The sequence below is a fragment of the Mesoplodon mirus genome (genome assembly GCF_964341445.2).
Source record: "Mesoplodon mirus genome assembly, chromosome: 3".
NCBI lineage: Eukaryota > Metazoa > Chordata > Mammalia > Artiodactyla > Ziphiidae > Mesoplodon > Mesoplodon mirus.
In genome coordinates this window covers 6,073,790-6,145,878 of record NC_138978.1, presented here as the reverse complement: position 1 = coordinate 6,145,878, position 72,089 = coordinate 6,073,790, and the positions used below count along the sequence as shown (strand labels likewise).

General features: G+C 45.3%; 1 long non-coding RNA gene across 4 annotated transcripts; it reads right to left on the bottom strand.

The window, feature by feature from the left end:
* Positions 1–37,143: 37,143 nt before the first annotated feature.
* Positions 37,144–49,430, bottom strand: LOC309800405. Of its 4 annotated transcripts, XR_014293453.1 has the most exons (5): positions 49,296–49,430; positions 47,894–48,436; positions 44,255–44,480; positions 40,155–40,339; positions 37,144–39,400 (listed from the first exon to the last, which is right to left on the bottom strand). It is a non-coding gene; the product is annotated as an uncharacterized lncRNA (long non-coding RNA). The 4 variants fall into 4 exon arrangements; XR_014293454.1 differs by lacking the exon at positions 49,296–49,430 and having other exon boundaries at positions 47,894–48,799; XR_014293455.1 differs by lacking the exons at positions 44,255–44,480; positions 49,296–49,430 and having other exon boundaries at positions 47,894–48,794.
* Between the last annotated feature and the right edge of the window lie 22,659 nt (positions 49,431–72,089).

Below are 72,089 nucleotides of genomic sequence, written 5' to 3'. Positions count from 1 at the left end.
CTTTGTTCCCAGACCAGGGATCAAACCCGGGCCCCCTGCAGTGGAAGTGCAGAGTCTTAACCACTGAACTGCAGGGAAGTCCCCAGATGTGCTTTAAAGTGTATTTATAGGGGCTTCCCTGGTGGCGCAGTGGTTAAGAATCCGCCTGCCAATGCAGGGGACACGGGTTAGCTCCCTGGTCTGGGAAGATCCCACATGTCACAGGGCAACTAAGCCAGGATGCCACAACTACTGAGTCCTCGCACCTAGAGCCGTTGCTCCCAACAAGAGAAGCCACCACAATGAGAAGCCCATGCACCGCAACAAAGAGTAGCCCCTGCTCGCTGCAACTAGAGAAAGCCCACGTGCAGCAACGAAGACCCAACACAGCCATAAATAAATAAATAAATAAATAATTTTAAAGTGTATTTATAGCACCCTAAAGAATGAAATAAAGCCATTTGCAGCAACATGGATGGACCTAGAGATTATCATACTAAGTAAAGTAAGTCAGACAAAGACAAATATCATATGATACCACTTACATGTGGAATCTAAAAAAATGATACAAATGAACTTATACACAAAACAGAAATAAACTCATAGACATAGAAAACAAACTTATGGTTACCGAAGGGGAAAGGAAGTGGGGAGGTATAAATCAGGAGTTTGGGATTAGCAGATACAAACTATTATATATAAAATCGATAAACAACAAGGACCCACTGTATAGCACAGAGAACTATACTCAATATTTTGTAATAACCCATAATGGAAGAGAATGTAAAAATAAAAAGAATATATATGTTTATATACATAGGTATGACTGAACTACTTTGCTGTACACCTGAAACTAATACAACATTGTAAATCAAATACATTTCAATAACAAAAATTTTTAAAATATTATAGCAAAATAGATAAAATAAATTATATTTATAGCACCCTTTTTAAACTTGAGATATTTTAGATGTCAAATTAAAAATATATGAGGAGGGCCTCCCTGGTGGCGCAGTGGTTGAGAGTCCGCCTGCCGATGCAGGGGATACGGGTTCGTGCCCCGGTCTGGGAAGATCCCATATGCCGCGGAGCGGCTGGGCCCGTGAGCCATGGCCGCTGAGCCTGCGCATCCGGAGCCTGTGCTCCGCAACGGGAGAGGCCACAACAGTGAGAGGCCCGCGTACGAAAAAAATAAAAAAATAAAAAAAAAAAAAAAAAAAAAAAATATATGAGGAGAGCAGAGTTTAATGAAATCCCATTAAGGGATTATATGAGCAGACATGGAAGCCCACAGCTGTATTCTATTCTACATAAGGCTATTTTATGACTTTTTTACCTTTTTACCTGTTGAAGGACTTGTGGGTTATTTCCAGCTTTCCGCTGTCACGAAAAATGATACCAGGAATATCTGTGTGTGCACATCTCACGCACAAAAGTTTAGGTTTCACTCGCACGTACGTGGAATTGACTGGTGAACAGAATAGGCAGTTTTGTTTTTTGTTTAAAAATTTTTTGTTTGTAGTAGAGTGATTTGCAATGTTGTGTTAGTTTCAGGTGTACAGCACAGTGATTCAGTTTTACATATATATGCATATATATCTATTCTTTTTCAGATTCTTTTCCCTTATAGGTTATTGCAAGATACTGAGTAGAGTCCCCCGTGCTATACAGTGGGTCCTTGTTGTTTATCTATTTTATATATAGTAGTTTGTATCTGCCAATCCCAAACTCCTAATTTAGCCCTCTCCACCTCCTTTCCCCTTTGGTAAACTTAAGTTTGTTTTCTATGTCTGTGGGTCTATTTCTGTTTTGTGTATAAGTTCATTTGTATCATTTTTTAGATTCGACATGTAAGTGCTGTCATATAACATTTGTATTTCTCTGTCTGACTTACTTCACTTAGTATGATCATCTCTAAGTCCATCCGTGTTGCTGCAAATGGCATTATTTCATTCTTTTTTTATGGCTGAGTAATATCTCATTGTATATATATAGACCACATCTTCTTTATCCATTCCTCTGTCGATGGGCACTTAGGTTGCTTCCATGTCTTGGCTATTGTAAATAGTGCTGTTATGAACATTGGGGTGCATGTATCCTTTCAAGTTAGAGTTTTTGTCTTTTCTGGTTATATGCCCAGGAGTGGGATTGCATGGATCATATGGCAGCTCTATTTTTAGTTTTTTTAAGGAAACTCCATACTGTTTTCCATAGTGGCTGCACCAATTTACATTCCCAACAACAGTGTAGGAGGGTTCCTTTCTCTCCACATCCTCTCCAGCATTTATTGTTTGTAGACTTTTTGATGATGGCTGGAATGGGCTTTTTAACTTTACTAGATGTTTCTGATCTATTTCCCGAAGTGGTTGCCCCATTTACAAACCCGCTGCAGTGTCTCAGCACTCCTGATTCTCCATGTCCTCACTTACACTTGGCCCCATCAGAATTCTTGATTTTTGCACATCTAGTAGGTATGGATTGACACTTTATCCCTGGTCTTCCTCTGATTACCAGGCACTGGACGAGGCAATTCAACGAGAGGGACACGGCCCATCTTAGAGCCATTGCTGAGCGAAGAGATGGAGTCCAGGATGATCAGTGGGTACCGATTTGTGTTGGGTTCACTGTATTCTCCCCTCTCCCTTCCCAAGAGTCCTCCCGGGGTGGGGGGGGGGCGGGACAGGTGAGTACACGTTATCTGGAAGCCACCCCCTCCTTGTGTTCTGGAAAAACCTAAACTCCTTGGGGAGACAGAGTTGGCTGCCTCTGGTTGGGGAGAGTCGCTGAGACTGGTAAGTGGATGGAGATCAACTCCATGAGGAGAGTGGCCCTGTGCCCTACTCCTGGGGGCAGCTTGGGCACCAGGGCACCTGTCTGGAAAACGATGCCCATGTCCAGGAATGGCCAGGAGCAGAGTGGGCTGGGCGAGGGTGTCCTGAGTTACCAAGTGTGGCCCTTGGATGGGAGAGACTGCTGCCAGTGTTTCATCTGGCTAGGGCACCAGGCTGGGACGGAGAGAGGGGCAGGAGCTCCAAGAATGACCAACATGGACTTTCCCACTTGCCTGGCAGGACAGAGGCTTGGAGTTGACTTTGATTGAAAAGGAATAGGGAAATGGACGTTTCTGTGCACCTGTGTGCGTGGGTAAACTTCACGTCGTAAATCAGCAATCTCCATGCATTATAAAACATGTGCTCCTACAGAAGAGTCACCTGGCACCACATCCACTCAACTCAGTCCCGATGTCAGGGAGGACTGGAGGAGGAAGTATCCCTGAAGGGCAAGGAGGGCCCTTCACTTAGACCAGAGTGTCAATTTAAGGGCTTCAGCTTTGGGGTAATAAATGGGGAGACATCAAAGGTCTGTTTTCTTTCTTTTAAGGGATGTGATATAAATAGATCTGCATTCTTGAAAGATGATCCTGGCTGTGGTGTGGACAGTGGATTGGAAGGCAGGAGACTTGGCAACTAGGCAGGTGACAGATGATGGCAGCCTGGGCGATGGAGAGGAGGATGGGTATGGCGATGGGAACGGGGACGGGGCGTGTGCGAGAAGATCAGGACCAGAGCCACTGCAGCTTGATGCTGCCCTGGTGGGGAGGTGGTGCCACTTCTGCTCAGGAGGAACTCGGGAAGAGCAGGTGTGCGTGGGAAGCTGAGAGTTCTGTGGGGGCATGTCTGATTCCGGAGCCTTGACTTGCAGGGAACTAACAGGAAGTGGGGGGACCCAGCCTGAAGCTCCTGAGCAGGACCAAGCTCTGACCACACAGCTGAGGGGTCATCAGGCTATGTGGATAGTAAGTAAAGCCCCAGGGCTGATGACATCACCCCAGGAAAGCCAGAAGAAAAGGGGACCTGGGGCAGACATGATTGTTTGTGTGGTTTTAAAATACATTGGGATTTCCCTGGTGGCCTAGTGGTTAGGATTCCAGGTTTTCACTGCTGTGGCCTGTGTTCAATCCCTGGTCAGGGAACTGAGATCCCAGAAACTGCGCAGCGTGGACAAAAAGAAAAAGTTCTGGGGCTTCCCTGGTGGCGCAGTGGTTGAGAATCTGCCTGCTAATGCAGGGGACACGGGTTCGAGCCCTGGTCTGGGAAGATCCCACATGCCGCGGAACAACTGGGCCCGTGAGCCACAGCTACTGAGCCTGCACATCTGGAGCCTGTGCTCCACAGAGAGGCCCCGATAGTGAGAGGCCCGCGCACCGCGATGAAGAGTGGCCCCCCGCTTGCCACAACTAGAGAAAGCCCTCGCACAGAAATGAAGACCCAACGCAGCAAAAATAAATAAATTAATTAATAAAGTCCTACCCCCAACATCTTCTTTAAAAAAAAAAAAAAAAGAAAGAAAAAGTTCTATGTTTGAACTGGCTGCCTCTACCTTTTTTTTTTTTTTTTTTTTTTTTTGCTGTACGCGGGCCTCTCGCTGTTGTGGCCTCTCCCGCTGCGGAGCACAAGCTCCGGACGCTCAGGCTCAGCGGCCATGGCTCACGGGCCCAGCCGCTCCGCGGCATGCGGGATCCTCCCGAACCGGGGCACAAACCCGTGTCCCCTGCATCGGCAGGCGGACTCTCAACCACTGCGCCACCAGGGAAGCCCTACCTTCTTTTTTTTTTTTAATTTTTTTAATGAAAGTATAGTTGATTTACAATGTTGTGTTAGTTTCAGGTGTACAGCAAAGTGATTCAGCTTTATATATATATATATATACACACATATACATGTATATATATATTCTTTTTCAGATTCTTTTCCCTTATAGACTATTACAAAATATTGAGTATAGTTCTCTGTGCTATGCAGTAGGTCCTTGTTGTCTATCTATTTTACTTTAATTTTTTATTGAAGTATAGTTGATTTACAATGTTGTGTTGCCTCTACCTTTTTATTGCCATCCCAAGCACTGTATTTGTAATCATTTTCCCCAGCCTTACCTTACAAAGCATTTCTTATAAAAATAGCTGCCACAAAAACTAGTCCCTCTTTCTATGATCACGAACATTATCCCAAGTCTGAGAAAAACTGAGTCACGAGCTGAAACAGCCATCTGCACCTCGATTATGAAATTCCAGCTACAGGTTGTTTCAGTCATGAGACTCTTAGCTCACAGTTAGCTTATAAAGTTCCTCATTAAATGGGAATGGGAAAATACATTTCTTATTTATTTATAAGCAAACAGCCTTTGATAATGAAGTGAGGCATCTTTACGACATGCACTGACACGATCTTTTCTAAATCTGGGCTCACAAGGTCTAGCTACGAAGAAATGAGATTGACTGTTTTTACAAACACACCAGAACTTATGTATTCCAAGGGTGTTTTCCTCTTCAAAGCAGTAGGATTAGTCAAATGATCACACCCTTTGAAAGGACATCATTGAAACTCCTTTTAGGGGTGAGAGGCTCTCCTGATTATCTACTGCAGGGGTTCCTACAACTCTTTAATTAATTAATTGATTAATTAATTAATTAATTTTGGCTGCATTGGGTCTTCGTTGCTGCACATGGGCTTTTCTCTAGTTGTGGTGAGTGAAGGCTACTCTTCGTTGCGGGCTTATTGCGGTGGCTTCTCTTATTGCGGAGCACGGACTCCAGGTGCTTGGGCTTCAGTAGTTGTGGCTCGTGGGCTCAGTAGTTGTGGCGCACGGGCTCTAGAGCTCAGGCTCAGTAGTTGTGGTGCACGGGCTTAGTTGCTCCGTGGCCTGTGGGATCTTCCCGGACCAGGGCTCGAACCCGTGTCTCCTGAATTGGCAGATGGATTCTTTTTTTTTTTTTTTTTTTTGTGGTACGCGGGCCTCTCACTGTTGTGGCCTCTCCCGCTGCAGAGCACAGACTCCTGACGCGCAGGCTCAGTGGCCATGGCTTATGGGCCTAGCTGCTCCGCGGCATGTAGGATCTTCCCGGACCGGGGCACGAACCCGCGTCCCCTGCATCGGCAGGCGGACTCTCAACCACTGCGCCACCAGGGAAGCCCCCCTTACAAATCTTTTGAGGAGGACGAGGGGGCTTGAATTTTGGAATTGGCCAAGTCATTTGAAGCCAAGTTTGACGAGTAAGAGGAAAGACTGAGGCAAGTCACCAGCTCAGCAAGCTTGCTGTGTCCCCACCTCACCCAAACCTTTTCCTCCCCAGTGCTCACCTTCTCATGAAGAGCATCACCACCCCCAGCCCAAAGCCTAACTTCGTTAAAGCATTTATCTAGAATGTAAACATATTTGTGTTTCCTCTCCTTTCAGCGCACCCACACCTGATGCACTCCCAGTCTACTTGGCTTTTTCTCTGACATTTACTCCAGAACCTCACCTTGCCATCCTCTCACTGCCCCCGTCCCCGGGCAGGGTCACCACCTCCTGATGCAGCCCCAGGCTTCCACTCCCTCCATCCCTTTTGACCAGGCAGGTTCTGCCATTCTGCAGCTGAGCATCATCCACCAGTTCCCATCACCATCACAAACGCTCAGACAAGTTCCCCGGTAGAACTTGTTCCTGGTGGGGCTGGACCTAGTAAGCTTTGTCTTGGTTCCTTGCATTTGCCAGGTTTTTGCCTCGTTAGAGCCATTACAAATGCTGTTTCCTCAGCCCTGGGACCCTCTGCCCGCATTCTCTGTGTGCCTGGCTCCTTTGCATTGGCATTTGTTTCCTAGGGCTGCTATAACAAATGCCTGAAAACTGAGTGACTTCAAACAGCAATTTCTTCTCTTGGAGTTCTGGAAGCAAGACGTCCAAAATCAAGATGTTGATAGAGTTGAATTCCTTTAGGAACCTGAAGAGAAGCTTCCTTCCTTGTCTGTTGCAGCTTCTGGTGTTGCCAGCATTCCTTGGCTGTTAGCTGCATCACTCCGGCCTCTGCCTCCATCTCCACATGGCATTTTTCTTTGCGTTTGTCTCTTTTTCTAAGGACACCGGTCATACCGTGTGAGGGCCCACCCTACTCCAGCATGACCTCATCTTAACTGTTTCTGCCACAACCCTATTTCCAAAGAAGGTCACATTCACGGGTACTAGGGGTTAGGCCTTTGACACATCTTGCGGGGCAGTTACGATTCTACCTCTAGTAGCAGCTTTCAGATCTCAGACTAGACAGCCCTTCCTCCAAAGGATCAAGCTGTCCAGGGTGAGCTTTTCATCTTCGGCTCAGCCTTTAGCCGACTTCTTTGGCAGTGCTTCTCTCATCTTAGATGAACGTGTGTATTCCGTTGTCTCGTCTTTGTGTCCACCTCTCACTTCAATGTAAGTTAAGCTCCTTGAGCGCTGGATCCATGTGCCTGCTCCTTTTCCAGAGCCTGGAACAGTGTAGGCCCAGCGTTGATGCTCCGTACATTTTTATTCATTGAACTTCAAAGTGAGTTGCAGGCTAGAGAAAGCTGCAGTGGCCTGAAAATTGGAGGATATATGGTCACAAGACTGTAACCTACATCCTGTTCATGCTTTATCATTTTCAGTGACTTCACAGCTTTTATCTCATGTCATCTGCCCAACGACCCAGCAAGATAGGCCAAGGAAGTCTACATCTCCCCATTTTACAGAGAAGGGCACTGAAGTCAAGCTCATAACAAAAGGAGATGCTGTGGTTGAGATAGGACCACAGATTGTTAGAGCTGGAAGGTCTGATCTCCTCATTTTACTAATGAGAAAACAGGGACTGGAGAATTGAAGTGATTCAATTATAATAGCTGCTTTACTATTAGAGCTGGAATTAGATTCTCAATTTCTTTCTTTCTTTCTTTTTTTTTTTTTTTTTTTGGCCTCACTGCACAGCACGCAGGATCTTCGTTCCCCAACCAGGGATTGAACCTGAGCCCCCTGCACTGGAAGCACAGAGTCTTAACCACTGGACGGCCAGGGAAGTCCCCTGAGTCTTTCAGTTTCTCATCAGATTCCAAGAGGTTAATTCCAAACATGTTTGGGGAATGACTGGATCGTTGTAGTTAATGTGTATCCTCCCCAAATGATGACGTGGTTGGGTGACACTTCTGGAATACATGGAGCCAGACTGCCTGGGTGGGAATCTCAACTCCACCCCTTCCGGGCTCGGTGAACTTGAGGGATCTCATAAATCAATTCACACCAAGGCATCCATGCTTAATATGATGTCTATCCCAGTCAAACCTACTTTTTAAAAGAGAATGACCAGAAATCATTAGCCCCAGGCACAAATCTCTGCTACCGGTGCCTCACATGATATCTGACACAGAGTCAGCGCCCAATAAATAGGAAATGGATGAACACGGGTGGAACTCAGGGACGGTTGAACCCGGATGTGGGAGAGGTTCCGGAGCAAGAGGGATCCTCCCGGAATCCCTCAGTTCATTCCACAGTTGTGATGCATTGCCTATGCCTTAGGGTTTGCGTAACCCTGAAAACTCATTTCAGGGAGGACAAGTACAAGTTAATGTATCAGGGAAACTTGGCATCATAACACAAATGATAATTATAGGATAATAAGCTCCATTATATCAGTTTTCAGGGAGTTACAGAGGACTATTCCGTTGAAGACATTGGCCAATAGATTGCTGTGGCCAAAAGCCCATAAAATACATTAGACAGGATTTTAGAGCAAAGCTGAAAATATGTCCATACTTTTGTGTACCACCTAGGATGCCATATGCATTTTAACTATTGTATGTCAAGAAAATATCTTGAAGAAGAACCACTAAAATAATCACAAGAAGGAGAGGATGATGTTGAGGGTAGAATAAAAAGGTTAGTTTTTTGGGGTTTTGTTTTGTTTTGTTTTGTTTTGCCTAATAAGAGGATGGTTTGGGGACGACTAATTTCTCCATGGATTTTCTATCCATTAGGCAAATATTTATCAAATGCCTACTTGGTCCAGGCACATCTAGGTGCTAGAATTCAAAATGCACAAGATAGATCAATCCCTGTCCTCATGCGGTCATTAAATATTAACAGAGTTTATTTACCAAATTTGGGGAAATTAGTTGGACGGATTAGCTCATGAAGCTTGGAAGGGATACATTTAGAACAAATAGAAGAATCCATGCAACGCGCCCAGGACCAGAGAAGTGCCCAGTGGATAGTTAGTAATTTTATATAACAAAGAAGTGTTGATATGCTTAATATCCTTTATGTAGGTAATATTAAAAACTCCAACAGAAAAAGGCAAAGGACCACAGGCAATTCAGAAAGGAGAGAGACAAGTGGCCAGTTGAATTAAATGCAAATTAATATATATGCAAAATTAAATGCAAATTAAAATATAACAATGCAGATTTGCTAGAAAACCTTCAGAGTTAGTAGCTCAGCAGGTAGAAGAGACTAATAGACTGGAAATAGATTCTGATAAATCCACACCAAGTGTCTAATGATTGATTAGTGAGAACCAGAGTATTGGAGGCTGTGAAAATCAACACTTGGAAAATAGCTTGTTGTCAGAGGTTCCCTGCAGATGAGTTTTTTTAGTCTAAGTCCGAAGGTTCACAAATCCATTCTTCGGGACCACCGAGAGGATGTGGAAAAATGCTGAGTTGACTTGTTGGCACCCGGCCCAGCTGGGCTTTCTTAAGTAACAATGGCCTGGGCTAGTTAGTATGAGAACTTGTGAAATGAAAGCTCAGAGTGGCCAAAAAAAATATGTGGCCAGATTCAAGCCAACTTGGCCAATGTTTCTCTAACATTCTCATCTTATAAACATAGAAAACAGTAATAAAATAGAAGGCTGTGCTTTTGCCACAGATCACGTCCGTGGCTGTTGCTTGCCCGTATCTCTGTTACATCATCTTCACTATCAAAAGCTTGAACATGGGCTTCCCTGGTGGCGCAGTGGTTGAGAGTCCACCTGCCGATGCAGGGGACACGGGTTCGTGTCCCGGTCCGGGAAGATCCCACATGCCGCGGAGCGGCTAGGCCCGTAAGCCATGGCCACTGAGCCTGTGCGTCCGGAGCCTGTGCTCCACAACGGGAGGGGCCACAACAGTGAGAGGCCCATGTACCGCAAAACAAACAAACAAACAAACAAAAAGCTTGAACATTTCATAAAGTCCATGGAAAGCATTGGAAACACTAACCAAAACAAGCAAGTCAGGGATGGGGAAATGCATGCTTTCTGTTCTCTGCTGGGTGTAACCACGGTTTTCTCTTTCATAACTGTTGTTGGATCTTTCTAGCAAACACCTAGAACCCTCTTCTCTCCAGAAGTCAGGTATTGGTGGACCAGGAGGTGTATTTGTTTAGCATCCTGTGCCTTTATTCCCAGAAGAAAGGGAATGGGAGAGAACACTCTGTCAAATAAACAATTGCCCAAGGTCTTGGGCAAAAGAAAGTGGGACAGGAAGCAGACAGACAACTCGTTGCCCCAGGTAACTTCCTGATAAGGTAAACATGCGTGTACAACGAGTTCCTGTCCTGTGATAAATATTTATGTGCTGAGCCCTGTGTTTGAAAGCACTAAACCATTTCTCAGTCTGAACATTGACCTTTGGCTGCAAAACACAGGACTAATTTTGCAGGTGATGTAATTAATTTTTGTGGCTCCCAGCTGTACTAGGAACAAGAAAAACTGTTGTTTTTGTGAGCGTTTAAAAAATGATTCAGCAGGTGTGTGCAGCTTTCAGGTAACAGTGTCAATTTACAACCTGAGACTTTTCTTAATCGCTCCTGGAATTCAACGATTTTCGGGAGATGTTGGTCTGGGAGTTTATCATAAGCAAACTCACGTTCTCCTGATGTAAGAAGAGCTAACTTAGGTTAATGCACGGATTTGTATTATTTCTCGGAGGTACTGAGGGCTTTATTTTTAGGATATCAGTTTAGCGTGGCCCCAAATTTCTGTGACCTACATGCGTTTCACTTTAACATTCATAAAATGTACAGGCAAACCACTCTCCTATGGTGAGCTAAATTAACCCCACCCCAAACAAAAGTAAAAAGCCAAAGGTAAATGAAGAAAGATATTTGCCACAAATGCCACCACCATCTTTCCAGGTGGTAAAGCTGGAGACCCCGGTCCATCCTTGTCACTTCTGCCTCCCTGACTCCCAGTGTTCAATGGATCTAAAGACCTTATTGTTTCCCCTGCTGGAAATATCTCCAATCCACATACCGCCCCTTCTCCACCTTCTCCACCTTGCTATTTGCACAGGAACCTTCAAGCACTAACTCACCAAGACCAAACGCAAGGTCCTCCCTGCCAGCGGGGACATTCTGGGGTTCCATTTCTCATTTAGTAGCATCCTCTCCAGATCTACCCTCCAGGACCTGGGACTACATCCTGGGCTCCCCCACCCACCCCCGACCCCATCCCCTGACCCACCCTTCACCAGGTCTTGTGGATCGACCTTCCTGAACACCTTGGAGCCATCCATCCACGTCACTCCGTGTTCACTGCCTCCGCTCTTTCTCAGGACACGCTCATCTACCCTCTGGACCACAGAAGTGGCCTTTCAGCACCTCTGGGGTCCACTCTGCTGCCCTGGCTCCATTGTCTCCAGCCAAGCCAGGGAACTTTCCCAACCATAAACCTGATGGAACCACTTCCTGGCTGAAAATCATCTGTGACTTCCCTTTGCCCTGGAAAATGAAGAAAAAGTTCCCATCTCCACCTTGGGGGCTCTGCAGCACCTCCCCTCTTTCCAGTCCTATGGTGCCTGTCCAGAGCTCCAGCCACACCAGCTGCACCACAGGGGCTGCCCAGTTGACTCTCCACTTTCTTCCCTCTTAATTCACCTCTAAGAATTTATCAGTATCTAAGATTGGCTTATTTATTAGTCTGCACATCACAGGTCCTCAGTGAATATTTGTGGAATAAATGAATGGATGAATGGATGAACCAATCAAGGAAACCACCAGGGTGATGGAAGGTGAATTCATCCAAGAAAATGGCAGAACTTAGGAGAAGAAAACCATAAGCTGAGAGCCTACGCCTCAGGTAGCTGTCATTCATAGCTATAAACCCAGGGTCTAGAAAGGGGAAATTGTTTCTGACCAATTGTCACGATGCCTTGCCTTAACCGGGATCTGTCTAGTCTTCAGGCCAGACTCCCATTTCCCTTTATGTCTCGTCCTTCACATTTCACCTCAAACCACCTTCTCTCATGTCCTTGTACACACCAGCTCCTTTGGCTTCAGGGCCTTTGCACATGCTAATATCTTTGCCAGGAACACTCTCCAACTCCACGCACCATCTTTAGCTATTTCCTACTCATCTTTTGAATTGCAGTTACAATGTCACTTCCTGAGAAAAGACTTCCCTGAACCCTAGATTAGATCAGATCCCCTTCGTAGCACTCTGGTCCTTATCCCAATTTGTAACTATGTATTTGGGTAATTCTTTCACTACTGTCTGTTTACCTTCCTGCCCACGGGTGCAGGGATTGTGGCCTTTTTTCCCACCTCACCACGTAGGCCAACATCCAACACAGGGCCTCATCTAAAGGGGTGCCCAATGAGTATTCGATGATTTTATGTAACAAAAGAAGTGTTGATATTTTTAATACCCTCTATATACATGATAGTAAAACTCTAATAGAAAAAGTGGGCAAAAGTGCAATTCAGTAAGGAGAGATACAAATGGCCAGTTTTATTTGCAATAAAAGAAATGCATATTAAAATATAACAAAATACCATTTCAATATGCCCATTTGGCAAACTTTTAAAAAAGTAATAGTAACATCTACAGATTCAATGCAAGCTCTATCAAAATCCTAACAATGTTTTTTGCAGTAATAGAAAATTCATCTTAAAATTCATATGGAACCTCAGTGGACTCAGAATAGCCAAAACAATCTCAAGAAAGAAGAACAAAGTTGGAGGCCTCACACTTTCCTCATTTCAAAACTTCCTACAAAGCTACAGGAATCAAAATAGCATGGTACTGTCATAAAGACAAGACATATAGACCAATGGAATAGAACAGATTGTTCAGAAATAAACCCTCACATATACAGTCCAGTGATTTTCAATGGGGTGCCAAGGCCAGACTGTGAACGAAAAGACAGTCTTTCCAACGAATGGTACTAGGAAAACTGGGTGTCCACACCGTGGTGATGGCTGCATGACAATGTGAATGTACTTAAGGCTACTAAACTGCACACTTAAAAATGGTTAAAGTGGTAACTTTTGTTATGTCTATTTTACCATAATTTTCTAAAATAAATAACATATTTGTAAAGGTAATAGTAGTTCACAGGACCTAATGCTTACTGGTCAGGTGTTGTATTTGCTTCAGTGACTAGTCCTCAGAACAGCCTATAAGATCAGTGATATTCTTCCCACTTTTTCTCTGAGGGAAACCAAAGCACCAGCTCAGGATTGATAACTACAGCTTGCAGGCCAAAGCCGGCCTGCAGACTGCATTTGTAGATACAGTTTTATTGAAGCATAGTTGCTCCCTGTCATTATTTACTGTCTACAGCTGCAGACCTGAGTAGTTGCATCAGAGAACATATGGTCCCAGAAGCCTCAGGTGGTGTGGGGTGCAGCCCAAGGCAGGCTGCACAGAGAGCTGGGCCAGGGCCAGAGACTCCATTTGTATTTCCTGGCCCCGCAAAAGTCCAGGGTAGGTCTACATGCTTTACTTCCTTTACTGTAGTTCATTGATTTACAGCATTTAAATATTTAGACACGAGTAGCAAGGGCCTCTGTTGGTCTGGGGCCCCACAGGTCCTCTGCAGCCTGACGGGCAGGGAGGGAGGCTTGGGGGCTTTGAATGGATTTGCCGAGGGCAATATTTTTCTAGCTGTCAGTTGTGTCCCAACAGTGGGCCATTATACCAATTTAGTGGACTGCTACCTGCATTTTAAAAACCAAGAGAATTCCCTGGTGGTCCAATGGTTAGGACTCCCTCGCTTTCACTACTGAGGGCGTGGGTTCAATCCCTGGTTGAGGAACTAAGATTCTGCATGTTATGGAGCAAGGCACGCACCCCCCCCAATAAATAAATAAATAAAAATAAAAAGCAAGATAGAACAGAATAGAAAATACTGGAATCTAGCACTTCTATAAGACTACTTTAGTAAAATACTGGTTTCTGTTCTGTTGTCCGGTCCTGATGTCAAATATACCTCCTCCTTTGGTTGCTGCTCAGAGAAGCCTGACAGAGCACGAGGAGGCCTGAATCCGGGCTATGCTCTCCATCCACACCGTGACCACCCTCACCTGGACCACTGTTGGCTCACCTGGATGCCTGCAGAAACCTCCTGATCTCCTGGTCTGCTCCCCTCCTCCCCCTTCCCTCTGCTCTCCATTCTGCTCCTCTGTCCGTCCCTCCCTTTCTTAGAACCCGCATGGCATCTTCTTTATTCCGTGGTCTTGCTCGCCCATGGCCCATCTGCCTTACTCTCCCCACAAGAGGTCAGCTCTAGGAGGGCAGCTGTTGTTAGAGCTGGGATCATGTTACAGGCCCCTGTCTGGCACATAGTAGGTGCTCAGTAAGTGCTTGTTGGAGGAATACACATGTATCAGAGTGATCTTCTAACTACGAGAGTGCACAATCTGAAATGCAGAAAGCCATCCATCAGCCTTGATGTATTAAACTCTCCAGGGTCCTGAAGCCGATGACTTGGCCAAGTCTGTCCTTTTGTTTCCTCCTCTATGAAATAAAAGTTAAACGAGAGAATTCCTGAGTGCCTTCCTAATTCTAAAGTTCTACAATTATATCAGAATATAACTACTTACCACCAACTTTCTGTTTCATTCCCCTCCCACTGGGGAAGGAATAAAAAAGGATGCACGTATAGTGTTTAGAGAAAGAGATGAAAGCTTCCAACCCTGCAAAGGTAAAAAAAGTTCTTTTCTCAGTTTAAGGTGTTTTGCCTTTGGCGTTTATGTTTCAATACTATAGCTTTTTAACGTTTTGAAACACCATTTACAGCCTAGACCTATTCTGAGAGTCCTAACAGAGCTTTCCTAAGCGGGGCTGTTTGGATGACAAAAGAAAATATATATATACTAGAGTAGCCTTAGGCTGTTATTGAAGCTAATTCAAACTCCTACTCCCGTGGAATTCGCAAGAGTGAACATACAAAGATTTCTTTTAGTGTTTTTAGTCTAGACTCTTTGGAAATGTCAGAAAGTATGTGCATAATCATTAACTTTTATTATGGATGTATCAGGCTTTATTGCAGAAATAATTTAGTTATTTGCTAGCTCTCCACCAGCTCTCACCCCTGGAGGCAGGAAGGTGTATGGGAAGTACTTCTATTTCAGACAGAGATTTTCCTCAGGCATTTTCCAGTTTTTACACCCAGGGAAAGGCCATAAAATTGATATCCGGCATCAAATCATTTTTACAGTTGGAAACAAACTCACTCACTTTGGTTATGAAACAACCAAAGCTACTGTATCCTCGTGCGAGGACTAGATGGAAACCATGAGAAATCTCAACACCCAAATTGCTCCCGGGGTTTTCATTTTATTTATTTTTGGGGTGGCGATGTCAGCCAGCAGAGTCAGTTTTATTTCCTCTACCTCCGGTGGTCAAGGGCTGCTGACGTGCCCTTGGACTCCACTCGTAGGACCCTCCAGTTCCTCGTTCCCCTAATCACATTTGCCCCAGGGACATTGGAATCCCACTTCTCCCCCCAATATCCAAATCTGTGCAACTGAAAAGCTTGTCTCAGCTGTAGCAGAAGTTTATCAGCAACACCCAAGTTTATTAATAGGCTGCCCCTAATTTTTCTAAAAAGCTAACTCAGCTTGGAAATTAGTGTCGGTATTACATTGGTTAGAGGTTCACTGCAGCTGCAAAGTGGATATTCAGAGGATGGATTTTTGGAAAATGGAACCTTTTATTTATTTATTTTGCGGTACGCGGGCCTCTCACTGCCGTGGCCTCTCCCGTTGCGGAGCACAGGCTCCGGACGCACAGGCTCAGCGGCCATGGCTCACGGGCCCAGCCGCTCCGCGGCATGTGGGATCTTCCCGGACCGGGGCACAAACCCGCGTCCCCTGCATCGGCAGGCGGACTCTCAACCACTGCGCCACCAGGGAAGCCCTATTTTTTTATTTTTACAGATTTATTGAGATGTAACTCACATACCATACACTTCACCTATTTAAAGTGTACAGTTCTATGACTTTTAGTGTATTCATAGAGCTGTGCACCCATCACCACAATCACTTTTAGAAGGTTTTCATCACCCTGAAGAGAAACCTGAATGTTTTAGCCATCACCTTCCGATCCTCCCCCTCCCCCCGCCCTTGGCAACCATTCATCTACTTTCTGTCTTTATGGATTTGCCTATTCTGCACATTTCATAGAAATTGAATCATACAGTATGTTGTCCTTTGTTTCTGGCCTCTTTCACTTAGCAAAATGTTTTCAAGGTTCATCCACGTTGTAACATGTGTCAGCACTTCATTCCTTTTATTGCCAAATAATATTCCATGGTGTGGGTAAACCACATTGGTTTATCTGTTCATCAGTTGATGAGTCATTGAATTTTAGAACTGGAAGGCACATGGAAGACCCTCTAAGGCACCCCTCAATTTTTTTTTTTTTGCGGTACGCGGGCCTCTCACTGTTGTGGCCCCTCCGGTTGTGGAGCACAGGCTCCGGACACGCAGGCTCAGCGGCCATGGCTCATGGGCCCAGCCGCTCCGTGGCATGTGGGATCCTCCCAGACCGGGGCACGAACCCGTGTCCCCTGCATCAGCAGGCGGACTCTCAACCACTGCGCCACCAGGGAAGCCCCACCCCTCAATTTTAAAAAGGAGAAAAGGGACCTAGAAAGACCTAGAAAGAGGAGGTGACTTGTTCAAGGTGGCATAGCTGTGTTCTAATAAATCTTTATTTACAAAAACAGGCAACAGACCAGATATTGTCCATGGTCTGATTTGCTGCAGACTTAGATTATTTCAAGCTTGGTAATACAAATGCAGCTGGATTGAATATTGTTGTGCTATCTTCCTTATGCACATGCAGGAGAGGCTCTCCAGAACATAGAACTGCTCTTTTAAAGGGAATGCACATCTTCCACTTGACTGTGTATTGCCAACTGTTTCTCCGAAGTAGTTGTTTATGGAGTTCACACTTACGAAGTCCAGATTGTTTGTGGCCTTTCCATATCAATTATTGTCAGACCTTTTCATTTCTCCCATCTGATGGGTATAAAATGATACCTCAGTATGGCTTTAATCTGCATTTCTCTATTATTTTGAAGTTGAGCACTTTTTTTAATTTATTGGTCATTTAGGTTTCCACTTTGTGAATGCCCTATTCATAGCCTTTACCCATGTCTCTTCTGGGTTCTATTTTACCTTGTTACTTGTAGGAGTTCTTTGTAAATCCCAAAGGGTAATCATCTGTTGATTACAGACTACATTTATCTTTTCCTGTTCTGGGGTTTGTATTGCCCATTTCTTTCTGTTGTTGTTTGATGGGAAGGAGTTTCTAATTTTAATGAACTATCAATCTTTTAATTTATAGTTTGTACTTTCTGAGTCTTGGTTAAGAAATCCTTTCTTTTTTTAAAATTAATTAATTAATTTATTTTTGGCTGTGCTGGGTCTTAGTTGCTGCACGTGGGCTTTCTCTAGTTGCGGTGAGTGGGGGCTACTCTTTGTTGTGGTGTGCCAGCTTCTCATCGTGGTGGCTTCTCTTGTTGCAGAGCATGGGCTCTAGGCGCACGGGCTTCAGTAGTCGTGGCTCGCAGTCTTTAGAGCACAGGCTCAGCAGTTGTGGCACACGGGCTTAGTTGCTCTGTGGGACCTTCCCAGACCAGGGCTCGAACCCGTGTCCCCTGCATTGGCAGGCGGATTCTTAACCACTGCGCCACCAGGGAAGCCCAAGTAATCCTTTCTTAATGTAATTATTTTCCTAATCTTGTGTTACAAATTTTGCTTTTTAAAAATTATTTATTTATTTTTTTGGTCATGCCAGATCTTAGTTGTGGCAGGTGGGCTCCTTAATTGCAGCTCACCAGCTCCTTAGTTGTGGCACATGTGCTCCTTAGTTGCAGCCAGTGGGCTCCTTAGTTGTGGCCAGCAGTCTCCTTTGTTGAGGCTCGCCAGCTCCTTAGTTGCAGCTCACCAGCTCCTTAGTTGTGGCATGAAAACTCTTAGTTGCAGCATGCATGTTCCATGACTAGGGGTAGAACCTGGGCCCCCTGCATTGGGAGCTTGGAGTCTTAACCATTGCACCACCAGGGAAGTCCCAAATTTTGCTTTTTATATTTAATTCATATGGAATTTACTTTTGTGTTTGGTTTGAATTGGGGGTCTGATTTACTTTTTCCATATGCACAATCAGTTGTTCAGCTCCAATAATGGACAATTGATACAATCAAATACATTTTTAAATTTTTTTATGCAGCAGGCTCTTATCAGTTATCAATTTTATACAATTAGTGTATATATGTCAATCCCAATCTCTTAATTCATCCCACCCCCCACTCCCACCACTTTCTCCTCTTGATGTCCAGACATTTGTTTTCTACATCTGTGTCTCTATTTCTGCCTTGCAAACTGGTTCATCTGTACCATTTTTCTAGATTCCACATATATGCGTTAATACACAATATTTGTTTTTCTCTTTCTAACTTACTTCACTCTGTATGACCATCTCTAGGTCCATTCACATCTCTACAAATCACCCAGTTTCATTCCTTTTTATGGCTGAGTAATATTCCATTGTATATATGCACCACATCTTCTTTATCCATTCATCTGCTGATGGGCATTTAGATTGCTTCCATGACCTGGCTATTGTAAATAGTGCTGCAATGAACATTGGGGTGTTTGTGTCTTTTTTGTTTGTTTGTTTTTGACTGCATTGGGTCTTCATTGATGCACACGGGCTTTCTCTAGTTGCGGCGAGTGGTGGCTACTCTTCATTGTGGTGTGCGGGCTTCTCACCATGGTAGCTTCTCTTGTTGTGGAGCACGGGCTCTAGGCAGGTGGGCTTCAGTAGTTGTGGCACATGGGCTCAGAAGTTGTGGCTCACAGGGTCTAGAGCGCAGGCTCAGTAGTTGTGGTGCACGGGCTTAGTTGCTCCACGGCATGTGGGTCCCAGACCAGGGCTTGAACCCATGTCCCCTGCATTGGCAGGCAGATTCTTAACCACTGAGCCACGAGGGAAGCCTGCATGTGTCTTTTTTTTTTTTTTTTTTTTTTTTTTTCTGTACGTGGGCCTCTCGCTGTTGTGGCCTCTCCTGTTGCGGAGCACAGGCTCCGGATGTGCAGGCTCAGTGGCCATGGCTCATGGGCCCAGCCGCTCCACGGCACGTGGGATCCTCCCGGACCGGGGCACGAACCCGTGTCCCCTGCATCGGCAGGCAGACCCTCAACCACTGCGCCACCAGGGAAGCCCCTGCATGTGTCTTTTTGAATTATGGTTTCCTCTGGGTATATGCCCAGTAGTGGGATTGCTGGGTCATATGGTAATTCTATTTTTAGTTTTTAAGGAACCTTCATACTGTTCTCCATAGTGGCTGTATCAATTTACATTCCCACCAACAGTGCAAGAGGGTTCCCTTTTCTCCACACCCTCTCCAGCATTTGTCGTTTGTAGATTTTCTGATGATGCCCATTCTAACCGGGTGAAGTGATACCTCATTGTAGTTTTGATTTACATTTCTCAAAGAATTAGTGATGCTGAGCATCTTTTCATGTGCCTCTTGGCCATCTGTATGTCTTCTTTGGAGAAATGTCTATTTAGGTCTTCTGCCAATTTCCTGATTGGGTTGTTTGTTTTTTTAATATTGAGCTTCATAAGCTGTATATATATTTTGGAGATTAATCCTTTGTCCATTGATTCGTTTGCAAATATTTTCTCCCATTCTGAGGGTTGTCTTTTCGTCTTGTTTATAGTTTCCTTTGCTGTTCAAAACCTTTTAAGTTTCATGAGGTTCCATTTGTTTATTTTTGTTTTTATTTCCATTACTCTAGGAGGTGGGTCAAAAAAGATCTTGCTGTAATTTATATCAAAGAGTGTTCTTCCTATGTTTTCCTCTAAGAGTTTTATAGTGTCCTGTCTTACATTTAGGTCTCTAATCCATTTTGAGTTTATTTTTGTGTACGGTGTTAGGGAGTGTTGTAATTTCATTCTTTTACATGTAGCTGTCCAGTTTTCCCAACACCACTTATTGAAGAGACTGTCTTTTCTCCATTGTATATCCTTGCCTGCTTTGTCATAGATTAGTTGACCATAGGTGCATGGGTTTATCTCTGGGCTTTCTACCCTGTCCCATTGATCTATATTTCTGTTTCTGTACCAGTACTATATTGTCTTGATTACTTTAGCTTTGTAGTGTAGTCTGAAGTCAGGGAGTCTGATTCCTCCAGCTCCGTTTTTCTCCCTCAAGATTGCTTTGGCTATTCAGGGTCTTTTGTGTCTCTATACAAATTTTAAGATTTTTTTGTTCTAGTTCTGTAAAAAATGCCATTGGTAATTTGCTAGGGATTGCACTGACTCTGTAGATTGCTTTGGGTAGTATAGTCATTTTCACAATATTGATTCTTCCAATTCAAGAACATGGTATATGTCTCCATCTGTCTGTGTCATCTTTGATTTCTTTCATCAGTGTCTTATAGTTTTCTGAGTACAGGTTTTTACCTCCTTAGGTAGGTTTATTCCTAGGTATTTTATTCTTTTTTTTTGCAATGGTGAATGGGATTGTTTCCTTAATTTCTCTTTCTGATCTTTCATTGTTAGTGTATAGGAATGCAAGAGATTTCTGTGCATTAATTTTGCATCCTGCTACTTTACCAAATTCATTGATTAGCTCTAGCAGTTTTCTGGTGGCATCTTTAGGATTATCTATGTATAGTATCATGTAATCTGCTAACAGTGACAGTTTTACTTCTTCTTTTCCATTTTTTATTCCTTTTATTTCTTTTTCTTCTCTGATTGCCATGGCTAGGACTTCCAAAACTATGTTGAATAATAGTAATGAGTGGACATCCTTGTCCTGTTCCTGATCGTAGTGGAAATGTTTTCAGTTTTTCACCATTGAGAACTATGTTGGCTGTGGGTTTGTCATATATGGCCTTTATTATGTTGAGGTAAGTTCCCTCTATGCCCACCCACTTTCTGTAGGGTTTTTATGATAAACACATGTTGAATTTTGTCACAAGCTTTTTCTGCATCTATTGAGATGATCATATGGTTTTTAGTCTTCCATCTGTTAATATGGTGCATCACATTGATTGATTTGCATATATTGAAGAATCCTTGCATCTCTGGGATAAATCCCACTTGATCATGGTGTATGATCCTTTTAATGTGTTGTTGGATTCTGTTTGCTAGGATTGGATTGTTTGCTAGGATTTAATGTGTTGTTGGATTCTGTTTTGTTGAGGATTTTTGCATCTATATTCATCAGTGATATTGGTCTGTAATTTTCTTTTTTTGTAGTATCTTTGTCTGGTTTTGGTATCAGGGTGATGGCCTCATAGAATGAGTTTGGGAGTGTTCTTTCCTCTGCAATTTTTTGAAAGAGTTTGAGAAGGATGGGTGTTAGCTCTTCTCTAAATGTTTGATAGAATTCACCTGTGAAGCCATCTGGTCCTGGACTTCTGTTTGTTGGAAGATTATTTTTTTTAATAAATTCATTTACTTATTTATTTTTGGCTGCACTGGGTCTTTTTTGCTATACGCGGGCTTTCTCTAGTTGCAGCGAGTTGGGGTTACTCTTCATTGCAGTGGGCGGGCTTCTCATTTCAGTGGCTTCTCTTGTTGCGGAGCATGGGCTCTAGGCATGTGGGCTTCAGTAGTTGTGGCACATGGGCTTAGTTGCTCCACGGCTTGTGGGATCCTCCTGGACCAGGGTTCGAATATGTGTCCCCTGCATTGGCAGGTGGATTCTTAACCTCTGCACCACCAGAGAAGTCCCTGTTGGGAGATTTTTAATCACAGTTTCAATTTGATTACTTGTGATTGGTTTGTTCATATTTTCATTTCTTCCTGGTTCTGTCTTGGAAGGTTATACCTTTCTATGAATTTGTCCATTTCTTCCAGGTTGTCCACTTTATTGGCATAGAGTTGCTTGTAGTAGTCTCTTAGGATGCTTTGTATTTCTGCGGTGTCTCTTGTAACTTCTCCTTTTTCATTTATAATCTTATTGATTTGAGTCCTCTCCCTCTTTTTCTTGATGAGTCTGGCTAATGGTTTATCAATTTGGTTTATCTTCTCAAAGAACCAGCTTTTAGTTTTATTCATCTTTGCTATTGTTTTCTTTGTTTCTATTTCATTTATTTCTGCTCTGATCTTTATGATTTCTTTTCTTCTGCTAACTTTGGGTTTTGTTTGTTCTTCTTTCTCTAGTTCCTTTAGGTGTAAGGTTAGATTGTTTATTTGAGATTTTTCTTGTTTCTTGAGGTAGGCTTATATTGCTATAAACCTCCTTCTTAGAACTGTTTTTGCTGCATCCCTTAGGTTTTGGATCATCATGTTTTCATTGTCATTTTTCTCTAGGTATTTTTTGATTTCCTCTTTGATTTCTTCAGTGGTCTCTTGGTTATTTAGTAATGTATTATTTAGCCTCCATGTGTTTCTGTTTTTTACATTTTTTCCCCTGTAATTTATTTCTAATTTCATAGCTTTGTGGTCAGAAAAGATGCTTGATATGATTTCAATTTTCTTAAATTTACAGAGGCTTGATTTGTGACCCAAGATGTGATCTATCCTGGAGAATGTTTTGTGCGCACTTAAGAAGAAAGTGTAATCTGCTGTTTTTGGATGGAATGTCCTATACGTATCAGTTAAATCTATCTGGTCTATAGTGTCATTTAAAGCTTTTGTTTCTTATTAATTTTCTCTCTGGATGACCTGTTCATTAGTGTAAGTGAGGTGTTAAAGTCCCCCACTATTATTTTGCTACTGTTGATTTCCTCTTTTATAGCTGTTAGCAGTTGCCTTATGTATTGAGGTGCTCCTATGTTGGGTGCATATATATTTATAATTGTTATATCTTCTTCTTGGATTGATCCCTTAATCATTATGTATTGTCTTCCTCATCTCTTGTAACATTCTTTATTTTATTTATATATTTATTTTTGCAGTACGCGGGCCTCTCACTGTTGTGACCTCTCCCGTTGCAGAGCACAAGCTCCGGACGTGCAGGCTCAGCAGCCATGGCTCACGGGCCCAGCCGCTCCGTGGCATGTGGGATCCTCCTGGACCGGGGCACAAACCCGTGTCCCCTGCATTGGCAGGCAGACTCTCAACCACTGTGCCACCAGGGAAGCCCAACATTCTTTATTTTAAAGTCTATTTTATCTGATATGAGTATTGCTACTCCAACTTTCTTTTGATTTCCATTTGCATGGATTTTTTCCATTCCCTCACTTTCGGTCTGTATGTGTCCCTATGTCTGAAGTGGATCTCTTGTAGACGGCATATATATGGGTCTTGTTTTTGTATCCATTCAGCCAGCCTATGTCTTTTGGTTGGAGCATTTAGTCCATTCACATCTAAGATAATTATTGATATGTATGTTCCTATGACCATTTTCTTAATTGCTTTGGGTTTGTTTTTGTAGGTCCTTTTCTTCTCTTGTTTCCCTCTTAGAAAGTTCCTTTAGCATTTGTTGTAGAGCTGGTTTGGTGGTGCTGAATTTTCTTAATTTTGCTTGTCTGTACAGCTTTTGATTTCTCCATCGAATCTGAATGAGATCCTTGCTGGGTAGAGTAATCTTGGTTGTAGGTTCTTCCTTTTCATCACTTTAAATATATCGTGCCACTCCCTTCTGGCTTGTAGGTTTCTTCTGAGAAATCAGCTGTTAACATTATGGGAGTTCCCCTGTGTATTATTTGTCATTTTTCCCTTGTTGCTTTTAATAATTTTTCTTTGTCTTTAATTTTTGTCAGTTTGATTACTATGTGTCTCAGCATGTTTCTCCTGGGGTTTATCCTGCCTGGGATTATCTGTGCTTCCTGGACTTGGGTGGCTATTTCCTTTCCCATGTTAGGGAAATTTTCAACTATAATCTCTTCAAATATTTTCTCCGGTCCTTTTTCTCTCTCTTCTCCCTCTGGGACCCCTATAATGAGAATGTTGTTGCGTTTAATGTTGTCCCAGAGGTCTCTTAGGCTGTCTTCATTTATTTTCATTCTTTTTTCTTTATTCTGTTCCACAGCAGTGATTTCCACCATTCTGTCTTCCAGGTCACTTATCCGTTCTTCTGCCTCAGTTATTCTGCTATTGATTCCTTCTAGTGTAGTTTTCATTTCAGTTATTTTATTGTTCATCTCTGTTTCTTTGTTCTTTAATTCTTCTAGGTCTTTGTTAAACATTTCTTGCATATTCTCGATCTTTGCCTCCATTCTTTTTCCAAGGTCCTGAATCATCTTCAGTATCATTGCTCTGAATTCTTTTTCTGGAAGGTTGCCTATCTCCACTTCATTTAGTTATTTTTCTGGGGTTTTATCTTGTTCCTTCATCCTAAGACCTAGTCCTCTGTCTTTTCATTTTGTCTATCTGTGAATGTTGTTTTCATTCACAATCAAATATTTTATTGCTAATCTACTGTAGGGGAGGAAGAGTATCTTTTTCCTTCTATCCTTCTGTGTTCTCAACTGGGGCTCTGTAACAAAAGCTTAACAGGAGAAAAGCATATGAAATTTATGTAATACAAGTTTCATGAGACACAGGAGACTTCATAAGAAAGGAAGACCTGAAGAAACAGTTAAACCTCAGTGTTTTTATACTAGGTTTGATGAACAGTGGAAAGTTGTGGGAAAATATGATAGGGCAACAGGGTATGAGCTCAGGGTAGTGAACTGAGGGGAACTTAGCAAAGCATATTCTTTCAGATTCCTCTCAGCATTCCTCCATCTTTGAAGCTGAAGATGCTCCTTTCCTCCAGGCATGGGAGGGCACCTCTCACATGAGGGTCTTATGACCTGCTTCAGGAGAAGGTCAGAGTCCTTTGTGTTCCTGTCATTTCTCAAATCCCTTCATTTAAAAATATTCGGTATGCCAAGGTGCTGTATCTTGGAGTAGCATGTCCTGGACCCTGTCACGACAATGTTATCTCCATCACATGAAAAATACCCATGTGCCTGTGGGTTTATTTTTGAGCTCTGTCCCTTTGGTCTGCTTGTTTCTTTCTGGGCCAATACCTCACATCTTAATTCCTGTAAATTTATAATAAGTCCTGACATTTAGAAGGGCAAACCCACAAAATTCCCACCTTGCCTTGTTTCTTCAAAATGATCTTAAATAATTTTGGCTATTTGTTCTTCCATCTAAACTCCAGGATAAGCTTGTCAATTTCTCAAAAATCCTTTTGGTGCTTCACTGGCATTGTATTGGATTTATATATTAATATGGTATACTCACATCTTTATGAGGTATTGAATATTTCTATCCATGAAGATGGCATATAGCTTTCCTTTTATATCTTTCAATACATACCTTTTAAACAATTTTATAAATTGCATAGTTTATAAATTTCACATTTTATAATTTTCTTTATAAGAGTGTTACACATCTTTTGTTATATTTATTCCTTGATCATATAATTTTTCTTGCTCCTGTAAATGGTAGTTTTAAAATTATGTTGTTGCTGGTGAATAGGAATACACTTGGGTTTTATATATTAATCTGACATCCAGCAATCAAGATAAACTCTCTTCATTCCAAACAATGTATTAGCTCCAAAATTCTCTTGGATTTCTATGCAGATGATCAGATTATCTCTGAATTTTGACAATTTTGTTTTTTTTCTTTCCACCTTCCACCTTGCACTTCTTTTTCTGTTCTTAGTGTACAGGTTAGGACCTGGATCCACCATATGGTTGAATGAAGGTGGTAACAGTGGGCATTGCTGACTCATGCCTGACATTGTTTCTCATTTAATCTGTGTAATAATTGCTATAGGTTCTCAACAAATACCCCCCACTCCCAATCCAATTATGGAAGATTCCTTGTATTTCCAATGAACTGTGAGTCTTTACCTCAGTTTTTAAAAATAGTGTTTATTAATTACTATTTTTATTATAGTAGTAAGATATACCCATAGAAACAGAAAGTAAATAGGTGAAAAGTAGAAATGCCTATTCTCAGCCCTAGCCTTTTTCTTCAGACACAACCATTGTTAAGATTTTGTCTTTCCTTCCAAAAATATTCCTGTGCCTCTGTGTTTTCACACAAATAGATTATATTGTACATACTGTTCTACAGTTGCTTTTTTCAAATAAAATATCTTGGACATTATTCTTTATCAGTACACATAGACGGCCTTCATTCTTTGTAATGGCTGCCCAGTATTCAGTTGTATGGATACCCATGATTTATTTAACCAATTTCCTATTGATATACATTTAGGCTGTTTCCTTATTTGTTTATTTGTCTGTTTGCTATTACAAATAATGCCTTAATGAACATCCTTGCACGTACATCTTTGTGCCTTTGTGCAGGTACACCTGTAGGATAAATAGGAAAAGTTCTAGCTGTGAACTCCATTGTCTAATCCCCAAAACCCTTTCCCTGAATAACCCTGCCCTTCACTGAAGGAGACCTAGGAAGACTGTATTTGCTTCAGTCAAGACCCTCCAGGACACATGGCTCTTTGCATCTACTTCTCTCCTGGGCAAGAAGACAAACCAGAGGCACAGAGGGCAGACAGCCAGCCTTCTGGCACTTTTCCCATGGACCCATTGGTTCTTCTTGGTCTGTTTTAGCCTCTGCAGACTTTGGACCTGATTGTTTATCTAGATTCACAGTGCCTTCTGTTCCTTCCTCCTCCATGGCCTGCCTACTTGGGTGCCTGGTATCTGTGGGGTCCTCCCCACCTTCAAGGACACCCTGGGTCTTGGACTTAGCTCCATGGTACCTGCTTGCTCTTCCTTTCACCAAAGGACTCTTAGACTCCCGCTCTGTTCCTCCTGAATCTGTAATATTTGTTTCCTCCTTCCGATAATAACGGATCTCCTCCTACCCCTCAGCCTCTTTGTTCCTAGCCCCATATCTTTAAAGGGGATCAAAATATGCCACCCCAAAACAGATACCCTGGCATACGGTTTATTTGGGGCTGAAGCCAACTGAGAAAAAGCAACCACAGGAAGGGTTCTCTGTGCCCCCACTATCTGCCTAAAAGCAGGGCATAAACTCCCCTTGCCAAGGTGTCCCCCACCCTTCTCCCATGCTAGGCCAACACTTATCACCAGAGATGAGGACAGTATACTGAAGTGAGTCTGCACAGACAAACCTTCCTAAATAACCTTTATCTACTAGTTCCCCCCATAGACTTACCTCCCCACAATTTTCTGCCCCTAGAAAGAACAGGGGTTCCTTTGTCTTGGCACTTCTCCACAATATAACATCCTTTGTTAAAATGGTACATAAGCCCCCAAGTCTAGCCACTTTGGGTTTTCAATTTTTTTCCTATGATTCTGTCTTTTGTCAGTTTAATTCACATACTCTAGTCGTAGAACCTAAGAGGGTAGAGGACAAGTTTTCCCTTCCCTGCATGTTCCATGCCCCACTCTAATCCACAATGCAGTGATGACTGAACACCTACAAAGAATGCCTAATGCTCCAATATATTCTCTACCCTCCAGCTAGGGCACTCTTTTCAAGTGAAAATCAGATCATGTTACTTTCTTTTTAAAGATTCTTTTATGATTTCTCAATGCACTGAAATAAAAAGAAGCTCAACCACCACCTCCCTCAGGTCTGCTCTATCTCAGTTCACGGCTTTGAATTTGCTGCCTTCTCTGCTGGACACACCCTCCCCCATCTCTCTGCAAGCTCATCTTCGTCCCCAACGTCTCACCTCCCCATTAAAAGCAGGCGTTATTCTTTATCACGGCTCCTCTCTTCTTTCTTTACCGTGAATGCACCACGTCTCCCCCACTAGAATGTAACTGATTTTCTTTGGAAGGATTACCTGTCCTCCATAGTATGGTGTCCACCAACCTGCCCCACCTTCCCAGAGGATGTGGCAAAAGTTCAGCCAATCAGACTCCCCCCACCTCTAGAATTTGACCCTTGACCCTTGTGGCCTTAGAATTTACAACAACAAACCAATTGGAGCAGATCTATTTCAAAGGTGAGGCCCTGAAGAGAATATCCTTTAGCTGCTGCTCTTTTGGCAGCTATACCCCTGCCTGCCCACCCACCTCCATTCTCTACCACCTATGCCTGTTCAGCTGTTCCTTCCAATTTGTGATTTTCCCTTATCCTTCCCCCAACCTCCCTCTCTCATCAACTTAGCTGGCTGGTTTTCTGTTCCTGCCTGACCCTTTCCACCATCTGAGGTCCCCCTCCTCCAGCCCCTCTCCCACACCCCATTCATCCAAAGCCCTCTGTAAATATTTGAAGGAATAACAAAGGCTGAGAACTAACGTGTGGCACTTTCTAAGGGTGAAAAGTCATAAAGAGGGAATAGGAGTGAGGCCTTTCGAGAAAGGTACAAACAACATGAACTATTACTTGCATCATATACCTTTGGTTTTGTTTATGCTGCTTCCTTTGGCATAGATGTGGCTTCCAAGAGGCGCCTGCGAGGAAAGAATGAAGCATCTGTACAGTAAACGACTCAGTACTGAAAGGTCCGATCTAACCACCTTCGCCATTGTGGGTTATATCAGCGGCAAATCTATGGAATGTTTTTTCTTTTGATGAAAAGGGAAGTTCTACTGATGAGGGCCTGGAACAGTTACACATCAACTCAACTTTCTAATAATTTTCTAAATGCTGGAGACCCTATGTTTCACCTCTTGACTTAATGTGTCAAGAGTTGTTAAATCAGTTATAAAATGGATTCATTCCTCTTTTCAACAATGATCTTTTGCTACCCTCCAATGACCAACAGGAAAATGTGGACATGATCACTGACTTGCACTTTCTGGGTAAAAGGTAAATATGCGCATATACAAGGAACTAAGGGTGTCCATCCTCAAACTCCCCGAGGGTGGGGCAGTTCTGCCTGGGGCATTGACCACAGTGTCCCAGTGTCCAGCACACTGCAGGAGCTCACTAGATATGTGTCAAATGACTGATTTAGTGACTTAACGATTTAATAAAAAGACTAACTTTGAAAAAAAGCAAATTGTTCTTTTTCCCCTTGTTTCAGATGTAAGCTAGAACTAGAATAATAAAATTCAGATTGGAAGATCATCTCCAATTGCCCATCTGAAGATGATTCCCTCTAGATCATTTTGGCCATCTCTGCACAGCTTTGGATTTGGGCAATTTTCCCTTATGTTAAGCCAAAGACCATACTGCAAGTGTAGACAAAATGCGTCTACACCCTTACACGTGGTCACTCCTCAAATACTTAGAAGCATCCTACCCTTTTCTCCAGGACAATCACCACCACCACAGCTACACCCAGCCCTCATCCTCAGACTCTTATTGTTTCAACTACCCCTGCTGCCCTTGACCAAAGACCCTTCCACCTACTCTCTAAAATCATGGCGTCCCCAGGGCTGGGTCCTGGGCTCTCTCCTCTAATCGCCCTAAAAGTTCTCTTGTAATCCTCATCCCCGCAACCTTAACTACGGTCAGTAAGCTAATGTTTTCCAGACTTGTATCGATGGTCCTGACATCTGGTCCACCCACATCTCCAATCAGCCCTTTGACCTCTCCCCTCGATGTCCCACCACCTCCCAAACTCCACTGCTCCCACCTTCCCCTCTCTCAGTGAGCAGCACCCCTGCCCCAGCTGCTCAGACAGAAACCTGGGGGTCCTGCTGCTTCCTTCCTTCTCCCTCGCCCCCCACCCCCGATCCAACTCAGCACCAAGGCTTATCGATTCGATCTCCAAAAGATTTCTCAGATGCCTCTCATCATTCCAGTACAAGACACCAGGCTTTCTCACCTGAGCTATTTCAGGAACCTCCTTTCCTTCCTTGCCTAAAACTTTCTGATGACTTCCCGTGGGACACAGAATAAAATCCAAACGTGATCTGCCTTCCCTGCCTTTTCAACGCCCTCTGCTGTGTCTCTCCTCTGAGATCACAACTGTCTGCCACTCTGGTCTTATTGTGGCTCCCTGGGCAGACCAACTTCTCTCTGCCACAGGACCTTTGCATATGCTGTCTGAGCCTCTCCTCCGCCTGGAGTGTTCTTCCCCTCCTCTCAGCACGGTTTTCTCCTGCTTCTCCACTAGACACTGCCCGGAGTCCCCAGTTGCTGCCTCATAGCACCTAAAATAATCTGTCATCGCATATTTACTTACACACATTTCTGTTATATGTCTGTGTCCTCCCTTCCCCCCCATCCCAACCCATTCCAAACTCCATGAGGGAGGAATCTGGTTATCTTTCTCCCATGACATTCCCAGCACCTAGGAAAGCTTGTGGCACACATTAGGTGCTTGATAAATATTGGCTGAATTAACATGCTGATGATTCAAATGTGCATTTCCAGCCAGTGTCTCTCCCCTGGTGGCTGACGGGACCAGACATCTCTAATTATTCAAAACTGATCTCATGACCTCTCTCCCCAGTCTGTGTCTCCTTGTATAACCTGGATCTCAGTGAAACAACCTCACGACCCCAGGGACCACCATCGCCCCCACATCTCAGGAGCCAAACCAAGTCTTATCCATTTGGCTTCTTTAACAACTGGCATTTCTGTCCCCAACTCTCCACCTTAACTGCTCTGAAGGTTTTGTTTGACCCTCAGGCCTGTTGTCTTTGTAGCTTCTGACCCTAGGACACCCGCCTTCCAGCAACATGTTTGTGCCGTGTTGGCAAGTGGTTGGGGAGGCATCTCCATGTGAGGATCCTGGACCTCTCTCTGCCCCACTTGCCGCTCCTCAAGAGAGGGGTGGCTTCCCTGACTAGTGTGTTTGGAAGAAGGGACGAGGCCCCTCTCCATGCCAGCCGAGTTCTGCTCCTTGGTACTGGCGACTTTCTAACTCAGGGGAGAATTGGCAAGTCCACTAGGCCGGGAAACCCAGCAAGGCCTAGCCGTGTTCTAATGTCCCCTTTTTCAGTAATAAAATGACACTGTGGTCCCCATCTCCTGACTCCCCTATTTCTCAATCACACTGAAAAATGGGAACCATCCCAGTGCCTGCCTCCCAGAATAGGGAACATTATTAAGTTAAAAGGTGTGAAGCACTTGTAAGAGTGTCTCGCACAGGAAAAGTTCTGCAGAAATGTTAGCTCTCACCACCGCTCTTACGGTAAACTCAGATGAAGGGAAAGGAGATGATTATCAGCCCTGGGGAACTCCAACAGTCCCCGCCAAACCCCTGGCCCTAGGGACACACACACACACAGAGGCGGTGGAGGTGCTCATCCAAAGCAAAGTTTTACAGTCACATGGGAGGGAAAACTAAGTTTCACCAGCAAGCCACCATGTCACGCTGCAGGCCACACCAGGACCCCTCCAAACCAGCACGATGCTGCTGAGCCAGAGCCAGAGCCGGGAGCCAGAAGGCCCCGAGGGAGCTGCTCCCCCTGTCCTTGAAGCTGTGCAATTCACTTAATCTGCAGTGAAGGCAAAAGCTTTAGGCTGTGACTCAAAGCTTGGTCATCTTCTGATTGGTTTCTCTCTCCTCCACCCTCCTTTTCCTTCTCCTCCCAACCAAATCCCAGACCTGCCAGATCCACTTCCGAATGGTTCTTAAAGTCTCCTCCTCCCACTGCCCCGCCCCCTTGACTTCTCTGGACCATCTGTTATCAGTTCACAATTCCACTCCTTCCAAGCCCTCCCCTCCCCACTCTGCAGCCAGAGGTCCCTTTGATCTTGTCATCCCCCCATCTCGGAAACCTCTGACGGCTCCCACTACTCCCAAAAGAGTCCAGACGTGCTCCTCCCCAGCTCCTTTTCCAGTTCCTCGTCTGGCTTAGCCTCCCCGACACCCCATCAAGCGTCCTGGGTCTAGACATACAGCCTCCTTTCCTTTCTTCAATGGGCTCTGCGGTCTCCAGATTACCACTCTTGTGTTAACCTTTCAGAGGTAGTGGACCAGTCAGATTCTTAGCTACAGATGGCAAAACTGACTGGTTAATTTAACTGACAGAAAGACAACATATTGAAAGGATACAGGATGGAGCAGCAACCAGTAGGAAGGCTTAGAACCAGACTTTAAAACATCCAGGGGGCTTCCCTGGTGGTGTAGTGGCTGAGAGTCCGCCTGCCGATGCAGGGGACACGGGTTCGTGCCCCGGTCCGGGAAGATCCCACGTGCCGCAGAGTGGCTGGGCCCGTGAGCCATGGCCACTGAGCCTGCACGTCCGGAGCCTGTGCTCCGCAACGGGAGAGGCCACAACAGTGAGAGGCCCGCGTACCGCCAAACAAAACAAAACGAAACGAAACGAAGCAGCTGGAGAAGCAGACCCAGGACCTTTCTAAAATCATGTAACTTGCTGTGGATCTATACTTATCTCAAAGCAAAAAGTTTGAAAGAAAGACAAACCAGGCAGGGATAGGGCAGGGGCTCTGGCCGCAGGGAAGAGAGCCCATGCCACGCCCACCCATAGGTACTGTGTGCAAACAGTGCCGTGGCCTACAGAACCTCCGCTGGCCACATCTCTCGATAGTCCCTGCTTCCACGAGAGCGTGAGATCGGCCAAGCGCGGATCTCAGACACGTGCCCCAGCACCAGAGAGGGGGCCTCATCCCCTCAACTGCCTATACAGGGGCCTCCACCAATGCAGGGGTAGTCAAATAGGTGTTGGGAAGTCAAAGAAAGGGGCAAAGTCCTCTTCGGGGAGAGCCTGTGAGCCCCAGCCTGGATAGTTTGCATATGTCTTGACCACTGCAGCACCATAACACCTGCATTGTCATTCATTCATGCCTGCCTGCCTCCATGCATTCATTCACTCAACAAATAAGAACGGTGCCTACCTGCAGCCAGCTCTGCAGGGGATACCGCAGATGGCAAAGCAAGCAGGAACCCTGCCCTCCCAGAATTCCATCCTGGCTGTCCTCCTCATCTGGCAGTTTTCCTCTTTCTTGGGCTGAAGATATCCCCTTGACATAGATGCAGAAACAATATAGGAGGTGAGGAATTCCACTTCCCTGCGGCTCCCAGACATGTTGCACCTTTGTCAGCTGTATCCCCCAGGAGTCTTGCCCTCATCGTTTTTATTTATTTATTTATTTTATTGAAGTGTAGTTGATTTGCAATGTTAATTTCTGCTGTACAACAAAGTGATTCAGTTATACATCTACATACATTTTTAAATATTCTTTTCCCTTATGGTTTATCACAGGATATTGAATATAGTTCCCTGTGCTATACAGTAGGACCTGGTTGTTTTCCATTCTATATGTAATTGTTTGCATCTGCTAACCCCAAACTCTCACTCCATCCCTTTCCCACCCCTTCTCCCCTTGGCAACCACGAGTCTGTTCTCTATGTCTGTGTGTCTGTTTCTGTTTTGTAGATAGGTTCATTTGTGTCATATTTTAGATTCCACATTTAAGTGATATCATATGGTATTTGTCTTTCTCTTTCTGATTCACTTCACTTAGTATGATCATCTCTAGGTCCATCCATATTGCTGCAAATGGCTGCCCTCATTGTTTTTAAGTTTCCCTTTCTATTGTGCTTGGATTCCTGAGATTTTTCTTAGAGGTCCATATCAGTCTCTTGTATTTGTCCATCATTAGGTAACCTTCCATTCTTAGGTACCTGTCCCTTAAAAATCTCAGCTCTGCTGTGGAATGACGTCTACACTTATGCCGATTTCTCCCTCATTATTAAGAAAGTCATTTGTAATTACACAGCTGGAGTTTCCAGCTTTTCTGATCTCCCCTGTTGAGATGCACGTGTTAGAATCATAAGGTTCCTCAAAGCCTCTTGACATCTCTCACGCTAAAGAACAGCACACACACCTGACTACATTATCCTTCTCGAATATTAAGAACCCTAAGGTCACACAGTTGCTTACTTCCAGGTTTCTATCATTTCTGCTAGTCTAACATTTCCTCCATATGGTAGCCATTCCTGGGGGTGGTTGCTTTGAGACATGAAATTGTTAATAAGGCAAGTCAAGAGTTTGTCAGAAGGCCCCACAATCCATTTTTACTGCAATCCCCATAGCCCCCTTTCCCTTCTCACCAAGCTCATCCAGTACTACTCCTACCCTGTTCTTTCCAGCCTTTGAATATATCCAACTCTCTCCTGCCCCAGGACCTTTGCACCTGATATTTCATCTCCTTTTTGCTTAGCTAGCTTCTTCTCTTCCTATAGGTCTCAGGTTGAATTTCACATCCTCCAGGAGGCTTCCTCTGATTACCCTTCCCTCTGTAGGTCCCCCTTAGTTACTCTCCATCTTAGCTTTTGCTTCTTCAGAGTTGCAATTATTGTATTTACTAGTCTGTTTATTTGTTGGTTTTGGTTTTTGCTTGCTTCCTGCCATTGAGAGGTCAGGTCCAGGAGGGCAGGGACTCTAGTATCTGTCTTGTTCACCACTGTGTGAACAAGTGCCTGTCCAGTACCTGGCTAATGGCTGATACTCAACAAACTTTGGTTTGTGAAAGAATTTGATCTACGACTCACAGACTTCAAAAACAAACTTATGGTTACCAAAGGGGAAACATGGGGCAGGGGGAGGGATAAATTAGGAGTTTGGGATTAACATATACACACTACTATATATAAAATAGATCACCAACAAGGACCTACTGTATAGCACAGAGAACTCTGCTCAATATTCTGTAATAACCTATATGGGAAAAGAATCTGAAAAAGAATGGATATAAGTGTATGTATAACTGAATCACTTTGCTGTACACCTGAAACTAACACAACATTTTAAACCAACTATACTCCAATATAAAATAAAAATTAAATTAAAAAAAGGAAACTGATTTACACAAAGAGGCTTCCTTCAGATGTCACTCCTAGACACTACTCTCTGCCCACGGGGAGTTCTGTCTGAACCAGGATGGGATTTCTCCTGGGTCCAGGTGGCCCACAACATGCTATGACAACAGCTACCTTCTGGCCTTCTCTTACCTTCCCTCTCTCTTCACCCCGCATCCCTCAGACTTACGGCCAGGTCTCACCCTTTAGGATGGAGTGCACTCTTGCACAGCCTACTTCTGTGAGATCCTACTTCTGGGCCACGAGTATTATTTCTGCCTGTCCTAACTGTTCCCCAGGTGAATCACAGGGCATTTTCTGCCCTCCAGTTCCTTTTATATATTTTTTTAACATCTTTATTGGAGTATAATTGCTCTACAATAGTGTGTTAGTTTCTGCTTTAAAACAAAGTGAATCAGCCATACATATACATATATCCCCATATCTCCTCCCTCTTGCGTCTCCCTCCCACCCTCCGTATCCCGCCCCTCTAGGTGGTCACAAAGCACCGAGCTGATCTCCCTGTGCTATGCGGCTGCTTCCCACTAGCTATCTATTTTACATTTGGTAGTGTATATATGTCCATGCCACTCTCTCACTTCGTCCCAGCTTACCCTTCCCCCTCCCCGTGTCCTCAAGTCCATTCTCTATGTCTGCGTCTTTATTCCTGTCCTGCCCCTAGGTTCTTCAGAACCTTTTTTTTTTTAGATTCCATATATATGTGTTAGCATACGGTATTTGTTTTTCTCTTTCTGACTTACTTCACACTGTATGACAGACTCTAGGTCCATCCACCTCACTACAAATAACTCAATTTCGTCTCTTTTTATGGCCGAGTAATATTCCATTGTATATATGTGCCTCCAGTTCTTTCTACATCACCCCACTGTCCTCCACAGCAACCCAAGTCATTGATGCCTTGGAGTTTTTCTCCCTCCTCCGAAATATTCAGCTCCAAGCTTGCTCGGGATGCCAGTCCTCAGGCAAACATTCTTGACCCTGTCCCATGTGCTCACTTCTAGCTAAGAGCCTCTTTTTACTGGTGTCTTAAGATGAGCAAGATCCAGGAAGTCAAAACCCGAATAACTACTCATCTCCCTCATCTTCTCTTTCAACTGTTCTCATGTCAGCAGGTGGAAACTGGGGAGACCCTCCTCTGCTTCCTCCAGCGTTGGGCCCAGGACCCCCCAGTCTCCTGAAGGTGCCACCCGGACCAGTGGCCCCTGGGTGGACACTGCAGCAGGTGGGCATGTGGACGGGTGGTCGCTCCGGGGAGACAGAACATCTCCAGGTCCAGTCGGCCTGGCCGCTCCCACTGGCTGGGAGTACCCCACCCCCGTGACTCATCTCTCTCCCAAAGACCTTCCTGGGCCCTGCTTCTCCAGAAGATGTGGTTTCTCCCGTCTCAGGGAGCAGCTAGGCTTTCTTCTCTCTTCGACGTCACAGTCCTCCGCTCTCTTTGATCTTGTCCTGGGTTTGAGAGGATCAGAATCTTTGACTGCCTGATTCTTCTGTTCCTACTGGTTCTGTTTAGAAATGGAAGACTGAGGTCAGGACCATCTCTGCCTGGTTCATCCCTGTAAGCCCAGCACCTAGCACAGTCCCTGCTCTTTACAGGCACTCCAGATCTCTGTGGAATGAATGATTCAGTTATTCCTGGGAACTCTTCTCTCTCTCTAAGAAGCTAAACCTGGTCCTGAACTGGTTTGTCTTCTCTTTGGACCCAGTAACCAGCTTGGATTTGCTGCTCTGCTCAAGACAGGAAGACGCACACTGCTCACTGTCTGTCCCTGGAACTGTCATCATGATGTTTTGGATAGGAATGGAATCCCAAGAAAGATTCAGATCCTCTGTGACTGTGAGATGATGCTTGTGAAGCGCTTGCTTTGGCGCTGGGCACTGTGTACAGGGGCAGGTATGATGACTGTATGACGATGATGGGGAGAAGGAGGATGACAGAGGTGATGGTGATGACGAAGGTGGCAGTGAGCACTCTCCCTGGCTTACTGCTAAGCTGAACTGCATTTATTTCTCAGGCTCTGGGTCATCACCAGCACGCCCACACTCATTCCAAGGAAGCCATTAGCCACTTCCTTCTCATGACCAATTAGCACAGCCAGTGAGAGCAGCCAGGTGGTGAACTGCCTGGCAAATGGAAGAAGAGCGTATTCACATTTGTGTTGTTTTACATTTCAAATCTCTGCAGTCAGGATGTCTTATCTGCTTTGTCTCCAGACTCAGGAAATGGATATTCTTGGGGTGTCTGGGGAGGACACAAATAAATCTGGAAAGAATTTTCAAGTGGTTCCATGTTATGGTGATAAATTGGATGTTTCTTCCTCAAAACTAATTATCCATATCATAAAATCATACAGATCAGATTGAATTATAGGACCACCTCTTTTAATTAGCCTAATTAGAGAATACTGTTGGGGAAGAAAAAACTCTTTCATCTTTCCTCTTCCCTCTTAGGTTCTGTAGCTGGGATCTGCAAATTAGACGGACAAAAGCCAGATTAAACCAGGAGAAAAGGCATACAAATTTTATTTGATGTTAGTATTTTTAATTTTTACGTGCATGGGTTAATATTTTAATTTTAACACACATGGAGGACTTCATAGAAAAGAAATGAAGTGGTTAAACTCAGGGGGCTTATATACCATTTTAACAAAGGGCAAAAAATTTTTGAGAAGTGAAAAGACAGAGGACAAGGGTTTTGGTTTCTAGGAGTGGTAAATCATGGGAAGGTAAATATATCAGAGAAACGAATGTAAGATAAAGCAGGGTTTTATTTATGCAGACTCATTCTGGTGATATCTCCATCTCCAGTGATAAAGGCTGCTCTTCCCTTCCTGGTATGAGAGAGGGGAGAACATCTTCACCAGAGAAATTTATGACCTACTTTTAGGCAGATAGGTGGATGGCAGACTGCCTTTCCTGTGTCTGCTTTTTCTCAATTGCCTTCAGCTCAAAATAATCCTTATGCCAAAGTGGTGTGCTTTTGGATGGCATATTTTCATCCCCTTCAATATTTAAAAAGAAATTTAGTTATATTACCCTCAAAACTATAGAAACCCAAAGTGAGAGAAAATAGAATCTTGCCCCCTGAAGACACTGGCATATTTATTTAGGGAACAGAGAAGGATCATTTAAATCAACATTAAATTAATAATATACAAATGAGGGCTTCTAAAATCAAGACAAACATGTTTTTCTGTTACATAAATTAGATGTTTTCCCTCTGATCTTTCTTGCTCAGCAAAACTTCCTTTACAACAGGTATGTAAATTATTACATACTTCCAACTAGTGAGGTTGAAATAAATTATGGTTGATGTGACTGCCATTATTAAAAATCATTTAGGAGGAAAAAATATCTTATTTCTAGGTTTCCTGAGAAGCTCGGTTTTAGAACCCCCGTGAATAGAGGGGACATTCCAGGTGCCTTCACCCCATGACACCTCTGCACAGCCAGTCACAGTCTTGTCTGTTCTGGACAGAAAGCATCAACTCCAGATCTGGCCACCTTCTGAAGTCCCGTTGTTAATGAATTTTAATGGATGCTGAGACTGGCATTTGTTCATGTCTAGGAACATGATGAGCAATGCTTACTTAGAATGTTTCCTTCAAAAAGCCCAATGTTTTTGAAATCACATTAAACATACTCTTCCCATCTCCTGAAGCATAAAAATAGGAAAATGAAATTAATTTCATCACAGGCATATCTCAGAGGTATTGTGGGTTTCATTCTAGACCACTGCAATAAAGTGAAATCCCAATAAAGCAAGTCACACAAAGTTTTTGGCTTCCCAGTGCACATAAAGTTATGTCTACTGTCATCTATTAAGTGTGCAATAGCATGAGGTCTAAAAAAACAATGTATATACCTTGATTACTTTCTTGTTAAAAAAATGCTAACCATCATCTGAGACTTCAGGGAGTTATAATCTTTTTGCATAAGTAACATCAAAGATCACTGATCACAGACCATCATAATAAATATAATAATAATGAAAAAGTTTGAAATACTGAGAGAACTACCAAAATGTGACACAGAGACATGAAGTGAGCAAATGCTGTTAGAAAAATGGTGCTGACAGACTTGCTTGACACAGGGCTGCCACAACCTTCAGTTTGTAAAAACTGCAGTACCTGCTAATCACAATAACGTGCAAGGCAATAAAATGTATGCCTGTCCATACATAAGCAAATTAGGCCGAAATCACAGAAAACTCGATAGCTAAAGTAGAGAGTTATACCTACTGCAACATTCAAAATACTTTTTGTCTTTTGCTCTTAGGAGCTTCATAATTTTCATAACTTTTCAATAAACAACTCTTTAAACTAATGAAGCATAAAGGAATAAAGTCAAGAGAAGAAAGCACTGTTTTCAATAACCCAAAGTTCAAATCAGATTTTAGAACGGGTGTTTGTCTACCTGCTTTAGGATGGGTCAGCACCTTAGGTCAGGACCAAGTGCCCGGACAGGGTGGACGCTTTTGGTCAGCATCCAGCTGACTGAAGTAGGCATTCCCCTCCTACAGGGTAGAAATTAAAAGATGAAACGCCTAATACTAACAACATGCCAGTGGCCGCTATGAAGCTTCAGAACCATGAGGGTTTAAACGCATCCAGGCTGAGGGTGGTCTTAGCGGGAGCTCTCCCACCAGGAGGCCAGTTTAGGCAGAAAGTCTTCTTCTTCAACCCTCTCTTTTAATGGTTCTCCTGCCCTCTGCACATCCATCCATCTACCTGCAAACAAAACACAGGCAGGCAGCCCCCAGGCTGCTGGTACGGAAGCAGGGGCCCCCAGCAGTCACTAGGAGCTGCAGAATCTCTGCCTCAGACCAGGGGTCTGTTATCCCTGGGGTCCCACCCACAGACCCATTTTCTGGGAAGAGTAAAACCAAAATCAAACAAAAGAGCACTATACTCTGTTCCTTTCTTTTACATTGAACTGCTAGACTAATGGTGTTTTACAGTCTGGAGCTGAATGAGGATGACCTCAGCCAACTCCGGGCTGTATTAAAATAAATGTAAAATAAATTCAACAGGCCCTGACTCATGAGAGATAATGGAAAGTCTAACTGCTCCAGGCAAATGTAAAAGAACCAGGATGGGGTCTATTCAGCGCTGAATTATGAGCCCCAAAGATTACCCTGAAAGGCGGGCTCCATCAGGCTCGAGCAAGCCAGTTAATAGGGAATCCGAACGTTCAAGGCCAAATCCGGAGTTTTTGTCAAAATTGTCTTCCAGGACTGTAAATCCACACCCTCTCTGGACAACCTCTGGGAAATTTCACTGTGTTAATACATGCGAGGTGGCCCGCGTGTGGCGGCTTTGAAACCCATTCTTTATGTCACACCTCGACTTGTTTCCATTCCTAAAGTGGCTCTTTCCTTGTCTGAGAGCAGGCCCAGCAAATATGAGGGTAGAGAGGGAACAGCTCCTCAAGGACCCCACGCCACCCTGTTAGGGGTAACTCCCTACCACTTAGGAAACTTACCTGTTTCTGTGAAGGGCTCCACGTCACCGCATGGAGCCCCCAAGAGACTAAGAGGATGCGTTAAGTCTGAGCTTCAGGGTCAAGCAAAACCTAAATCATCACTTTCCTCAAAAGTCTGATGCCACTGATCCGATCTCAGAAGGGAACAACCAGTGAGGGCGGACGAGGGCGGTCTGATTTTGCACCTGGAGTGGGGGGTTAAGATGAAAGTGCACTGCGGGAGGGGCTGGATGGCCAAGGTCGCTTTTTGCCTGCACGGGGTCTCCGGCAGCGCCCCTAGCCCAGCACTGAACTTGGGTCTGTCCCTCTTCTCGGCCCCGCGGGGGCTCCCCCAGGTCACAGAACAAACCCAGTTACTGGATCCGTGGTCGCAAAGCCAGGACTCCCTCCCGATCTGCCGCCGCTCAGACTACTTCTAGAGGCTCAAGTTCAGGACTTGAGTAAAAATAAACACGGGCTATAAATAAGCCGCGGAATTTCTTCAAGGCCCAAGCGCGACAAGGAGAAGGTGCCACAGCACAAGTGCTCACTTGAAAATTTCTCAACGCGTAAAAATAACTTTGATAAAGGCGCGAAGACGCCTGGCTCAGGGGAAAGGTATGAAGCAGCGCCGAGAGCCCATTTCCTGCGCCGAGACCCCCGGGGCCCCTTTGGCGGGGGAGCGGGGCAGGGGGCGGAGGGAGCGGGGGCGGGGGCGGGGCGCACGGGCGGAGGGGGCGGGGCGCGCGGGCGGAGGGGGCGGGGCGGGCGGCGCACGCCCACGGGGCGGGCCCGCGTGACTCACCGCCGGCTTCCCGCGCCTTAAAAGGGCAATCGCTTCCGGTGGCCGACTTGAGGGGGGCCCACCTCACTCCCACGGGGCTAAATGGCCCCAATTTCCAAAGGGCCCCCACTTCCACTCCAAGGCTGACCCTGGCTCGATCCCACATTTTTCAACCCGGTTCAGCCCCTCCCCCTCATTCCTGTGTCTCCCTCCCCCTCCTTCCCCTCTCCCTCCTCTGAGACTGTAGTTTCAGCCCTAAAATATCCTCGAGCACCTTTTCCTCCTCCCAGATCCCCATCGTTTAAAAATGCCGCCCTTCAAATGATCAGCGCCCTCCTTTTCCTTTTCTTCAGCCTCAAACTTCTCCAAAGCTTAGTCTGCGCGGGCTAACCCACCACGGTCCGGCTAGCGTCTTGCACTCTCCGCAAAGTATTCTTTTTAAAACAAGGGGATTTTATTTCAAACAAAGTTGCAAGAACATCACAAAAAAACTCCCCCAAACCTTCGCCCAGCTTTTGCACTTGGGAACATTTTGCCACTTTCGCTTTATCATTCCCTCTCTTTCTATGTGTGTGTATTTTTTTCCTAAATCACTTGCAGGTAAATTGCAGACAGCATGTCTCCCTATCTCCAAATACTGCCCAGTGAACTCTGAGCTGCCCAATCCAATGGCCTGGCGGGGCTCATTCGCTTGACCCTTCTGCCCTTGTTCTCTCTGTCTGTTTCTGTCTCTCCCTCCTCTGATTCTCCCCTTTCCTGGGCTCCTGTCCTCCCTGCCCTCATGGGTGGGTCTCTCCAGGGTCTTGCCTCCTGTCTCATTTGACAGCCTCTCCCTGGAGGAGGCCATGGACTCTCACAGCATCAGCTGTCACCCATCCTCAGCGAGCACTGAATCTTAGCCCAGGCCCCCTTCTAAACTTCTACCTGAATGTCCACTGCTTTCCAGAAACCACTACCTGATCCCTCGAAGTCCTTCTATTTGTTGTAAAGCTGGACGTGCCGAAGAACTGGGTCATGGTCCCCGCACACCCCCCCACCCCGTGCCCCTCTCTGCAGGACTCTCCAAGGGGAAACCTCCCTCTGAATTCTGACCCCTCCAGCCTCTTGCCCAGTTCTTGGTCACACGCCCTGGCCTCCTCATTCTGACTTTCTCTCATCCACCTCCTCTGTTCCTGTGACCTGCACCTGGGTCAGACCTCCATCTTCACTTGCCTGCTGGCTGGGCTTCCCACCTGGGGCCCCTCGCCCACCCTTCATCTCTATGCCACTATGGGAGCTGCCTTGATGCAATCCAAGGTCTCTCTTGATTGAAATCACTGCCCCCAAGGTTTTCCCATGGGGTTCCAAAAAGCAGACTCTTGGGTCCCTGAAAAGGTATTCAAATGTTGGGGTGGGGGCGAGCATTTTCTGGGAAAAGGCTTATACGTTTCATCACATTTTTTTTTTTTTTTTTTGCCGTACGCGGGCCTCTCACTGTTGTGGCCTCTCCCGCTGCGGAGCACAGGCTCCGGACGCTCAGGCTCAGCGGCCATGGCTCACGGACCCAGCCGCTCCACGGCATGTGGGATTTTCCCGGACAGGGGCACGAACCCATGTCCCCTGCATCGGCAGGCGGACTCTCAACCACTGCGCCACCAGGGCCCCTACATTATCTTTTAATCTTTTTTTTTTTATTGGAGTACAGTTGCTTTACAATGTTGTGTTAGTTTCTACTGCACAGCAAAGTGAATCAGCCATATGTATACATATCTCCCCTCTTTTTTGGATTTCCTTTCCATTTAGGTCACCACAGAGCACTGAGTTCCCTGTGCTGTACAGCAGGTTCTCATTAGTTATCTATTTTATACATAATAGTGTGTATACGTCAATCCCAATCTCCCAGTTCATCCCACCCCACCCCACTCCCATTATCTTTTCATCTTCACAGTACTTTACCCGCACTGAGACAGCTAGGAAAGACCTCCTGAGACCTGCTCTACTGAAGTCTTCTCACTTGGGGCACCAGCTTAGGTTATTTTTTTTACATGTTTGCCTCCCCAACTGAGTATGTGCTTAATAAATGTTATGCTAAGTGGTGAATCAGAGTGAGATTAGTAAATAAACTCGTGGAAATTATGTAATGCGTCATCTCATTGGCTATTTTTGTTTATCCCCCTTTGTCCCCTGAATGAGAATTAGCTCTTGGTCCCTGCAGGAGGTCAGGCAGAGGCTGGATGCCTACCTCAGGGGTGCTCTCCAGGACCCTTCCCCGTCGTAGCATGCTGTGTTCCCCCTCCACCTTAACTATGACTTTTTCGTTAGTGACAATTCAGAGGGTGTTCATTCTCCCACTCTATGCTGAGTGCCTCCTGGTCCCAGATCCTCTCCGGATACTGGGGAGGCTAGGAGGAAAAGACACATCAACAAGAAAATAAACAACAGTAACTCAGACAGAGTTAAGAGCTGGGAAGAAAATAAAATAGGACAAGAGGAGAATTGTGTGCCTGAGGGCAGGGAAGACCTCTCCGAGGAGATGACAATTAAATGGAGGCCTGGAAGAGAGAGGGGCAGCCATGGGGGGCTTTCCCAGCAGAGAGAACAAGCTCTGGGTTGGGTATCTGAGGTTCCCCAAAGCAGCCAGAGTGGCCAGAGCAGAGCGGGTGAGGAGAGAGAGACAGGAGAACCAGGTCAGCACCAGGTGGCACAGAGATGCACAGACCGGGGGTTGGGACCTGTTCTAATGGGACTACAAGGCACGTCCAGCTATGAGCAGGCCAGTGATGTAATTCTATCTAGATTGTTGGACAGTTATCCCAGCTGCTGTGTGGAACGTGGATTTTGTAGAGCCGGAGTGGAGACAGGTCACACGGGGGGGAAGATGTTTGAGTGGTCCCCCAAGCACGTGATGGAGGCTTTGGCCAGGGTGACAGCATTGGAGGCAGGAAGTGATGGATCTGCTTTGTAGGTAGCCCATGGGTCTTGCTGAAAATGCTTCTCCCTAGGGAGCTTCCCTGTCCTCACCTCCTATGGTGTTGATACTTATTCATTACCTCCTCTGGAATAAAGGGCCCACAGCACAGGGTCTTTATGGCGATCAGTGTGATGTCGCCCCTCCCGGGAGCTCTGAGGCTGCATCTTGTCTTTGACTTGGTGGATCACACTCGTGGCTGGGCTAGTCAACTTGGCCTTTTCCCCCTTTGGGAGATGATCATGGACGTTAGCCCTGTCTCCCTCAGGCTCAAGCCCATTAGAAAGACAGACAATGAACAAATAAGGGTACAAATACACTAAAAATGCCACCTAGGAGGAGAGGTGTAACACAGTGCCAGGAGGACATACAAGAGGTGCTTTGACTCACCAAGAGCTGTCAAGGGAGGCTTTGAGGAAGCACCACAGGAGCTGACACCAGAAGGAAGGGGTGTGCTGAGGGTGGAGAACATGTGGGCAGAGTCCATAGCTTGTGCAAAGGCTCTGGGGCAGGAACCTTTATCGAGCAGAGAGCAAGGAAGGTAGGATGGGTCCAAGCGTGGGTAGGTTTGTTTGCCACAGGAGAGAGAGGCATTCCTCTGTGATGTCTGGGTTGTCTGTGAGGATGAGAAAGCAGGTCAGTGGCTTGGAGAGCAGACACGGTTTGATAAAGGTATTTATTTTTTAATTGAACTATAGTTGATTTACAATATTGTGTTAGTTTCAGGTGTACAGCAAAGTGATTCAGATATACCTATATCTATACATAGATAGATGTAGATTCTTTTTCAGATTCTTTTCCATTACAGGTTATTGCAAGACAGTGAATATAGTTCCCTGTGCTATACAGTGGGTCCTTGTTGTTTATCAATTGTATAGATAGTGGTGTGTACCTGTTAATCCTATACTCCTAATGTATACCCCTTCCTTTCCCCCTTGGTAACCGTGTCTGTGAGTCTGTTTCTGTGATAAAGACATTTTTAAAACAGCATTTCACAGGCTATTCCTGATTTGAAGAAAAGCTATGTCACCAAAAATATATATTTGACCTAGAGATGGTAAGTTTTATTAGATAGTTTATATTGATGATCCAAGTTCTGAAGTCTGTCCACTAGCCCCAAAGCAATCATTTAAACCAGTCCAGCATGTATAAGCACCCATGGCCCTGACATCTTTGCTTAGGATTCCTGGATAGTTCCATAGAGGGAGAGGAAGAATGGCCCAGTCACTCATTCAATTGTCATTTTATCCTGGTGACAATCCCAAGCAGTTTAAAGTTTGCCAGAAAAGGCTACAGTCAAATCAAAGGAGATCTTCCATGTCTCCTGATCCAGGGACCACACTTACTACATTTTCCTTTATCAAAAAGAGAAAACAGCCCACTAAGCTAGTGAGAAGCAGTTACCCACTAGAATACAGATGACCCCCCCCAATTTTTTTTTAGACTATTAACTTGGTGCACCTTGAAGAAAGTAAGCCCAGCCTCCCCTCCACCTCTGCCCTACTTTTTAAAAAGAGTTCACTGGGGAGAAATTGCCACATTGCAAAACTTGTGAAATGCCTGCCAGTTAGAGAAAACTTTCTATAACCTGAAGCAATATGGGTGTAAAAGCAAAATCAAAATCAACAAAAAAACTGGAGGGGAGGAAGGTGCTTACATACATCTTGCTTTAAAATGCAAATAATTTTTTCTTGATTAAAAGATAACACCTGACTTAACAGAGAAAAAAAAATATATGCAGAGTCAGGGCACAAAAATTAAGATTTTTTTCTACAAACCCTAAAATCATTTTTGTTGGAGAAAAACGTGGGGGGTGGGGAGCATTAGTGCTTAATTTCAGAAGGGTAGATGTGTTGATACATAATGACAACCCAAACCCTTCAACCCTGGGGATTTATCCCAAGGAAATAATTTGAATGAAAAAACCCGAGTTGTATGCACACAGATGGCTATTGCTTCATTATCTGCAATATTTTAAAGAAGTTAGATTTATTCTGGCAAGAATGGGAGTAGGGCATCAGGTATGAGTCAGATGGTCTGATGGCATTTAGAATTGATGAAGGTGAGGAGGATGGATTAAGGGGTAGGTGAATCAGTGTAGACAAGAGACGAGGAAGGTTTGACTAAGGCTGCACCCTCAAGGTTAGAGAGGAGAGCTTAGTCAAAGAGATATTTAGAGGATCATATAAATGTGCAGGGAGAGAGAGGGAGGAATCTAGAAGGACCGTTTGGGTGGATGGTGGTGAGCCCAAGAAGGAGAGTGCAAGTGAGTGAGTCTGGGGTCTGTCTCTCTGCCTGTCTGACTGTCTGGGGGCTGGATGGAAGGAGTAGGCAGTTCTGATGCTAAGTTTGAATCACCTATGGAATAAGGAGGCAATGGAAAATGTAGGTCTGGGCTGAGAGAGGAAGGTGGCTGGAGATAAATACCAATAAATATACGTTTTCCGTAAGATGGGGGAGGTCATGCGTGGCTCCCTCCTTTCCTCCTCTTGGGCTTCATCCCCTTGGACCTTTCAGAGGCAGCTGCTACTGCCGACCACCTTCTGGAAGGTGTCTCTTCCTTCAGTCCCTGAAGCCACGCATCCTTCATCTCTTCTTCTACTTCTGTTTCTTTCCTTCCCATTTTAAAAATTATTTAAATGTAAATATTGCTCCCCAAGGAATCAATTTTTCTACTGTAGGGAAGAAAAACTAGAAAATACAGATGATTAAAAAGAAAAATTAACTCAATATTCTGTAATAGCCCATATGGGAAAAGAATGTGAAAAAGAATAGCTATGTGTGGATGTATAACTGGATCACTTTGCTGGACGCCTGAAACTAGCACAACATTGTGAATCAACTCCACTCCAATCTAAAAGAACAATTAAAAGAAAAAGAAAAATTAAAGTCACAAAGCATTTTAATGTATATCCTTACAACCCTTACTCACTTTTCATGGGCTACCTGCTAACCTGGCTGGGTTTCCTCCCCATCACACACACTCAGTGCAGCCTCTTCTGATGAACGTTTATCAAAGGTGGAACTAAATAATTATTTGCAGCGCTACTTTTCTAAAAAGCTGAATTGTTTAATGAATGTATTCATATAATGTTATTTTTTACCAAAATAAAACCAATTGGTAGATAATGTTTTTTAGTGTATTTTCTTCGTGTGTTAATATATCATGGATAACCTTTACACACCCATCTCAATCTATGTTATCCTTTCTGATGCTACCTAGTGTTGAATTCAGCTGTATGGCTGAGCCAAAATTTCTCAACCCTTTATTAGGATATTTAAGGTAGGGACTTCCCTGGTGGCACAGTGGTTAAGAATCCTCCTGCCAAAGCAGGGGATAGGGGTTCGAGCCCTGGTCCGGGAATATCCCATATGCCACAGAGCTACTGAACCCATGTGCCACAACTACTGAAGCCCGCGTGCCTAGAGCCTATGCTCCGCAACAAAAGAAGCCACCGCAATGAGAAGCCCCCGCACTGCAACGAAGAGTAGCCCCAGCTTGCGGCAACTAGAGGAAGCCTGCACACAGCAACAAAGACCTAACGCAGCCAGAAGTAAATAATGAAAATAAAATAAATTTTAAAAAGGGGATATTTAAGGTATTTCCAAGTTGTTTCCAATCTACAGCTTTATACATACATCATCTCTACTTGCTTGTTTGGTTATCTTCTAAGAATAGAATTGTTAGGTCAATGAATATGCCAAATTTTCAGCTTTTGATGGAGGTTGGAAAATTGTCTTCCAAAAAGTCTATCCAATTACACATCCACCGTTTTGCTTTTATAAAACTCTTTTTTTCCTATTACAAAAATAGTGCATATTAACTATAGACAGAATGCAGATAAGAAAATACAGAAAATGTGGGGAGCCTATGATTCCAGTTGATAACCCCTGTTAGGTGACTTTGTCCCATATTTGTCTAGGTGGATGCCCTTGGGAGTCAGACTTTGGCTTGAGAGCCAGGTTTACCATTACTGACAGGGTGGCCGCAGGTGATTACTTAGTATCTCCAAGCTTCTGTTTTCTCACCTGTAACTGAAGGTGACAATAACAGGATGGCACAGGTTGTCAGGATGCATGGCAACGTGTAGCTCAGTGCCTGGCACCTTACAAGCTCTCAAGCCGTGCTTCTTTAATTCTGCTTGCACTTTGCTTTCCTACCCCGGTGATAAAAACAAACATCGTCCCTTGTATCAAGTGGACACCTCTGGTCTCATCTTTTACCTGAGTCCCGGGTCTATAGCCCTGATCCCAGACTGTTAATAGCACCCATGATATTTTGCTGGTATCAAGTTTCCTTTTGGTCCCAGTCAGACTAGTTACAAGTTCCTCCTCCCCATCTGCCTGCCCCATCTTACCCACTGTCATCTGTCCTCAGAGGCACCCAGGCAGGAGTCACCGGAACACCTCCCTCCCCCTCCCACAGTTAACTGGTTCCAAGCAATTGTGTCATTCCACAACACGGGGCATGGCTGGAGTCAGACCGACCTCAGTGGAAATGCTGGCCCTGCTGTTTACACGCTGCATGCCCAGGAGTAGTTGCCTCTCTTCTCTGAGCCTCTGTTTCTTCATCTGTAAGATGGGGGAATAGCAGACCTACCACTTAGGGCCATAGTTCTGATGGTAAAGGGAGACACTAAGTGTTGAGCGTCTCCAAGGGGCGAGCTTCGATGGGCCCCTGTTAACGGTTATTGTTGTGTCTCACGCTCTCTGGCCTTTGCTTATCCGTCAAGCGCAGTCCAGCCCACCTATGGCACAAACACGGCCTCCCACCTTCAGCCTTTCCCAGGCCAAATTTCACTGTGCTGCCCACATGGTCTTCCCATGGCGTGCCTGGAGCTTGTCATCTACTCAAGACACTCAATGGCTCACGACCACCTACAAACTAAAACCCGAATTGTCCTTGCACAGTTCTCATGGCCCGTGTCTGTTTCCAGCCAGGTCGCTCCTGCACCTACCCACCCACCCACCCTGGTTTCTGCCTCTCCATCTCTGCGTTGACCTCCTGTCTGTCTCCCCTGCACTTTCCCACCCTTGTTTGTGATGGTCCCACCACCTGGATGGACACCAGTAACCCAGCAGTCTCCCAGCCTGGCTCAAACATCCCTCCTGCAGCTGGTCCTCTCAGCCCTCCCCCAGGACATTCAAGGCCTCCTCCCCTGAGCCCCACCCTTGGTGCACCTCCCACTGTCCTCCACTGCGTGACCTGGAGTGCCCATTCAGGAAGCAGATACCCTTCTTGTCATCTCTGCGTCCACCACCTCTGCCCCAGCTCCCCTCCACAAACCCCCAATGTTTGTTTGTTAACCGCACTGTTAATAAATAACATTCTCCTGAGATTTCACAGGCCAAAGGTTCACAGAGATCATGTACCTTTCGCATGACTTATTCTGAGATGACAAGAGCATAGAGTTTTTAAAAACTGCGATACCCGTCACCCGAACTGATGTGTCATGGATGCCGTGTACGTGTGCCTTGACTGTCACGGTACTGTGTTTTCATGATGATGAGATGAGCACAGAATGTACAACACGTATGTCTTTCTTATCCCTGGAGAGGCAAGAGAACAGTTGCTCATGACACTTGCCCACTCTCCCTCTAGGGCAGGATAACCGGGCTGTACTATAAAGAGAAGGGTGGGGCTCGGATGTGGACTCCTGCCCTCTTTCCTAAAGGCATGTAAGTTTCAAGTAAGTTTCAAATGGATCTGTTCGGTCCTGTTGGGAAAGATGATGCAACAATGAGAAAGGAAGTGGGGAGTTGCCTTCCTACTACAAGCTAAGGAATGTCATGTCGCTGAGCGCCCTTCACGTTCCCAGAAATATGTTGTGGTTGAGAAGGTGGATGTGACTCAGAGTTCCCTTGGCCACTGAGCCTGAGCAGAGCTAAAGAGGACAGGTTGGCAGAGAGCGCAGCCCCTGTTTGGTGCCAAGTCAGCATGTCCCCCACGTCTGGGGGCTGCCCTGGCACTGGGCGTGCGGAGAACAACCACATAAACACAAGGCCGTTTTCTCAGAGCTGGAGAGAGGGGTCTGCAGGGCACACGTGTCAGTGCTCAGCTGTCCAGACGTGCCAGACCAAACTCCGTGGATTCAGCAGGGGTTCTGATTATTCCTTTTGCGGAAATGGGGGCCTCTGTCCTTAGAACAGGCCCCTGTAACAAAGTTCCTCTCTGATTTTCAGAGACCTTGGATCTTTATTCTAACTTGGCAATTCCTTCCTGGTCTTCTTGTTCCCTTCCTCCCTCAATCTCCAAATTAAAACTTTTTCTAGTAGAAAGACCTGGAAAATTATTTCAAGGGCAAGAATTTGGCAATTGTCCCTGAACACGAAGCACATGGTTTGCAGGGTTTTTTTGATGTTCCAGAGAGGAGCCACCTGTTCCTTCCACCCACCTCTGGGCACCTGGCCATGGGGCTCGTGAGTGGCGAGATGAGATCAGCCTGCCTCACTGGGCAGAGGTTTTCAGAAGGTTCCTCTCACCCCCAGCCCCCCTGCTCCATCCTTAGGCAGGATCCCCTCTGCCAGCCTAGGGCAGTCGCCGTTCCAAGGCCCATAGCCCAAAGCGACGCTGAGTGGTGGACACCCCCCAGGTGTTATTTACAAAGTCATAGTTACTCACCCGGAAGAGAGAAGCTCAGATTCCTCAAGGTCACCAGTAAGAACCTCACACCCACCGAAGGCCAGGGGGCGCAACACAGGCTCTGAAGGATCCCTGAGATGCTCACCAAACAAACATCAGTTTGCCACGAGAAGCCCGGAAGGCGGCGGGTGGGCACCGTAGCCCTCCTCCTCCTGCAGCCGGGGTACCTCAGCATCTCCTAAACTCATCATCACTGCAACCGGCTGTGCTCCGTGACCCGCGGCCTGTTGTCCATGTGGCAACTAAGGTGATAAAGAGACAGCCCTGCCTGCACCACCTGCCTCCGTGGTGGGGGTCTGGAGCCCCCCGGACGTGAATACCAAGCAGTGGAGTGGAGGCCAGGGGCTGAGGGTCTGGAGCTGGACAGCGTGGGGCTGCTGGACAGCGTGGGGCTGGCTCCCGGCTCCCCAGTCGCTGAACTCTCTGTTTAACATCTCTGGGCATCACTGAGCCTCTCTCTCTGGGTCCAAAGACCAGGAATTATAACAGGGTTATAATCAGGGCAAAATAACTCCCTAGTTTTGTAAAGTACCTACAACAGTGTCTGGCACTCCACAATGCCTGATGAATGAATAAACACAAGATTCCTTCCTGGGGAGCGTTTAGTGGCAGGGATGGCCTTTAGATGTGGGGCTCCCCATCCTAGGGCCTGAGTCTTGCCCCTCGGGGTCTCTGAGGGTTAAATCCCATGGCTCCATGAAATGAGTGTTAACACCAGCTGAGCCCAGCAAAGAGCAGGGAGGTCAGAATCAAGTAAGCCTCAGAAGGGAAGCTCTGTGCCACCAGAAGATGCCACCTTAATTGGCAAAACTCGTCTTTCTCAAATGAAGGATTCGGATGAATAGGGAAGGGGTCCTCGGCAGCCCCATTTCCGTACCTTGCAGAAGAATGCTCCTTCTCAGGGTGAAATGGGCTTTGAAAAACTGTATTATTCTCCTGCTAACCTGAGAATTCTTTCAGACACCAGCTGAGATAGAGTCCACCCCCAACTCTTCCACCTCCGGTGTCATGCTGGTCGGGAACTGGAGCCCCACCCCCTGCCCTCCCAGGAAAGGTGGTAGGTAAAGGCCACAGATAAGAAAGGCTCAAGCTTGCACCCCTGCACGACCTGGGCCTCTGTCACCCCAGGGCCACTGCAGAGGTCCCAGCCTGCTCACCTCTGACCAGACTCTGCTTCCTGGGTATGTGGCGGTGCAGACACATGGGATCCTGTGCTCAAAGGAGACCCGCGCTTGGGGTTTCACGCTCTGCAATCTCAGTCTTGAACTTAATAATTTTATCCCTGACCTTGTGGTTTGTAAGTGAAGTACAGTGGGATGAGAGAGCATGTGTTTGGGGCTTGGAGCCGTGTGCACGATCGTACGGTCCACTTGCTGTGGGTCCTTGGCTGCCTGCGGCCCTATTCCCTGGTGTCCTAGGGGACACAGGTCCCCTTCTCTGCCCCTGTCCGGTGACCACTGATGATACCCTCTGCCCCCAGAGGGGCCTGGCCCCAGGCAAGAGAAGAGTCAGGGTTGGGGGCATGCACACCCACTCGGAGTCACAGGGTTCCCAGGCACCTGGTGGGTAGGTGGTCTGTATGCCCAGAGAGGTCTGTGCTGACCCCCGACCCGAGGAGGTACCCCATCACATAGCAGATGAAAAACACCACGAGAGGTCAAGAGAGGCTCCATGGGAAAAAGGACAAAGCTTTTCTCTGGCTTTTTGAGCAAGGAGTCCTGCATTGTCACTCTGCCCCGGGACCCCACAAAGGATGCAGCGGCCCCACCTCAGGCTGTAAATCCCTGCCACCAGTGTCATCTCACCTCGGCTAGAAGGGTTGGCCTGGCCGATGCATTCAGGTTCCCGTATTTTAGAGTTTTGTGTGTTTTGTGTGTTATAAGGCAGAGGGCTCCCTCTCATCCAGAGCCGCATGGGGTGCTGGGGTCAGCTGACTCACTTGTCCCACTTGCCAGGGTCTATGTAGGCCTGTGGGCTCAGCCACCACAGCCAGAGGCCCAATGTCCCCTGCCCCAAGCCTGACTTCCCACCTGTGAAAAGGGATTAGGCAACGCCATCTTCAAGATCTTTTCTAGATCTAAAGGCATCTCATGGTTCCAAGCACACGACAAGGCCCATTTTCTGCTCTGAAAACCCAGAGTGGGAGGTACAGAATCCTCTGGTTTCCTGGCAACAAAAATTGTTTTACAACTATTGGCAACAGAAAACCACGTTTTCCGTTGGGATGCATGAACGGGATCCATGTTTGAAGGGCTGTTCTAAGATCCAGACGTACTGCGTGAGAAACTGCACAGCATCTCGGATTCTGGGCTTGGTGGACAGTGAAAGGAGAGGTTAGTAAACATCCCTTCTGCTGTTGGGCAGGGTAGAAAAAGGAAGGCCATGTACAAAATGACTGAAATCCTCTCTGTGACGATGTGCCATAATTTTTGCTCTTTAAAAATTGTGTATTACTGAGACAGAAAGAGACCCACAGACATAGAAAACAAACTTGTGGTTACTAAAGGGGAAAGGGCAGGGAGGGATAAATTAGGAGTTTGGGATTAAGAGGTACACACTACCATGTATAAAATAGATAACCAACAAAGACCTACTGTAGAGCACAGGGAACTATATTCACTATCTTGTAATAACCTATAAGGGAAAATAATCTGAAAAAATTATATATATATATATATATATATATATATATATATGTATATACATACATACAACTGAATCACTTTGCTGTATACCTGAAGCTAACACAACATTGTAAATCAACTATACTTTAATAAAAAAATAAAATTTAAAACATTTTTGTATTATTGGGAAATGGATTAAAAACATGAGGCTTAATTTAGCATCATATCCTAAATTAGCCAACATGGTGTGGACCCCAGGGCCCACCATGGGCTACTGATAGAGAGTCGTGTGAGGTTTGTGCACACGGGAGCCTGCATGGTTAACATTCTCCAAAAGACCACGGAAATATGCTTAGAAAAGATATAAGAAAGTTCCAGATTGGTGGCTGAAGTCTCCCCTTCCAGATCATCACATAAGTCCAAAGTAACCTAGAAAATACCCACCATACTCCATGTCCTAGATACTGTCCAATTTCCCAGCAAGGAGATCTTCAGAACACTGCAATCCTACTGCATCCAGGCAGTGGATTTCCTGGGCTGCTTAGTTCATCCAAACAGATGTGGAGAACCCACATCTGACAGCCAAGTCCCTTTTTTCTGCCCAAATCTGTGACAGTTTTCCACCCAAAAGGGACTCAAATTTGAAATTCCCTAAAATTACTTTTACTTATCCCTCGAGTGGGACATAGATTTTAAGAAACAGTATTATCACCTCATTAAATGTGTTGGTAAGTTTTAAAATTTGGGAAAGTTAGCAAACACAGGGGGAACTGCAATGTTTGCTTGTGAGATTTCTCTCTCGTAGCAAGTATTTCCTACACTCAAGGCTGCATTGATTTGTATTGTTGGGAAAAGGTTTGGGTGAAATCGCGGTGCCAACCTTTCTATCTGGTGTCCTTCCTTGATGAATTGTCCTTCATGGTAAGTGTGCCGCAGCTCTTTGTTGGTTTCCACGCCAGAGCCCAGTGTTCTAAAACTCATTGTCTTTTGGGATAGTGAATGGTTGGGATTTCAGAAATTCTGTTATTTTGGATTGTCGGGCTGGCCCAGGAAAAGGACCAGACACGTGGGAAAGAATGTAAGGGGGAGATAGTTATCAGAAAATTTAACAAAGGCTTTAAAGATTGTGTCATAACAACAGATGCTTAAAATGGTTAAATACACTCATACTGTTATTCCTTCTGGCCCAAACTATTTCCTAAGGTAATGAAATTAGCAATGAAGGAAATTCTTCCTTTATTCTGCATGAAGGTTTGGCTGCAGGTCTGAGATGTCTTGAAAGGCAGAGAGAAGATAGAGCTTTTAACTTCAGATCTCGGAAATATTTTCCATTGTACAGCCGGTGCAGCAGTTTGGGGCAAATATTCGAGGGGAAGCAAGAAGAAACTCTATTCTCTTCAAATATGTGATTGGTAAAGATCCCAAAGCTTGCAAGCTAGCAAGGATCTAGCCAATTCCAGGACCAAAGTTTCTCTCCCTATTGACACATTCTGGAAAAATGACTAAACCTTCCTGTACCTCAGTTGTCCCAAGTGCAAAATCAGAATTATCTTAACCCCCTTTACAGTACTGCAGGGAAAACACAACCATGGATGATGCTTGAGACGTATTCACTTGTAGTTAATTGTCTCATACATGCTTAAGATTGCCAGGCCCCCGGGAAGCCTGCAGGGTGTAAAGTAACAGCCAATTCACCTGATCAGAATCTGTTGTCAGGGCGTTAGGAAATGTCCCATTGGGGGACCGTAGTGAAATCAGAGCAGAAGGAAACCAGGGGGTGCATCGCGCAGGAGCCTGAATTTTCAATAGCATGGGGCTGAATTGGGAGGCTAGATACTTCCGTCCTCTTTCTTGGCCCACTGCAGAAAGCATTTTTACTTTATCACATACACATTTTCCTCCTTCCCTTGGTCATGAATCAGAACATTTTACAGCTAGAAGGAGTTTTAGGGATATTCTAGTTATTTCTCATTTTACAAGCAGCGGGACCTGGAGCTAAGAGGCACCGAGTTTTCTGACTCTAAGGATTGTTCAAAGGAACCATTCAGCTCAACCCGGCTCCCTACACCCATGACAGGGCACACTCACACCGGAGTCTTCTTCCTCAGACTTTATGGACCTGTGTCTTTTGGAGAAGCCACCCTTAGGGGCCGAGTGCCAAGGGCTGCGCTCAGAACGGGACCCTCAGTCGGTAGAGGGAAAAGGTGAAGACGACCATCGTCCACAGAGGCTGCCACATTCTCGGCCACTTCCTGAGTGAGTACACTGTGATCTTCACCACTGATCTTATGAAACAGGCATCTTATTCCCACCCGAGGAAAATGCGGGTTAGAAGTGTAAGCAGCTACCCCCGGGGGTGGGAATTGGGCTTCATGCCCAGATTCCAAGGCTGGCCTTTTTGCCACTCCCCCTGAGGCTTTATCAGAGAAATCATGTCCTGGGCAGATGACCAAGGCAAGGACTCGCCTGGGTGTGGGGAATGTCTGGGATGGATTCCTGAAACCAGAGGGTAAACTTGAAGCAATGGGGCAAGAAGCTAGCTCACAGACTTGGGGGTCCAGGAGGTCATTGCTAACTGGAGGGCCGGACTAGGAGGCCTGGGCCCTGGAGTCCACCTGTCACTTACCCACTGTCCTGAGCAAACCCAGCCCCTGCCACTTGTGGAGTCTGGAATGCGGCAGCCCTTTGGACTTCTAACCGGACGTTGCATGCTGAGTCAACTGGTGTCCCAGCTCCTTTTAGCAGACAACAGCTGGTCACCCAGCTGGGGCCTGGGACCCTCACCCCCAGGACACCCGAGGAACAGATCCAGGTCACGGTTCACAGAGTTACAAGCGGGAGTGGTGGTGGGGTCAGACCACCTGGCTCTTGATCCCGCCTCCCTCACTTAGCAGCTGCGCCAGCTTGGGCAGGTCACTAAGCCTCTGTGTGCCTCAGTTTCCCCATCTGTACAATGGGGAGACTCATAGGGCCATTTGCTGGTGACACGAGGCAGTGCACACAAACGTGCTGAGAGCAGCACCGGGCATGTTGTAGGTGCTCAGAAAGGGGTGGTTGTCCTTGATTTCTGCACATGACTGTCTCAGCAGAGGGAGCCCTCTCCTGAAGGGACTTCTTCGGGACCTCATCCAGGCTGAGGGCATGCTGCCTTCTGAGTCAGGCCGTTCCGCTTTTGGACGGCTCTAAGAAAGCTCTTCCTTGCTTTCAGCCAAGTCCACCTCCCCGCAACTCCCACGCACTGGTCCCAGCTTTGCCAGAAGGCAAATGTCAAAAAAATATTCTTGAAAGAGGGGACATAGAATGTAAATAAGCATATGATAGAATTAGGTTGAGGAATTACAGTCTGCCTTGCTGCAGCGGTTCCCACCGCTAAGCCCAGATGAGGTTGGGGGGTGGGAGTCGAAGCCCCTTCAGTTCAGTGGGAAAACGGCTGAAGCTCTGAGCTCTCCTCTGCTTCCTGTAGAAACACATTAATCAACTTCTCCCTCCATTCTTTGCAGACCGGAGCATGCTGCTGACTGCCGTGAGACCAAGTCCCAAGTCACTCCCCCCAGGAGCAAAGGTGACGGTCACCAGGCTGCAGAGCCTTGACCTCATCTCACTTCATACGTGCCGTCCAGCCCGTAATCATTGTGCATCCAGGGAGCATGCCCGCCAGGGCAGCGCACGTGCCTGGCCTCCTGTTTACAGAGGCTTGCTGGTGTCAGGTATATAAATGCACGACCCGTGAGTCCCTTCCCTGCCTTCCTTGGCAGGTACTGTGACATAAGAAGAATGCACACATGTTTTTTTTCAGACAGATTAGACAGCTTGGCTCTCCCATGACGCTTGTTAAAAAGGATTTGAAATAGAGTTTCAGTGTTGCAAGGTGAAAAAGTTCTCTGAGCTCTGTTGCGCGTGGTACAAATAGGCTTCACACTACTGAACTGTCGACTTAAAAATGATTATGATGGTAAATCTCAGGGTAGAGCTTTTTCCCACAATAAAAAGTCTCTAAGGATGAAATAGGTAGATGAAATAATACGACAAAGTGGCTTGGAAGTGATGAGAGAGGATGCAAAAGTTCATCGAGCTGTAGACGTATGATTTGTGCACTTTTCTTTAACATTAGACTTCGTTAAAAAGTTTATATATTAAAAAATAATCATATGGGACTTCTCTGGTGGCGCAGTGGTTGGGAATCTGCCTGCCAATGCAGGGGACACGGGTTCGATCCCTGGTCCGGGAATATCCCACATGCCGTGGAGTAGCGAAGCCCGTGGGCCACAACTACTGAGCCCGCGTGCCACAACTACTGAAGCCCGTGCGCCTAGAGCCCGTGCTCCACAACAAGAGAAGCCACCGCAATGAGAATCCCGCACACCGCAACAAAGAGTAGCCCCCGCTCGCCGCAACTAGAGAAAGCCCGCGCGCAGCAACAAAGACCCAACACAGCCAAAAATAAAATAAAATAAATAAATTTATTTTTAAAAAAGTCACAGAGGAGGAGGAAGTAAAGGGGGCTACAGCTGAAACAACATCATCCTTGAGTTGGGTGAGTACTAGTCTATTCTTGCGTACGTTTGCAATTTTTCATAATAAAATAATTCTTTTATACATTACAAGTATAAATCAGTTAAAACTTGGGGTGCCCTTGTTGACTCCTCTCAGGGGCTCTGGGGCAGGGCAGGAGTGAATTTGGTACCAAAGTTGCCACATTCTGCTCTACGGGGCAAGGTAGGCAGCGATCCCAGTCACTCTCGGGCACTTTTATTCCTCCCAATACTCATCCAAGAATCCGAGACAGAACGAAGTGGCCCCTTCTCCCCGCCTTCTCTGGCTGAGCATCGCTGTCATCTCCCAGGCCCTGCGGACCCCAGCTCTTGCGAGCTCTCCAAGCACTTGGCCCCAGAGATCCTCCAGTCCCCCCCAAGGTCAAGTGCAGCCACACCCTTCCCAACAGAGGTGCTGTATGCAGCTAGGGCACCCTCTGTCCTCCCAGTTCCCTCCCGGGGCACACAGAAGCTTTCTGTCAAATTGCCCTCTGTCACCTCGGGTGAGCCCTGCCCCCCCATCAGGGGACAATCCAATTAATCTCCTTCCAAGGGCCTGAATTTTTTTTTTTTTTTTTTTTTGCGGTTCGCGGCCCTCTCACTGTTGTGGCCTCTCCCGTTGCAGAGCACAGGCTCCAGACGCGCAGGCTCAGCGGCCATGGCTCACGGGCCCAGCCGCGATCCTCCCAGACCGGGGCACAAACCCTTTTCCCCTGCCTCGGCAGGCGGACTCTCAACCACTGTGCCACCCGGGAAGCCCCAAGGGTCTGAATTTTAAAAGCCCTTTAGGGCTTCCCGGGTGGCGCAGTGGTTGGGAGTCCGCCTGCCAATACAGGGGACACGGGTTCGAGCCCTGGTCCGGGAAGATCCCACATGCTGCGGAGCAACTGGGCCTGTGCACCACAATTACCGAGCCTGCACTCTGGAGCCCGTGCTCAGCAGCGAGAGAGGCCACCACGGTGAGGGGCCCGCGCGCCGCAGCAGGAGTGGCCCCCACTCACTGCAATTAGAGAAAGCCCACGCACAGCAACAAAGACCCAATGCAGCCAAAAATAAATAAATAAAAATAAATACATTTTAAATAAAAATAAAACGCCTTTTAGCTCCCCATCTCCAGTGGGCGCTGAAAGGAGCTAAGACATCTCAAAATCAAAAAGGGATGCTAGAAGGAAATAGGCTGCATTTCCCCGTGTCTCTGCCAGGGCGGGATCAAAACAAACACCCGCTAAAGGAAGAAGATGTGGGTGTGGGCTTTTCCTCACCCTCACCCACATCAGATCAGCTAAAACTGTCAAGTCTCAGAAGTCCACGTGATGATTCCATCTCCGGGGCCCCAGTGACATTCACGATTACCCAGAGTGTAACTTCTAGGAGGGAAGGTCTGCGGAATCCAGCAACACCCCGTGAAGTCAGGCCTGGGGTGGGAGCAGCCTCATCCAGGAGCCCATTCCTCTGCCATCAGGTGAGAGGTGAGGGCTGGTGACTGGCAGGCGAGGGCTCAAGAGAAAAATCTGTATTACTCAGCCATATAAAGAAACGAAATTGAGTTATTTGTAGTGAGGTGGATGGACCTAGAGTCTGTCATACAGAGTGAAGTAAGTCAGAAAGAGAAAGACAAATACCGTATGCTAACACATATATATGGAGTCTAAGAAAAAGAAAAATGTCATGAAGAACCTAGGGGTGAGACAGGAATAAAGACTCAGACCTACTAGAGAATGGACTTGAGGATATGGGGAGGGGGAAGGGTAAGCTGTGACAAAGTGAGAGAGTGGCATGGACATATATACACTACCAAACGTAAGGTAGATAGCTAGTGGGAAGCAGCCGCATAGCACAGGGAGATCAGCTCTGTACTTTGTGACCACCTAGAGGGGTGGGATAGGGAGGGTGGGAGGGAGGGAGACGCAAGAGGGAAGAGATATGGGAACATATGTATATGTATAACTGATGCACTTTGTTATAAAGCAGAAACTAACACACCATTGTAAAGCAATTGTACTCCAATAAAGATGTAAAAAAAAACAAAAAAAGAGAAATATCTGGGTGTGATTCAGACACAGCTTGCCTTTCCCTTGTTTTACACGTTAACTAGTGCCGACCACCTCCTCCCTCCAGGTCAGGTCTTCATCCCTTGACAACAGATGGGTAAACAAAACACCTGGAGTCCCTAAGGGCCCCCTGACCTCCCCTCCCACCACCTCCCGGGATCACCCCCTGGAGATGACCCCCTCCCCTCGGGGGCTCTGAGCACAGCAGCCTCTGGTTCACCTCCTGCTTCTCGGGCCCATCTTCCCTGGGCTTTCACTTGGCTGCGTTTCTCCTCCCTCCCTCCTGCACGTGGACATGTCTAAAGGTTCTGGCCTTGGACCTCCCTCCCCACTCCCTCCTAGGTCATGACCACTCCTAGTTTACCGAGGGCATGAACTCCCTCCTGAATCAACAAGGGGCGCTGACTCAGCACATGGGAGGCCATCCTGGGCACCCGGACCCTCTCTCCACCCAGAAGCCTGGGCTCCAACACCTCCCTGTGCACCTGGCCCCTCAACACCAGGGAGCCCTGCTATTCACCAAGCTCCTCCTCACGCCCCCTCCGCCTGCTCCCAAGTCACAGAAAGCCCTTGGGAGACACAGAGCCTAACGTCCCACCAGGTCAATCCTTCAAGTCACCTCTAATTTTCTTTCTAGCAAAATCCTCCCAGCTCCTACGATGGGAGGGTGGGGCTTTTTATTCGGCCCCAGTACCCCTCCCCATCATCTCAGAAAACTCAAATAGGACAGGGCACTTGAACCCACACAGCGGGGTCTCCCAGTCATGCCCCAGTAATCCCAGTGGATTGCTGCTTCTCCCTGTCTTTTTGCTCCCAGTTTGAGGGGAAGATGTTTCTCACTTCCCCTCCCTACAAACTCTGCCCTCACCTTCCCAGACCCTTGGCTGAATCGTAGGTCTCCCATCTATTACTCATCTCTGCTTATCTGCAAAGTGGGGATAATCCTACCTTCCCATCCGCTAGTTAGTGCTCAATTCACGAAGCTGTGATGATGATGATAAGGACGGATCTGTCCCTAATAATCTGTGGTTCTACCCAGAAGGTGCTCCCTTGGACACACAGCCCTGCTCCACCAGTCCCGCTACGGGGCCTGCACCCTAACACCTTTATACACACAAAGCCCACTTCAAGTGCATGCCACCTCCTCGTGTTTAATTGATTCTTCCGCTACTGATGCCCACGCACCTCCCAATGGTGAGATTTGCAGAACTTAGGGGCTTGATGAGATGATGGGTCCAGCTCCACAGGCTCTCTTGGCATCCTCCTCTCTTCTGCACCCTGCCCTCCAGCCACCTCTGCCTAAACCCAGTTGTCCAACAAGTATGTTATTGGGTACCTGCTTTGTGCCGGGCGCTCTCCTAAACAGTGACAAGGATGGTGATAATGAAGGCGGAGGAGGAGAACGGCTCCTATTTCCTGAGCACTTACTGTATGCCAGGCACCGTCACATATGTGGACTCACTTAATTCTCATAATGGACCCGTCTGTTCCCCAGAAACCCCAGGGAAATGGGTGCAGTCATCATCCTTGTTTCACAAATGGACGAGCTGGGGCTAAGCTGCCTGAGGTCACGCGGTCCCAGGAGGCCACCCAAAGAGACCAGCCCTCCTGTCCCCTAGGCTGCATCCCTCAGTAACGGAGGGGAGAGAGGATAAAGGAGGATGTGGACCAAGAGATAATCTGATGAAGCCACAGAGCACGGTGCCATGGGAAGGGCTCAGGACTCGCTTCAGGAGAAGCATCCGAGGGTGACTCTTCACCAAGACCTGGGAGATAAGAGGCCCAGGTGCAAAAGGTGTGGGCGGAAGAGAAGGGATGACTAATGCTCCCCAGACCCGGAGAGGAGCTACAGGGAAAATACTGGGACAGCCGATGGAATTCGAATATGGGGTGTGGATTGCATCCTGGCTCTCTCTTTATGTTAAATGCCCTGATTTTGGTCACTGGGGTGTGGTGCTGTACGAGGACGTCTTCGTGGTTGGGAAACACACCGAAGTGTGTAGAGGCAGTGCCTCCTCCTTACTCTCAAATGGTTCAGAAAAAATATGCGTCTAGGGGTGTGTGTGTGTTTGTGTGCGTGTGTGTGTGTGGAGGGAGAGAGAAAATGACACAGCCTACGGAGCAAGGTGTAAACAATGAGTGAACCTGGGCAAAGGGTATACAGGATTTCCTTGTACTATTCCTGCAGATTTTCAGGAAATTTTAAATTATTCCAAAATAAAAAGTTACTGGAAATACATGCACTGAAATAGCAGTACACAAATAGCAAGATCTTATAAAAAGCAAATAACACCCATGAAATATGTAAGAGGGGGAGGGAGAGGGATGCAAGTGGGAAAGGGAGAGGTAAAGGAATAAAAAAAAATTGGGAAGGGGCCAGACAAGAAAGAAAGAAAGAGGAGAACAAAGAAGAGGGGGAGGGGAGGAAATCCGGGGGTTCCTTTACGCTCTCGCTCCTTGACTGCGCCCCTCCGTTCTCCGGACTTCAACTTTGCATCTCCAGGACGATGACTCCTAAATCCTTATCTCCAGCTTGGTCAACTGGCCAATCCTGTAGTTACAATTGCTTGGCCCAGGACACCTCGTGGATACCCCCAACTGCAAAGCTCTCCTCCCCCGCAGCCAACCCTATTTCGCCCAAGGCCATTGGCTCCGGGCTCCAGCTCCTCTCTCACCTTCCTCCTTTGGTCCAAGTTGTCACCACGTCTTATTCTTTCTTCCTTTCCTGTTTCTCTTCTCCTTCGGCGGCTCTAGCTCCCATAACCTCTCTGAGGATTACTGCAGGGGCCTCCTGTCTGGGCTCACTGCCCCCAGGCTGTGGGCCTTCCATTCAGCGACATTTGCAGCCCCACTTTCCTGTAACTCAAGAATGTTCTTGGGCTTCCCTGGTGGCGCAGTGGTTGAGAGTCCGCCTGCCAATGCAGGGGACACGGGTTCGTGCCCTGGCCGCTGAGCCTGCGCGTCCAGAGCCTGTGCGTCCAGATCCTGTGCGTGCAGAGCCTGTGCTCCGCAACGGGAGAGGCCACAACAGTGAGAGGCCCGCGTACCACCAAAAAAAAAAAAAAAGAATGCTCTCTTGGGTCTGATTTTTTTTTTAACATCTTTATTGGAGTTTAATTGCTTTACAATGGTGTGTTAGTTTCTGCTTTATAACAAAGTGAAGGGTCTGATGTTTTTCACGGATATTTGTTTTAGCTTCCAGCTTTATCACATTTCCTTGAGAGCAAGCACTGATCCTGTCTCATGGCTGGATGCACAGCAGCAGGAACATACTAATAGATACCTAATCAATTAATTGGTTTTTCCTCATTTCTAGGTTGTTCAGTTACAACAAAAGAACTTCTCGTGCTCACCTCACATGTTTGGAGTGACAATAGGTGAGATTAAAAGGACAAGATCAGGACCCTAGGGCTGTTTGGGGTCCCTCGTTGGGTGCAACCTGCTGTCAGCCCTTATGATCACTTACAAGGCTCTGCTGAAAGGCCCATTCTGGGTGGCTTTGTATTTTCATGTTTCTCATAGAAAGGATTTTTAAAAGGATGACATTGTTTTTAGAATATATATTTATTTCTGTTTTTAGAATATATATTTATTTCTGTTTTTAGAATATGTATTTATTTCTGCAAATATTCCAAAGCTCAACATAGATTAAAACATACTCCCGAATCATTTGCTACTTCCTCGTTCTCTCTTTTCCCAGCCCAAGACATATGTTTTTGATATCACAGCAAACAGAAATTGATTCTATTTCTAGTTGCTTCACTGTCACTGTCCAAACAAGGCAAAGGGCTGAGTGGCTCAGCCTCTTTATGTCATTGTCGTAAGGAAGGTCCTCATAGCTAAAAGTCTCCCCACCCCCAGTCCCATACTTTATTTCCTTCTCTTGATATTTCATCATTTCAGCTCATAAAAAAGAAAGTGATGTTATATGTAATAAATGCTGAAGGAGCCTTTTCAAGAAGCGACACCAAACATGGGCGGAATGCCGAAGCCCTATTTGCTCAGGCAGACATTCAGACATCTGTCATCATTTAAGTTTTCATCTGAGAGGCTAGTTTATATGCAGGTTTCAGCGAGGTTTTGATCTATCTAAATTTCAAAGCACTGGGATTTGAGCCCACACAAGATGTATGTGCGAGAATCTCTGTATCATTGTTCTGGTACTGCGAACAAGTACCAGAACACCTATATCCCCCTAGAGACACAATAATATTACCAAGGACCACTTACTGTGGGTGTATTTTTTTTTCTACTATAATGTAAACTTCCTGTTGCATTTTGAACCAATTTCCTCTCGTCCAGTTCCCGGGGGAGATGGTAAACAGTTCATCATAAGTCTCTGAGCAATGTGTGAGCGTTTCTCTAGGAACATAGCATGACCGATCTTTGTTATATGGACCATCTGCTTTGAGTTGTTTGTCCAGGTGTAACGCCTTTTTCTCCTTAATTCCCAAGTTCTTCTCTGTTCCCTTTTGAAATGAAGACACATGCTGGCTATTCACGGATCCAGAGGAAAGAAAATTGTCTTGGCCATGGAAGGCTGGACTGAGGCTCATCAGACATTACGCTCAAAACTCCTGGCTTAGTGAGCCCTTCACAGACTCAACCATCACAGAGGAGGAAGAACTCTCAGGAATTCTTTGATCCAGGCTTTTCCTGCATGGGCTTCAGTGGAAACCAAAATCATCCACAGTTATGGTCTTTAAAGAACACGGGGGAGAGGCACATCCAGAGTTATCCACACATTTGACTCTCTCCTCCTCCTGATTTTTTGCTGAAACAACTCAGCAAATGTAACTGGGACAATTCCAGGCCACTGTGAACCCTCACTTAGCTGCAGAAGCCTCTGGGATGGAAGCTGCGTGAGAAAGGCCGCTGCAGGGAGCCGGGCAGGGGCTCAGCCGGGCGGATGTCACCTTGGCTGTGGGAAGCGGGGCGAGGTCCCAGGTGGCTTCAGGCTTCCTGGAGAGATTGTTTCCATCCGCACACCACCTCCCACCCCATCTTCTCCCTGGACTACCAAAGACACATTTAAAGACAGCATTAAAAGAAATTTAAAATACTCCCTCCCCCTGCTTTCTAAATAAATGTGACCACAAGAACGGCTTTCAAACTTTGTTAGTGATTCTGATCACCTGAGGGCCCCGTGGGAGCTGGATTCTGTTCTAGGTCTGGGACGCGATACCTGCTCTTGTGAGCCCCGTCCGGGAGGGGGAGGGCCGCCACATAAGAGGTTGCAAGGGACATGCTTGTCCTAAAAAATGACACGCAGTTTATCTAAGTTCACACTTAATTGGGTGTCCTGTATTTTTATTTGCAAAATCTGGCAACCCTGAGTGAGGAAGGTAGGCATGATTAGGGAGAGAAAAGGGATCTCACACAGGAAGGGCCCCCCGCCCAACAAAAACTGGGAACTTTTAGTAAAATTTGGGGAGGGGGGTCCCTGGGAGTGGAATCTCCCTTACCATGACTAAGTCTTGTGTGTGTGTGTGTGTGTGTGTGTGTGTGTGTGTGTGTGTGTGTGTTTAACTTTCCCATCTCAACTTTGAGTACAAATGACCTGACATGGCGAGGATGCTCTGCTGGTCATCTCGCCCTTGCCCCTCAGGCCTACTCCCCATCCTTCCCCATCCTGCTCTCAGATCCTCTGGCCTCTGGCTTCGGCTGGGTTTGGTCAGTGGGGGGCTCCAGCAGCAGTCAGTGACCAAAGGCCACAGCTCCTGCCAGATGACTTCCCCATATAGCCGCCCTTTCTCAGGGTGCTCCTGGTCCCTACATCTCACCCCTGTCTCAGTTCCTCGCCCCCGTAAATATCCCAAGACTTTGTAAATACATTTGCTAAAATTACCCAATTTGAGTGAGTCACTTGTTTCCTGCAGAGACCTGGACTAATACCACGATCAGTTCTTCCCCAGGTTAAACTATAAACGTAACGCAAGTCAACTCAACTAAATGATTATTAAATTTGTTTGGGACAGTTGTATGAAGAATAGCCAAAACTTTTTTTTTTTTTTTTTTTTGGAAAAGTGGTATTGAAGGGCAATTTGCTCTAAAAAATTTTAAACCCATTATTAAGCTATAGTCACTAAAATAGCAAGTGACAAGTAAATGTAGACAAGAGAAAAGTAAATTTAGAAACAGACCCAAGTCAATGTGGGATTGAGTCTATGGCAAAAGATGGCATATTAAATCATCTTAAAAAGATTATTTAACAGTTTGGGGACAACTGACTTATGATTTGGGAAAAAGAAAAAAGAAAGCTAGATCCCTACCTCACATCTTATACAAAAATAAATTTTTAAACGGGTTAAAACGTTAATGTTGAAAAAATATATTAAAATATTTGATGAAAGCATAAGTGAATATTGTTGTACTGTAGGGATGAGGGAGAACATTCTGTACCAGAGCAAGAAACCATAATTTTCAAAATCCTGAGATTTTAATACATAATATTTGTATTTCTGAATGCAAAAATACCATAATCAAGGTTAAAAGACTGATGACAAACATATTTTCTGCAAAAAACAAAAAAATACACCACAGGTTAAATTATATAAAGAGGTCTTACAAATCAACAAAAAAAGATAAATTCTCCAATAGAAAAATAGACTATGACTAGACAATTATTTTTATGACTGATGGACTACAAAAGATATTTGAATTAAAATGAGATTTTTTATACAATTATATATATTTTTAATTTAATATAGCAACCATTATGGATAAAGATATGTGTGGGGGATATGTTGGTGGAATCTTTCTGGAAAAATATTTGCCAATACCTATCAAAGATCTTAGAAAGGTCAGTGTTTTAACCTAAGGAGCCATAAAAGGACAAATGTACAAAGACACACACAGAAGTGTAAGGTTAGCCACTGCAGGGCTGTGTATAATAGCAAAAAGTGAAAGCAAGTACAATGTCCAACAAGAGGGGCTAATTAAGTCAGCGGTCCCCAACCTTTTTGGCACCAGGGACCGGTTTCTTGGAAGACAATTTTTCCACACCCAGGGGCGGGGGTGGAGTTGGGGGGGATGGTTCAGGCAGTAATGCGAACTATGGGGAGCGACAGGTGAAGCTTCACTCGCTTGCCTGCTGCTCACCTCCTGCTGTGCAGCCCGGTTCCTAACAGGCCTGGACGGGGGCTTGGGGGCCCCTGCATTAAGTTATTGGACTACCTTTCAATGGCACACCATGCAGGTATTTAAAATTATTTTATTTATTGACTTGGAGTGATATCTACCATTAAATGTTACTTTAAAAAGTAATAAAAATGCATATTAAATGATCTCGTCTCTTTTCTCTTCCTCCTCTTCCTTCTTACAAACCTACTTATGTACCACTTCTCACCCACTAGGATGGCTGTGATCAAAAATAATAAGTGTTGGGCTTCCCTGGTGGCGTGGTGGTTGAGAGTCCACCTGCCGATGCAGGGGACACGGGTTCGTGCCCTGGTCCGGGAAGATCCCACATGCTGCGGAGCGGCTGGGCCCGTGAGTACGTCCGGAGCCTGTGCTCTGCAACGGGAGAGGCCACAACAGTGAGAGGCCTGCCTACCGCAAAAAAAATAAATAAATAAAATAATAATAATAATAATAATAATAATAATAAGAGTTGGTGAGGTGAGGACGTGCAGAAATTGGAATCCTCAGACTCTGCTGGTGGGAGTGTAAAATCGTGCAGCTGCTTTGAAAAATGGGTTGGCATTTCCTCAAAAGATTAAACATAGAGTCACTATCTGACCCAGCAAATCCATTCCTAGGTATACACCCAAGAAAAATAAAAATGTTTGTCCACACAAAAACTTGTATACAAATTTCACAGAAGCATTATTCATAAGATCCAAAAAGTGAAAACAACCCAAACGTCCATCACTGATGAATAGATAAATAAAATACAGTCTATCCAGATGCAATGGAATATTATTTACCATAAAAAGAACGAAGTACTGATACATGCTACAACATGGATGAAACCTGAAAGCATTATGCTTCATGAAAGAAGCCAGGCACAGAAGCCAGGCACACGTTGTCTAATTCCATTTATATGAAATGTCCAGAACAGGCAAATCCATAGAAAGAGAAAGTAGATTAGTGGTTGCCTAGGGCTAGGCTGGGAGTGGTTTGGAGTGAAAGTTGTGTGACTGTTAATGGGTACAGGGTTTCTTTGGGGGATGATAAAGATGGTCTAAAATTGATTGTGGTGATGGTTGCACCACTTGCTGAATATACTAGAAACCACTGAATTGTACACTTTTAATGGGTGAATTAAATGACCTGTGAATTATATCTCAATCAAGCTGTTTAAAAACCTATTTATGTGTATTGAGGCATAGAAAAAATTGGAAGGTATTTTGAATCAAAATGTTTCTCTAAGTGGGGTATTATCTGAAATTTCCAATTGCGTACCTTCTAGGATCTTTTGAAGTATGCAAAGAGTGTGCACTTCTGTAATCAGAGAAACAAAACCAGTCTCTTGTCCGTTCCAAGACTTAGACCTAGGGACTCTTATAGGTGGGGACCCTACCCCACATTGTCTCAGACATAGTAAAGAGCACCTGAGCCCTGTGTTAACTGGGCTTCTGTCCATGAAATATTTGAAACAATTTTGTAATTTTGCTTTTGAAATTATTATGCTCCAAACAACTAATTTATGATTAGCTGTGACTTCCTCAGCAATCTCATGCAAACTTGGACATTTGTGCAACAGGGAAGATATGTAGTCTACAGATAGCTTTTTAATGTGACAAGATGTTTATGAATTATAAACCAACAAGGTTGACATCGTGTTACATTTCAGAGACACTTAAACATTACTCTCTTTCAGGGTTTTTTCTCCTATATTTAGTAGTCAGTACAATTTTTCAGGCCCCCAGTATTTCAATATGCTTGAGATAAGCACAGAGGCCTGAGCCCCAGGCCTAGGCAGGGTCCTCCCCATCTTGTCGTCAGGGTTTATGTACAATGCCTGACAAATAATCTGACCTCACTAGCTGTCTTTGGATTGATAAGTTTATGGAGGCTTCACATCTTTCAAATCTTCCTTAAGAAGTGTGATTTTATTTAAAAGTCTTTCCTCTTTTTCAGACAGCCGTAGACACGGAGAACATATGTTTGAATCCTTTCATTAAAAACCCTTCACATTCCTGAAAAAATAATCAAGATGCCTCTTGATCAACTGTTTTATTGATGAAACAATTCCAGCATATTTAACTCATCGCTAAACAACTTATTTTTATGATTAGTTCTACACCTTGTTTAGGGTCTGTCCTGTATAGGGTCTGACGTGTCATGTCAGCTCTTGTTGGGTATAACACTTCATAAATGTTTGACAGATGTAAAACACAGAGAAGGATTTACCCTCCAAATCACACCAGTGCAGTGGTTATTGGTGTCGTTGTTTGTAATGTGATTGAAGTATAGTTGATTTACAAGGTTCGGAGAGAACAAACTTGTTTTTTGTTTTTTTTTTTGTTTTTTTTTTTTTTATTTCTTTTTGCGGTACGCGGGCCTCTCACTGCTGTGGCCTCTCCTGTTGCGGAGCACAGGCTCCGGATGCGCAGGCCCAGCGGCCATGGCTCACGGGCCCAGCCGCTCCGTGGCATGTGGGATCCTCCCAGACCGGGGCACGAACCCGTATCCCCTGCATCGGCAGGCGGACTCTCAACCACTGCGCCACCAGGGAGGCCCCAAACTTGTTTTTAATGCCAACTGTCACTCAGCTTGAGGTCACCCCTGATCCCATGCTCTTTAACTTTCTTTCTTGGATCTAGTTAACTTCTTCCCTATCCCATATTTGAATGACTACTTTTTCTTCTATAACTACTGTCTTGTAATTCTCTGCTGGATTTTATCATTTTAAAGATAACACTTAATTACATTCCTATTTTATAGAACTTTGGCTACTAGAGGTTCAGTGAATGCAGAGTTGGGCCATCTATTGAATGTTCAACTATTAAGGCCAATGTTTGACCTAAGATAAATAGTTATAAAATAAACTTCTATGATATAATAGAATACCTGAAATTTTATTTTAACTCTTCAAGACTTAGAACTTTTAAAACTGGATTGTTAAATTTTAAAGGTTTAACATTCTACTATGGAAAAATGTTCTCAGCTCTGTGAGCTCTATCTCTCCTGTAGGCACAGTTAAAATATGAAATAGGTGTGCATTTTCATCTAACAATGGAAGAGTAAACTTTTCTCTAACATCTTCTCCACTTATTCACACTTTTTATATTCTGTACTATGTCCAGATAGATGATCAATTATCATTAATATATTATACATGAGTCTGGAGACTTTTTCATTATGAAACTTTGATGTTCTGCTTTTAATTTATCCTACAAAACATGAAAACTTTCCAAATGAGGCTTTTCTCAAAAGACCCATCACCTAAATGGATTAAGCTATACATTCAATAGAGCCCTTGAATGTTTTGCTTAATGTTATGAATGCAAGTCACTAAGTAATTCCACAACCATTAGAATTATGATATAATCAAACCTCTCTTACTCTGCCTCATACAATTATTTACATTTCTATAAACCTTTGTTGGCACAACGGTCTTTTTAAAGTTATCCAGCAAACACACTCTCACTATTCTTATTAAATGTCAACCTATTTTTCTATTTATTAATCTTTTTGAATATTCTTTAAAATATTTATTTATTTATTTATTTATTTATTTTATTTTTTTTTTTTTGAGGTACATGGGCCTCTTACTGTTGTGGCCTCTCCCGTTGTGGATCACAGGCTCCGGACGCGCAGGCTCAGCGGCCATGGCTCATGGGTCCAGCCACTCCGTGGCATGTGGGATCTTCCTGGACCGGGACATGAACCCGTGTCCCCTGCATCGGCAGGCGGACTCTCAACCACTGCGCCACCAGGGAAGCCCAAATTTTTATACAATTTTTAAAGTTACTTTCCATTTACAGTTATTACAAAATATTGGCTCTATTCTCCATGTTATACAATACATCCTTGAGCCCATCTTACACCTAATAGCTTGTACCTCCCACTCCCCCACCTTTTTATTGCTCCTCCCCCTCCCCACTGGTAACCACTAGTTTATTCTCTATATCTGTGAGTTTGCTTCTTTTATGTTATAGTTACTACTTTGTTGACTTTTTAGATTCCAAGTATAAGTGATATCATACAGTATTTGTCTTTCTCTCTGACTTATTTCACTTAGCATAATACCCTCCAGGTCCATCCATGTTGCTGCAAATGGCAAAATTCCATTCTTTTTTATGGCTGAGTAGTGTTTCATTGTATATATATATATATACCACAGCTTCTCTATCCATTCATCATCTGTTGATGGACACTTAGGTTGTTTACATGTCTTGGTAATTGTAAGTAATGCTTTTATGAACATTAGGGTGCAAGTATCTTCAAATTAGTGTTTTTGCTTTTTTTCTAATATATACCCAGGAGTGGAATTACTGGGTTTAATATTCTTTTTTATTTAATAAGTTTTTTTTTTTACATCTGTCATTTGTACCATTTTTAAATTTTTTTAATTAAAAAATTTTTTTTAATTAATTAATTAATTTATTTATTTTTGGCTGTGTTGGGTCTTCATCGCTGTGCGTGGGCTTTCTCTAGTTGTGGTGAGCAGCAGCTACTTTTAATTGCAGTGCACAGGCCTCTTATTCCAATGACTTCTCTTGCTGCAGAGCACGGGCTCTAGGCATGCGGGCTTCAGTAGTTGTGGCACGTGGGCTCAGTAGTTGTGGCACGTGGGCTCTAGAGAGCAGGTTTAGTAGTTGTGGCTCACGGGCTTAGTTGTCGCGGCCTGTGGGATCTTCCCAGACGAGGGCTTGAACCCGTGTCTCCTGTACTGGCAAGTGGATTCTTAACCACTGCACCACCAGGCAAGTCCCATGTTGAATATTCTTAATAATTGTTTTTACACATAAAATGAACATCTCTCAAGATCACCAATTACTGTAGCATTTTTTGGCGATAATAATCATGCATTTATTCTTCAGCTGACTGACAGAATTTTGAAATAAAGATCACGTAGGAGATATTTTCTCCAAGGAGCATCTAAAATACTTAACTATATTTTGAAAGGGAATTTATCAACATTAAGGCAATATCCTGATTATCTTCTTATTTATAATCCTGACATTAAGCTGATTAGTTATGGTGGCAGCCCTTGCAATCACACACACAAGGTCCAGGATGCCAGAAACAGTGTTGAGGTGGGCATTTGGCTCCCCTTCCACAACCAAAGTCAAAGGAAGATTTTGGCCAAATACTGAGGCCAAAGCTAAATTTTGGTGCAACCCTATATAGTCAAAGAGCATGAACTATGGGGCCAGGTGACCTGGGTTTGAATCCTGGTTCTGCCACGTACAGGCTGAGTGA